At 37.3% G+C, this 51,643-nt stretch overlaps 2 protein-coding genes across 2 annotated transcripts; one reads left to right on the forward strand and one right to left on the reverse strand.

Moving 5' to 3' along the window:
• Positions 1–10,629: 10,629 nt before the first annotated feature.
• Positions 10,630–14,667, reverse strand: LOC126697076 (growth-regulating factor 9). Its single transcript, XM_050393908.1, has 4 exons — positions 14,179–14,667; positions 13,683–14,069; positions 12,234–12,890; positions 10,630–11,484 (listed from the first exon to the last, which is right to left on the reverse strand). Exons 1-4 carry the CDS (start codon positions 14,201–14,203, stop codon positions 11,075–11,077), a joined length of 1,479 nt encoding a protein of 492 aa, XP_050249865.1. The 5' UTR covers positions 14,204–14,667; the 3' UTR covers positions 10,630–11,074.
• Positions 14,668–35,899: 21,232 nt separating this feature from the next.
• Positions 35,900–37,407, forward strand: LOC126697077 (fasciclin-like arabinogalactan protein 10). The gene has a single exon (XM_050393910.1). The coding sequence runs from the start codon at positions 35,946–35,948 to the stop codon at positions 37,215–37,217; it is 1,272 nt and encodes a 423-aa protein (XP_050249867.1). The 5' UTR covers positions 35,900–35,945; the 3' UTR covers positions 37,218–37,407.
• Positions 37,408–51,643: the final 14,236 nt, after the last annotated feature.

Consider the following 51,643-nt stretch of genomic DNA (forward strand, 5'->3'; position numbering starts at 1 on the left):
CCGACAACATGCAGGAGATACGCTCCGAAAGAAATTGGACTACACAGATAATTTCATACTTAAAGGACGGGATACTGCCAGAAGAGAAGGAGGCGGCGAGAAAGCTAAAAGTCCAAGCGGCAAGGTTCGTCTTGATAAAAGACATTCTTTACAAGAGAGGTTTCTCCCGTCCTTATCTGAGATGTCTCGGGGTTGAAGAGGCAGATTACGTAATGAGGGAAGTACACGAAGGAATATGCGGGAACCATTCCAGATCGCGGTCGTTAGTGCACAAACTGGTACGAGCTTGGTATTACTGGCCAACCATGTAGAAGGATGCCGAGTCTTACGTTAAAAGCTGCGACAAATGCCAAAGGTTCAGCAATTTCATCGGACAACCAGCTGAGGAGCTAACCCCTATAACGGCTCCATGGCCTTTCGCTCAGTGGGGACTAGATATCATGGGACCTTTCCCAACGGCGGTAAGGCAGTTGAAGTTCTTGGTAGTGGGTATTGACTACTTCACAAAATGGGTAGAGGCGGAAGCCTTGGCCACCATTACAGAGTTTTGCCTGGCGGTGCATCGTATGCAGGTTCGGTATTCCTAGAGTTCTTGTCTCAGATAACGGGAGGCAGTTCGACAACGGCCACTTCCGGGACTTCTGCACACAGCTAGGAATAAAAAACCACTACTCATCACCCGCCCATCCTCAGGCTAATGGCCAGGTTGAAGTCACGAACCGATCCCTATTAAAAATTATCAAGACTCGGCTCGAGGGGGCAAAGGGCATATGGCCCGAAGAATTGCTGAGCATATTATGGGCATACAGGACAATGGCGAGGACTCTGACAGGAGAGACGCCATTTCGACTGACATACGGGAGTGAGGCGGTCATCCCAGCAGAAGTTGGACTCACAAGTTACAGGGTTCACAACTATGACGAAAGCAGGAATGACGAATTCATGAGGCTACAGCTAGACCTGATAGATGAGGTTAGGTCGGCGGCGGAGCAAAGGATCGCTAGATACAAGGATCGCATGTCCAGACATTACAACACCCAGGTCCGACACAGAAACTTCCAAGTAAGAGACCTCGTACTCAGGAAGGTCATGGGTGCAACTAAAGACCCTGCACAGGGAAAACTCGGCCCCAACTGGGAAGGACCTTATAGAGTTACGTCTTGGAAAAGGAAAGGAACATACCACCTGGAGACAACCGATGGAGAGAAGCTACCGCATCCATGGAATGCCGAGCATTTGAGGAAATACTACCAGTAGTAGTGACACGGCAACCAGTTTTTGTTTAAGCTTTTATAAGTTTCTCTTTTAACTGTCTTTTTTTGGCTACAATCTTATCGTGCCCTTTTTAAGCCCAAAGGGGGCAGGCACTTTTTCCTTTACGCATTTCTATAATCAGATATTACTTTGATCTTCTACATGGATGTCATTATAATTGTCTACAAAATTAATGGAAACTAAATAAAGTCCACAAGATGGACGGATACAAATGCCGTCCACAAGATGGACGGATCATTCTACGGGGATGATAACCTCTTACAGGGATGATCATTCAAGTCCACAAGATGGACGGATATAAATGCAATCCACAAGATGGACGGATCGCCCTACAAGGACGATCGCACTCAGTCCACAAAATTGACGGACACAAAATGTCCACAAGATGGACGGATCATCATGCGGGGTTGATATCACCCTACAAGGACGATCACTATCAGTCCATAAAATGGACAGATACAAAATAAAGTCCACAAGATGGACGGATCATCCTACAAGGATAGTAGCCAAAGTCCACAAGATGGACGGACCATCCTACAGGGATGATATCATCCTACAGGGATGATTACTCAAGTCCACAAGGTGGACGGATACAATCGAAAGTCCACAAGACGGACGGATCGTCCTACAAGGACGATCACTGTAAGTCCTTAAATGGACGGACATAAAATAAATCCACAAGGCCGACGGGCCATCCTACAGGGTGACGACAACTTACAGGGATGATAACTCAAGTCCACAAGGTGGACGGAAATAATAGAAGAACGTGCCCGCGAAGTGGACGGACCACAGACTACGTTAAAATTTTTTACAAGTCCATTAAATAGGCGGTACATTTAAAAGTGATACACAACGCCACAAAGTGGACAGATCCTCATAATAAACCTCTAAAAATAGACGGAGAAGGAAAATCCTCATGGATGTAAATGCTCAATCAACACAAAATGATAAGTCTGCAATATGGACGGAGTATCACGGATAAACAAAATATTCTCATAAAAATCCTTCCTCAAGAAGGAGGACGGACCTTTAAACAAAGTACCAAACAATGATAGAAAGCATATATGAACATTAAGCCAAAAGCCCAAAAAGCAAGTGTTTAATACAATTAAAGAGGACGGATTGTTCTGAAATGTAAATTAAAAATAAAAAAAAGGACGGATTGTTCTCAAAATAAATTATATAGACATTAATCTTTCTTTTGTTCAGCGACTTGGACATCCTTCGATGGGACGGACTCTCCGTCTCCTTGAACAGCGTCTTCGCCAAAGAGGTCCTCCGTATTTTCGGAGGCGACGGGGAGGGCAGAAGTCTGGGCTTGGTCCTCAAGTTTGACCATTGACAAATCCAGCTCTGGATAGGCCTTCTTAACCTGACGGAGAGAATCATCGAAGCCCTGAAGGAAAGAATCTGACAGCTCGCCCAAGCAGGACTCTGAGCTGCGGTACTCCTCGACGGCTACCTCTTTCACATGACAGATCTCTTCCTTGAGTTCTTTAATCTCCGCCTCCTTCTTCTCAATGACCGTCAACGCAGCAACCGTCTTCTCCTCCAGCTCTTTCCTTGCCTTCTCAGAAAGCTCCAGCTTCTTCTCTATCTTGGACCTCCATTTATGGAGTTGTCCGAGCTCTTCCTCCGTCTGCTCCGCCTTCGCGCGCACCCGGTCTAAGGTACTCTCATGGTTGAGACACCGGTCCAGTAATCCCTTCATCATGACCAAGGACTGCGAACAGAAAAGAGCCCGTCACATAATGTAAATAACAACGAAAAAGAAAAACAAACTTATTTGACGAACATAACCAACCTGAGCAACGGCAAAGAGGCCCGTCTCCCCCATGGCCTCCGTCGAGTGGTTTCCAAGATCTTCATAGTCTTCCGCCGTGATGATGGACGACAGCTTCTCCAACGCATACTTGGAGTCATCGCGGAGAAGGGAAGGAGGTCTCTCTTGCTTACCGTCTGGGGCCGTCATCAATCCTTTACCCGTCCCCTGCCTAGCTGGGGTGACGGTCTTGTTACCCTCAGCCATGAAACCAACCACAGGTTCAAGAGAGACCTTTGGTTGCTTAAATGGACGGTCGGATTTTAATGTCGGTTTCCTCTTAGGGGCTGAAGCCGACACCTTAGGTACCACCTCGCCGGATTCCCTCTTCTTGACGGCTTGGGATTTGATCAAAGCTCTCATTTTTGCGTCTTCCATCTCAGCAAATTATGACGGATGAAATTAAAACTAAGTGAATTCAGTTAAATGGCAAAGTAAAGTTGACGGGCTTACGTCTGTGAACTCGCTCGTCGTATCTAATCGCCTCTTGGGTGGGCTCAGGACCGTCGCAGTACCAATGTATGGTCCTCGGGTTCACTAACTTAGCCCAAGTCCTTTCCTCCGGCGTAGTTTTTCTGCAAATCTTTTCAAGGAAACTAAATTCCTCAAGGCTGACTTGTGGGCGCCGTCGACCTGCAGAGAAAGACGATCAAGATATACACATAAAGATGGACGGATACGAAAAGCATTACAAAATTAAGACGGATGCATACACGATTGATTTATCACTGCCCAGGTTGTGTCGACGGGCATGTACTCCGTCTCCCCTAGACGGCTCATCCATCTGTCACCCTCCAGGAAGAAGTAGCGACTCTTCCAGTCTCTATTTGAGTCTGGGGTCTCAAAGATCACCTTCAACAAGGGGCTCCGACTAGCAAAACTGTACATCCCCCTTGATCCAGAAATCTCGTCTGGACGGTAACAGTGAAGAAATTCACGGACCGTCAGTTTCCTTTCCCCATCCGACATTGTACCGTAAAGAATCTCCATGGCTATGAAGACCCTCCAGGCGTTAGGGGATATCTGGTGACGGACAACCCCAGATAGTGCAAAAGTTCCCTATGAAGTGTAGAAAGCGGGAATCGAAGTCCAGCCTTCAACGCCTGCTCGTACACTCCGACACCGTCTACCCCTTCATAGTAACACTTCTCCGACACATATGGTAGACGGATGGAAACGTAGTCCGGGATTTGGAAGTTGGTTCTGAAAGTGCTGAAATGTTTCTCCCTGATGACGGATGTAAACCTATGCACCGTCCATTCTGGCAACATGATGAACTGCCTTAGTCCATCAGCACCCACAACGGACTCCAGTGCTTGATCCCCGTCGTCATCAGAACCCTCTACTTCAACTATCTCCACATCCTCATTTGTTGAGGATGAAGAGAGGCAGACGGACTCCTATCTTCGCCGGGGCTCTCTTGGTCTTTATGACCGGACGGGTATACATCCTCGTATTCTGTCCCATCACGAACCACCGACTGGTTACTTGACGCACTAGACATTTCCTACAATTGACGATGAAACCTAAGACCGACGGGTTTGAAAGTATTGACGGGTATGGAAAGCCTAACAACAATGCATGGACGGAAATGTAACTTGACTATAGTATTAGAAGTACTTACCACACTTAGCAGAGGAGAGGTGACGGTTGGTGTAATCAGTAGATGCTCGTCCTTGATGGGTTGTTCTGACAAGGTTGACGGCTTCGCTCTGACAAACGATTTCTGATTGAAAATTGAAGAAATGAGAGAGTGAGGCGCCTTATATATATAGGAGATGCACGGAAGACGAAGCGACGCTTCGATCCTATACAATGGCCATTCAGAGAGTGACACGTGGCATGCTTAATAAATGTTGACAACCTGTCAGTACGCACCAAAAGATTTGTACCCATCATGTAACCGTCAACTTGATGAATCTTCCTCTGACGGGTTGATCCATCTAGAACCGTCAACCTATCTTGCATATATCCGTCGACCAGTTGTGACTAAACTAGAAATCTTCTTTTGTCCCGCGGATTTCACTCCGTCATAAAATACCCGTCATACCCATGCGTTAGAATCGTCACCCCATTGATCCTTTGACCTAAAAGGTGACGGACCATTGGGGTGAAGGGGGCAACTGAAGATGGTAAAATATAGAGCCTGATGGGCTTACCTTAATGGGCCTGACGGATCGGAACTGCTGGGCCTGTATAAAGATGATCCCCTGTACTTTGAAGGCCCATTACTGACAAACGTAGTAAGGGCCCATGATCCGAAGTCCATATCGCCTAGAAAAGCCCTAAGATCCAAAAATGGAAATCCCTGCTCACCACGCTCAGAGGAATTTGTATTAGAGTCCCACATGGAAAAGATTTGGAAACCAAGAAGAAAAGTCAACCCTTTGTCACTATAAAAGGCCTACCACCCTCAGAAATCGAGGTACGCTTTAATTGACCCTCTCTAACGCTCTAAGTAAAACAGAAGAATTCTAACTTGACCGTCGGAGAGCTTTTGGCCGGCACCACACCGGTGCTCTCTGAAGGACTTCTTTCGATTGCTTCTGTCGTGCAGGTTCGCTTCGAGTCGCAAGTACGGTATGACCCATTGGTGACAATTTTCGACGTCATCACCCAGCAAATTAAGCAATATATTATGGTGATACTTGTAACTTGCTAGTAACTACTACTATACAATTTATCTGTGAAGAAAAGATCAAAGATGGTACCCAAATTCTTTGAGAGTTCCAGCTTGCTTGTTGAAAACCGCACTAAAAATGGTTTCTTTACTTGTATCGTATACGAGAACAATCCGATATTCTACCCCATGTTTCAGGTGTCTGAGAGTGAAATGGTTTAGTTATTAGGACACCATTTCATTTTATATATATGAAAAAAATATATGACCACATCTTTTGTGCTACAATTTTACTATAATTCTTGCATATGCTATATTTTAGCATCAAAGTACAATAATAGCCCATTACCCAGTCTTGCAATTGGAAAAAGATTTGCAATTGTGTTATGGTACCATCCTAAATTTATGATGATACTAATACTATAGCTCACTTGCAAAATTAAAATAATGTTTTTTATTCATTCACCTCAAAAGCATCTTCCTCTTTCTTTTTCTCCCCGACTCGCCACAAAATTAAAATACTGTTTTTTATTGTTTTGGGTTATATATTTTATTGTATAGATATATTATTTTATTGTGTTGTATAGGAATATAGAAGTTGGGATGTTGAGTTTGTTAGAAAATTGTATAATATAATAGATAAAGTAACTTTTAAGATTGTAAAATGAGATATTTTGTAGAAACCGGATGCTAATGCTCATATGGCAAGCTATGAGCAGTGAAAATAAATAATGAGTGCATGTAAAAGTTACAAGTAGCTAATCATAATTAATCATAATTTACTGCATCAATTAGTTGTAGAATAAATGTGTAGTTCTAAAACTACTTTTTATATATATATACTCCTTATTATTATTTATTAAAAAAAAAAGAACCCAAAAAAAAAAATGAAAGAGACATATTTGATATTCCAACTATTTCCAAGTGTTCTTTTTTTTTCTTTTTTTTGAAGGAAATATTGCAATTTTATTCCAAGCAACTGTATAATAACAGATTAACAGTATTAGTTTTCACTTCAGTGACTAATTAATGGGTTAATGGTCATTTGTGTGATTCTTAACTTTCGATTTTTATATATTATTAAGAGAAGTATACATAATAGTATAATACATAGTTGCGGAACGACAAAGGAAAAAAAAATATATATATATATATATATATATATTAATCCAATGGAGTTGGCCAAGTGGTTGGGCACTTAGTCTCAAAGTGGTTGTCTTGAGTTTGATTAGGAGCTCCATAGTTCAAGTCCAGGCACCAGCACTTTGAAAAAACTCCTTAGACAAATTTGGATTTGGATTTTTGTGAAATTTTGGGTCTGTTTGGAATTCGCTTATTTTGTTGAAATTAAAAACTTTTTGCTGAAAGCATTATAGATAAAAGTAAAAGTTAGTTGAAATAGTACAGTAGGACCTATGAATAGTACCAAAAAGTGCAGTAAGACCTATGAATAGTAGAAAAAATAAGTTAAATAATAAAATAAGCTGGGTTTTTAATTTTTGCCAAACACACACTTGGTATGGTGCTTTTTCTTCTTTTCTTTTGGTATGGCGCATTAAATTTGATGGTTTAGTGATGGGGAAATTTAACTGCTGGTTATTATTAAGTTTGAATGATTTTGTTATTTTAAGAATTAGTTTTGATAAATTTAAAAAAAAATTAATACAATTTAAGTATATAATATTAATTGTAATAATTTATTGAAAAAAAATGTTTAAACAATTGATAAAAACCCAAATTTTGACAAGTCATAAAACTTGCATGCGCAACCTACCAGCTCATTGGTTTTTATTCATGTGATGAGTTGGGTTGGGAATTTCTCAATCTAACAAGGTCAGATTAGGTTTAAAAAACCATATAATTATCTAACACAATCCATGCACACCCTTATTGTTAACAGGTTGACATCTCCTAGTGTTTCTAAAAGAGATTTTTTTTTTTTTTTTTTTTTTTAATCTATCAATTTGGATCATTTCAATCCATTTGGTCCACTTTGGATTAATTGACCCTTAAATTGGTTCTTTTTGTAGTTTGTCTTTTCAGTTTTGGGTTCAAATTTTCTTTTTCTTTTTTTTCTTTTTTTTTTAATTTTTGGGTTGAAAAGTAGGAAATTTTATTCTATTTGAGCCAAACTTTTTAATTTTTGACTAAACAATACAAAAAAAAATAGGCATTAGAATATTGGCCTAAAAAACAATAAATATCATTAATATTCAAAAGATTATCTTAAAAATTCAGTTTTCAATAATATAGGTATTATACATATATTTGAAAAAAAAAATGTTAGAATTCTAAACTTATATAATAATTTAAACTTAATATAACATGTTACATGTGTTCCAAGAAATGAAGGTGTGTGTATATATATATATATATATATTAATATTCTTGGATATGTTCAAATTAATCAACCAATTGTGGTATATTTTTTTATTAAAAAAAAAATCCTTTTAATAACATCTTCTTCATTATATTAAACAATATTATAATTATGCAATTTAAATATTTTTATTAAATTAAGTTTATATATATATATCTCACTATGTATTTCTATTGAATGCAAAATACATTATATGTTCCATTACATAAAACTTATAGAAAATAGAAAATACTTTTAAATAACACCTGCACTATTTAATCTAAAAAAAAATTATTATAATCTTATAAAATAATAATATTACATTTTTCTAAGCATCTCGTGAGTAATAAGATGGGAACAAAAGTCATGGTCAATTGATAAAATAAGGAAGAATATGAGTTACCATGTGTGCTTCTAATGGTTGTACATTTCTCTTGAATTTTTGCATCAATGGCTGGTACCCATTGGAAAGCTCAGATGCAATGGAACCTTCCAATAGTGAGATGGTAAGGAAACATGATTTTGTGAAATCGTTTGGTAGAGTTGTTGAACAACTTCTTTTCAGTTTTTAAACAATATTACACGTATTTTTACACATTTTTTCATGCACATGTGTTTCAAAAAAATGCAAACAACATTACTCAAACTTCTCTACCAAATAGGCCCAAAAATTTGAGATTATAAAGGCCCGTAGGGTATGATTACTTTAAAAATTAGGGAAGTACTGCCTTGTTGAGTTTTGGGTACTCTCTTCCTATTTTAATTTTATATTGTAGGGGAATTGAACCCGCTGGAAGGGGATTTATCATTTACATGTGTAGATGGATAGAGATAGAGGACAACACACATTTCTGCGCCTAGGCTAATCTTAGTTTTAGGCTTTCTTTTAGCCCATTGTGAGATGAGATCCTTGGTTACTATTGTTTAAGGGCTAAAATGGCCATGTATCATTATTTGACAAAATATGAATAGATCTACCATTATTTGCGAAATAATTAAAAATTTACCACTTTTTTAAAATTCAAACCTATAAAACTCGAATTTACCGTGTAACTCGAGTTCTATGGAAAATGGGCACTATTTTTTTATGTAGCTCGAGTTTCAAGAAATTGAGTTCCATAAAAAATAGCACAACAAACTTAAAAACTATTTTTTCAGAGCATTCACATCAGGTGTGCCAAATGCCAAATATTTGGCATTTGGCACACCAAACATCAAAAATAGACCCTCATGAGGTGTGCCAAATGCCAAAAAATTTGACACACCGCTATAGTACCGTCTCAAATATGAAACGATACGGACATCAATGCTATAATTTTTTTTCTTATTTTATTCACTTTTCTCTCTCCGTTGCTCTTATTTCTTTCTCACTTTCATTTAATTTATCTCACTCTCTTCCTTTCTCCGTCTGCAACAGCCATCACCACCACACTCTACAACTTTCATACAGAGACCGAGATCCAACCTAATTCATACCGATGAGGTCAAGATCGGGCGAAAACTTTGGTTTGCTCTCACTAATCCGTAGATCTCTCTCTCTCTCTCTCTCTCTCTCTCTCTCTCTCTCTCTCTCTCTCTCTCTCTCCACACCTCGCCGATCTCTCTCTTTCTCTCTCTCTCTTTTGGTGGTTGTGGCAGTATTTCTAATGGTGGTTGGTTGTTTTGATAGTTGATGGTTGGCTGATTTTGGTTTAAGGTGGTGGGTTGATCGGGTTGTGGGTGTGAGATTTGTGGCTATGGATGGGTCTCACCAGTGCCGCTGCTGATATTGGTTGTGCCGGTTGTGTTTTTTTTTTTTTTTTAAGCCAGCATTGGTGGATATGGGTTTGTGCCGGTGGTGGCTGTTAGTGTTGTTGCAGTAGTTGTTGTTGGTGGCTATTGTTGCGGCAGTTATGCCGTTGTTGGTGGTGGTGTTGTTGGTGATAATGATTTTGATGATAATGTCGGTGGTGGTGGTTGGAGGGGTTAATATATTATTTTAATATGTTGTAAATATTATTTTAATGTATAGAATTAAAAGATAAAACATCTGATAAATGATATATTGTAAAATGATGTGCTAAAATGATAAAGTAAGTTTTTGATGTGTCAAAATGACATTTTTTATAAGAGAGTTGATGAGAATGCTCTCAAAAAGCTCCAGTATCAAAAAGATGATAAATTGATAAATATTTCACAAACATGGATATATTATTAAATAGTGATATATGACCTTTGACCCTTGCTTATGTTGGATTTGTCCTAGTGGATAAGGGTTCCTTGCTAGGTAGTGGACACTACTGACAGTTTCTGTAAAATCTGCCTCAAGCAGTATCAATAGCTTTCTTTATTATTGATTCCATCACCACGAACTCACTTTCCTCTCTAATTACAACAGGTAGTTTCTCAAAAAAAATTACAACAGGTAAATAGCCGCAGCTCAAGCCATTGATCAAAATGACATCCTTTTTCTATATACTGCTTGCCACAATTTCTACGTAAAAGAGCAATCAGAAGAATAATGCTTTCTATATTTAATCATGCTTCTCCAAAAAAAAAAACACATAAGAAATCTCCTGTGCAATCCCATTAAGCAAATCTATTACTTGTCAATAGCTTGCTTTTAATAGCCAATAAAACATAAAAGCATGCTTTGAGACAGCTTTAGGAAACCAAACAATATTCTACCAATGAACATCAGGTAGTTTTGCCAAATGGATTGGTTTCTGCAGTTGTATATTTTCCCATCTTAGATGGCAGCAAACGAAACATAATCTCCGTAAGAAAAAAAGGCCTTGTATACTTACAAACAAGGCTTCCATTTTAACAAAATAGGCCTCTCGATAGTTACAAGATACAGAACAAGAAGCTCATCGGTTATATATCTCCTCCTTACACAACACAAATAAAATCACCATTACCTCTGCATGCAACAATGCCTCAAAACCGGTTTCCCAGCCACTTGCAATTGTATGAAAGCACTTAAAAGATTAAAAAATTAGTCTTGTAGACAGCATCTTTACGAAGAAACATAACCATATTCATTGGCAGCGATGCTGGTGTCCGTAATTGTGGTGTCACTGCTACTGCTGGTACTCTTTTCATCATTGTGTATTAATTGAGGACTTGCTTGGATTGAAATGGAGAGATTTGTGTTTGGGATTGCACAAGCTGCTTTGTTGGGCATATTTGTAGAACAATATGGTGGAGCTCTATGACTTGCAGCAGTGGAAACAGGGGGAACAGATATTGTTTGGGAGGCTGCCACACGCTTTTTGGCACCTCTGTGCATGTGCTGCTCACAATACTTCTGATCAGGAACCACATCCCTGCTGCACCGCCACTTCTTTCCATCTGTTCTTCTACACCTCCCTGGTTCAAGTTCATTCCCATTTCGGTCTCCAAAGCATGAACCACTGCAACCTTGAACTGAAAAAAGTAGATGAAAAGAAGGTAAATCTCATTTCACAATTCCGAAAGAAAGCAATGTACTAAAATATGATCACTCAAAATTTTCAACAAGGCACAATGAGATTAAACATACACCCACTTAAAGCAGTAAATTATATAACATTTTTCTATGACAAAGCATCAGCATCTCGGTCCTATTCTAACTTTGGTATCACACAATATTTATCAAAATCAAGTGACCAAGTTCCAACAAAACCAGACACATAAACCTCACTTATAAACCATTTCATCAAAATTGATTTGATCTTAACTTACAACTCAAATTGCTAATAGCAGTAGATGAAAGAAATTTTCAGAAATAAATGCATCATAGTTTTATTACCAATGAATCAAAAGAAAAGAGGATTTCTATAAGAGTGTGCCAACAGCATAAACATATCAACCATATCAAGACTAAATCCTAGTTTACCTAACAATCTTTATGAGAAAGCATTAGTATAAAGAAATGGAATAAATATATATATATATCCTGAAGACAAACAAAAGAGACACATACTGAAAAGATAAAACAATCTACATAAGAAAATCAATAGCCTTCAAAGGATTAAGGGGGCCAATGGAGAAGTCCATCTATTTATACCAGCAAACAATAACGAGAAAGCAGTCTCTTTGTGAGGGAAAAGAAAAGGAGAAATCCCTGTTACAAAAATGTCATCATTTATAACAGTTTTCAGATGACAAAAGGGTTTCAACATTACTAATATTACCTTGAAGAACACTCTTCGGTGAGAAGTCCAATCCTGTTGACATGCCAATATTTATGTTGTTAACCCTTTTTCTGCTGCTTTTCATGGTGGCATTGTAACAGGAATAGTTGCCACTCATATCTTTCCTGTCAGTATTGTGGTCAATTTTGTTGTTGGAATTAGCAGTGAGAGTGGGTGCAGTAGCAGGGGTAGTTGTGATGCTTGCGGTAACAGTGGCAGGTATGGTAGTCGCAGAGATCGGGGTTCTGGTGGTAACAGCATCACAAATTTCATTTTTCTTGCTTCCAATATTGCTACTGGGGGAGTTGGTGTTAGTGGTGGTGGAGGTACTATGGCTGTTGGCACTGTTAGTACAAGATGGAGTCATGAGTTGAAGACCTACAGCAGGTGAATTAGCATGCTTGGTTTTCAACTCTGCTAATTTGTCCGTCAACTTGTTGGATGGTGTTGACTCTGAAGGAGACGCAATTTTAAAAGCTTCCACAGGCTTTCTTGAACGCTGACGGCCTCTGTGCATGTGCCGCTCACAGTATTTCTGATCTGGAACCACATTTTTACCACACCTCCATTTCTTCCCATCAGTTCTTCGACACCTTCCTGGTTCAGGATCCATCATGGTCCTATAGTCAAATCCCTTGGGGCTAAAATAACCTATAACTGAACGGGATCAACAAAAAGAAACAAAACCCAGATCACAACCTTCAACTGAAATTTTAATAGGTAATTGCAATATTTGATTAATGAAAACCAATCCCAAAATTCCTGTCTCATAAACATAAACCAATTTCAACTGACTAAACATGACTCCATTTCAAAAATCAATATTTCTCAGCAAAGTTCTCAGAAAACAAAAGGCAATCATTTGATTTGACATTAGCCTAATCCAAAATTCCAAATTTAGCCATGATGACTAACACCATTTCAGATAAACAAAACCAATACAAAATTTTAAAAAATATATTTCCCAAACCAAGATAAAATTAATTTGATTAGGCTGATCCAATCTCAAATTTCAAGCCTAATAAACACATACATCTTATAAAACAAATGTAAGTCTTGCAAACTTAATCCTATATCAAGTCTTGAAAAATCCATAAAAACAAAATAGCTGATCTATCTGATTAACATAATCCTATATCAAGTCTTGCAAACTTAAACCCACCCCAAATACACGCACACCACACATATACAATCAATAATCCCAATAAAGTTTCACTTACAAATCTACTGGAACAAAATAAAGGTAACCAATTAAGAAACCCATCAAATTTCTAATCAAATAAAGTCAAGATCACCTCACAATTGAAAACCCACCTCAATTCCAATTCAAAGAATTCTAAAAGATGAAAAAGACAGCAACTTTCTTAATAACAAAAAAAAAAAAAAAAAAAAAGGTTAAAAGAGGACCCTATTGAAAGCAAGAAAAGTTGAAAGACTAAAGAGACTCACAGCTAGGATATCGGTCATAAATAGCGGGACCAAAACAGCTAGCCACGCTCTGCCAAACGGGAATGACGAGGTGAAGAGGAACAGGGAGAGCAGCTGCCAAGTGCTTGTAGATGAGAGCCTGTTGTTGAAGCTCATGCAGCTGAGTTGGTGTCAATAACACAGGCTTTTCGTGTCTTTGTGTATCTTCACAAGAGCAGCTACTACTACTACCAATAGCAATAGTCACGGGGTTTTTTGCTTCATCACAAGAGCTACTACAACTAGCACCAATCCCAAGACCAAGCTTGATCCACGGTTGTTGTGCTTCTTCTTGTGCAATTTCCTTTACATCTTCAACCTTCACCGTCGATGCCTTTCCAAACAACTTCTGGGGTCCACCTCCACCACCTAAATAAAAACAAAAAAAGCAGAAATCTTTATTGACCCAAAAAACCAAATAAGCAAAAAAAAGAGTTAAAAGAGGCATAGAAAGAAAGAGAGAGAGAGAGAACCAGACTTTGATGAGGTAGTAGAGCCTCCATTTTCACATGAGCTTCAAGTTTTTAAGAGACAGAACAAACTAAAGACCCAAAATTGGAATTTGAGGGAAAGTGAAGAAAGATAAAGATAGAGATGGAGAGACAATGTGATGAGAGTAAATTTCTAACGCCAAAAGCAAAACCTGAAACAACTGCGAACGTGACAGGACAGCAAGTATCAGCACACACCACTACAGGTGCAGTGCAGGTCCTTGACATATTAATTAAAAAGCGTATTTCAAAACCCCAAAAAAAAAAAAAAAAAAATCAAAACCCCAAAAAGCAAAACCGAAAAAAAAGCCTCTTGCACTCACAACAAATGGTTGTGTGAATGTAAATGTGGTGTGTGAGAGAGAAAGTGAGATTAAAGTGTTGTCAGTGTGTCAGATTTCTGACAATTTCTCAGCCTTCTTTTTTATTTTTCTCTGAAGCTCTCTTCAGTGCCAAAAAAATATATATAAATAAAAAAATTAAAAAATGTATAGTACATTGTATTGACAGTATTGGGAATAAATTCAAGCGGGGATGATGTATATGTGTAGTTTCAGCGTACTGGGAAACGCGTGAGAGACACGGAGATATTTGCTGAGCGGGTACGAGGGAGGTTTGTGACTTTGTGTTGAACTGGGTACACGCGCCTTGTCAGGGTCGTTGTCTGTCTGGCAATAACGTTACGGGAGAGGGAGACACGTCATTGGGTTTTCCGTTACGTGGGTCAGGAAGGAAGGAACGGAAGTGGATTGGTGGGGCCCATGTGTGGTTGCTCTCAGTGACAGGTGGGCCTTTGCAGTGGCTGTGGAGTGTCCTCCTCTTCCTCTTCTCGTCCTTTGTTTGTTTGTTTCTTTTCAGATTATTATTATTATTATTTTTTTTATTGGGTTGGGTTAGGTAGGATCATCAATATGGGCTGGACTTGTTGTTTGCCTTGCATTGTCAAATCCAACGAAACCTTATAAGACAAAATTTATGAATTCCAATTAACTTACTGGTAAAATTTTTGATAGTTGTATAAGAAATTTGGAATTTAATTCTTACCTACATAAAAAATTAATTGATGTCTTAGTTTGATAATAAAAAACTATCATCAAAAACGAACGCTATAAGTTGAAACTCTTTCTCAAAAAAAAAAAAAAAAAAAGTAAGACAAAATTTACACATATTATGGATACGTTTATATATATATATATATATATATATATATGATGATCATTTGATTGGATTATATATTTGTTTGATATACATAGGTGATAAGTTGACAATATTAATGTGAGTGTTAAGAAAGTAACACAAGATGACTAGATAGAGAATATAGGTTGGTAAGTGGATTTAAATACACTTGAATTTATTGATTAGATGATGTTTTTTAATACAGTTTTCAAAAAATTATTTTCTATTTTTACTAAATATGATTATGAAAATAGTTGAGGGATGTTTTTTGGATTTAGAAAATGTTTTTAATGGCATAATTATAAATAAATTGAAAACAATAGATCCCACTCATTTGTCTAAACTTTTTCTATCTCTTAAATTTAAAATTTTATCTTTATCACAAAAATTCTCACACTTTAGTTTTGAAATTTATCAATATAAAAAAATAATAATAACTGTGGGGCCCAATAATTTGTGGCCCTGGCCCATTTTTGCATTGGGGCCCAAGGCTCGAGCCGAGGAAGAGTATAGTCGAGGATAGGTAATAAAAGTCCAAATAGTCTTGAGACACAGCCGAGGATGATTCTGTCCTCGGCATATTCGAGGTCCCCCTAGAAGGAAGGGCAAAAAAGATATAGAAACAGTTCGGGAAAAAATCTAAAATATCTCTATCAATAAAGAAGGAGACGCTGGATAGTATAACAACCAAAGACAAAGGGAAAGCTGTCATTACTACCATTCAATACTCTGCACCTGACAGAGCTATACTCTTCAACTTTTACAACCATCCCTAACCACTCTGAGTATGGGCTGATGGAACAAATATCAGTCCTGGAAAGTCGAACCCACACGTGGACGTTGGATAAGGGATACAGGCTAGTATAAAGGGAAAAGTAAGCAATCCAGAGAAAGGGGCTGGGAAAAATGGCCAAAAACCAGAGCCTCCCAGCCCGCCTCCAGGAGAAAGACTCCTAGGGCGAACACGATTTAATTATGAACACCACGAAAAACCACCGTCCGGTGACCAAGGCCTAGCTTTTCAAACCCACGCTATATAAATGATATTGTTTGGGTATTTTTACGTGCGAACCCAACATTATTATGGGTCGTTACAAATTGTGTCCTTACAATTGGCCCCGTCTGTGGGGAAGGCTTGTGTCTTGGCACAGGTGGTGGGTTGAGATAATCACTCACATCATTTCCAACAGCCGGGTGTAGTGTTTTAGCGTAGAGTCCCACTAAGGGCTACGTTTCTTCACTAAGGGCTGCGCTTCGTAGCGTCAGCAGCGCGGATGGTTCTAGGGGCTTGGCCGAGGAGCTAATCCCCCTAAACCAAGGTCCCACGCCATAGCTGAGGGGTTAATTCCCCCAACTACTTAGAAATCAAGTTTTGGACAGAACCAAGGTATTGCATGGTCCTCGGACTCAAACCTATGAGAAAACCAACTACTTATCAAAATCAAGTTTTGGACACAACCAAGGTATTGCATGGTCCTCGGACTCAAACCTATGGGGAAACTAACTACTTATCAAAATCAAGTTTTGGACAGAACCAAGGTATTGCATGGTCCTCGGACTCAAACCTATGGAGAAGTCAGCTACTTAAGAAGAATTCTAAGTCGCTCAGTTCTCGGACCAAATACCAGAAAAGGTTAAGGCTATGAAAGTTATTTGGAAGATGGCGAAACGCCTTATTTCTCAGCGACCGGCAAGGGATGTTCATTTTTTGGGTTATATATCCTCGGATGATTACTTCCTACACGGCATCGAGCATTCAGCCATTATCTCGTTCAAATTTAGGGTACACAACCCATTTTCAAGTCGGTCTTGTTATACGCGATACCTCCAATAAGTTCATAATAACATCTTTTTTCTTGGTAAAGAATTTCGACCCTAAGTATTGTTTTCTTGTTCGGTGTTATTATGCCAGACAGCTCTAGTAAGCTCATCATAATATCTTTTTCTTTTCTTCTTAGTAAGGATTTCTGCCCTAAATATCGTTTGTTCAAATTGGCATTACTATGCCAGATAGTTTCATTAACTAGGATTTCAGCCCTAAGCATCGTTCATAGTATAAAAATAAAAAAGAAGTCACAGGGTAGCACGTCTATTCATGGCGTAACCATTTCAAAAAGAAGAGATAGAATATGCGAAGTAAAGCAATGATGACTTTTATTAATATAAAGAGGCATTACAGCGTACAATGAAGGGTTTAAACAAGACTATATAAAAAACGAATTACAAAAGCAATAAAAAACAAAACAAACAAACAACCAGAAATCTTTTTAAGCTCTGCTCCCAAGTCTTTCCAAATTCTGCCCTAGTGGCACCCATATTGAGAAGAGGACCTTCTTTGGTAGAAGAGGAGAAGAAGAGGAAGAAGGAAAAGCACTAGGATGGATTTGGTGATGGGAAAGAAGAAGAAATGGAGGCAAAAGGAGGCACCAGTGAAGGAAGAGAGGAAGAAGTAGAGATACTTTGTCCCCGCGTCAGTCCTGACTCCTAACACGCTGGTGCCATGTTAGCTATGCTCATAAGAGAGCGGCTGGTACTAATAATGGGTGACCCCAGCTCAGTCGCGCCAAAAGTTTGACGCGACAAGCCCCTGCTTCGGATTTTGGCTGAAGGGAGGATGAGAGGTATCTTGAGTCTCTGTCATCCCTGTCCTGACCGAGCCATCTTAAGCTTTGGAGGAACAGAACGCTTCTGAAAAGGATATGATCTTTTCATCCCCACTTCTACTTCAAATGTATCACACTATAAACTGTGACTATACTGTTAGGAAGACTTAGAACACAGCTTGAGGGTTGAGGCTTTAGGAAGGTTAAAGAGTCTTTACGTAAAGGGAATACCCTCTCGTTTGGCTTCTTATATGGAAGGTGAATTCAGTAGCATTTAATCTGTGCATATATCCAAGAAGGTCTGCAAGTAAGGTAGCGTCTGTTCAACTCCCCAATGTCATCTGTAACTGTCAGAATTGATTGGCCTCGTAAAGGCAATTTATTAAAGACGCGCCTCGTTCACTGAAACGAAGGGAGCGCACCGTGTGTAAATCTAGAAGAATGTCTCATAGCCTGGCACATTTCCTAAGCAGATGAAGAGACGCCAACATTAATGAAGGACAGAGCTGAACGAACCGTAATAAAAGCTTGGCATCACCAAAACCCCCCTCTCCGACCAAGAGGTCGGACAGCAGGATTTTGAGGGGCAATTGTGGGGCCCAATAATTTGTGGCCCTGGCCTATTTTTGCATTGGGGCCCAAGGCTCGAGCCGAGGAAGAGTATAGCCAAGGATAGGTAATAAAAGTCCAAATAGTCTTGAGACATAGCCGATGATGATTCTATCCTCGGCATATTCGAGGTCCCCCTGAAAGGAAGGGCAAAAAAGATATAGGAACAGTTCGGGAAAAAATCTAAAATATCTCTGTCAATAAAAAAGGAGACGCTGGATAGTATAACAACCAAGGACAAAGGGAAAGCTGCCCTTACTGCCATTCAATACTCTGCACCTGACAGAGCCATACTCTTCAGCTTTTACAACCACCCCCAACCACTCTGGGTATGGGCTGATAGGACAAGTATCAGTCCTGAAAAGTCGAACCCACACTTGGATGTTGGATAAGGGATACAGGCTAGTATAAAAGGAAAAGTAAGCAATCCAGAGAAAGGGGCTGGGAAAAATGGCCAAAAACCAGAGCCTCCCAGCCCGCCTCCAGGAGAAAGACTCCTAGGGCAAACACGATTTAATTATGTATGAACACCACGAAAAACCACCGTTCGGTGACCAAGGCCTAGCCTTTCAAACCCACGCTCTATAAATAATATTGTTTGGGCTTTTTTACGTGCGAACCCAACATTATTATGAGTCGTTACAAATTGTATCCTTACAATAACAATACATGAGCTCTCTTTTTTTAGGATTTAGTTTTGATTCTTTTGGAGCTCATTATCAAAAAAAAAAAAAAAATTACATGTAATCTACACGTTACTTTTTGTTAAATAATTAACTTTTTCTCAAAAGTAGAAAATAGTCTCCCAAAAACATCTTTTTTTTTCACCATTTTGAATATGTTCTTGAAAATTAGAGCTGAACACATATAATGTAAAAATTATTATGTGAAAAATAGTTTTTCACATTGTTATGAAAACAAAAACAAAAGTTTCCCTACCAAACAAGTCCTAAAATAATAAAATATTTTTTAAAAGTGATTCAATATTGAATTCATTTTCTAAGGTTGGATTACAAAGTTATAAAGTATTTTGAGATAGTCTGGCCCAATATTTGCATAAGTTCAAAAACAAGAATAAGGCCCACCATAAAAACTTGCTATTTTGTTTATGAAATATTGGGCTGGAATTGGAAGTGGAAGTCCCATTATCTTTATTTGCATACAGAGCATGCCAGCTCGCCTGATAACGGGCTACAAGGTCCAAAATAAAAAGTCATAAAAATCATAAGGCCCTGACTTAATGTATTAAAAGTTAAAAACTTTATTCAGCCCAAATAAAATGTATTAATACTTCAAACTTCGAAGTTCAAATCAATGGGCAACTGTTTTAATATCCAATGTCAAAAAAAAAAAAAATTAATGGGCTACTGCTAGGCTGCTAGCTCATAGAGTCATAGAGTCATAGTCTCTTACCACATGACAACAAAATAGAAGTTACTTCAGGTTCCATATCAGGACACCTAGGGCCCGTTTGGTTATAGAGTTCAAAAATTATTGTTTAAAAAGATGTGAAAATTGTAGTTTAAAAAGTGTTATTGAAATATATGTTTTTAGTGTTTATAAAACAAAAAAATGTGTTTGGTATTATGGTTTAAATAACATGTTTCAGTGTTCAAAAACATAAAATATGTGTTTGGTATGTGTGTGTTAGATGGTAAAAAAAAGCTGAATAAAGTACAAAATAAATATTTTTTAAATCAGCAAAGTGCAAAAAAAATATAAAATATTGTTTAAAAGCTGACCGGTACTGTTCACTGTGGGTGAAAAAGCTGACCAGTACTGTTCACCTTAATTACGAAAATGCCACTCAGCAATGTTTTTTGTTGTTCAAAATCACTCCCAAGCTGATTTCAAAAACTATTGTTTGAAACATATGTTTTGAGCAATATTTTTTAAACAATACTTTTTGAAATCAATGACCAAACATATTTTTTTTTGTTTTTGAACAATATTGTTTAGTGTTTAAACACTAAACAATATGTTTTGAAATCAATAACCAAACACCCTCCTAATGATTTTTTAGGATTTCTCGAAATGTTGGAAGATCCAAACGTTTTTATCCTTCTTTTATTTCTATATTACATCATGCACTACTTTATTCTATCTTTTTTTTCTTTTGTTCTTTATCTTGCATTTCTCTTTTGCTATAAATGAAATGCAATCTTCTTTATAAAGAACAACAGTGTCGAAGCTTTGGCAGCTGTCCGAGCAATCCTCTTTTCCCAGGAACTTGGTCTCTCTTCCTTTATTCTTGAGGGTGACTCTGAATTGATTATCATCGCTTTGTAGAGGGAGAGACAAATGTTTGGCTTCCTTTGGTCATCTTCCTGGCTCAGTGAAACCCACTATAGATGACTTTAATAGTATTTGTTTTTCTCATACATGTAGACTAGGCAATTCTATGGGTTCTAACTCACAACCTTACTAAACATGCAGGACATGTTAGAAATTTATTGGTATAATTGAAGTATGTTCTTTTTATTAGGGCCGGCCCTAAGCTTAGGCCAATTAGGTCATTGCCTAGGGCCCCTTACTAGAGAAGGCCCCAAATTTGGGGGCAATTTTTTTTATTTATTATTTATTTTATATATATATTTATATTTTTTGAAGATATTAAAACATTTTAGTTTACATTTTTTTTTTTGGGGCTATTAAGAAGGCTTAAAGAATTAAGTAATATTAGAAATAGAGATAAGACAAATTTAAATAAACAGGTCTTCCAAATAGATGTATTACTTCAAATAGGAAAATGTTAAAAATACTATAAATTTTACTACATAACTTTTATTTATTTAATTATTTTTATACAAGATAAAAATTTTACTTTAGCCTAATCTAAGTGTATATGTGTATGAAACTCTCTTCAAGAAACTTAAATTTCGGCCATTGCCCCCCACACCCCACAAGAACTTATACTTGTGAAGTAATCACTGCACCAAGAGTGCGTGGTGATCTCCATAACTTTTATAATTTGATGTGACAATGAATATAATAAGTAGATTTCAACAAACTATTGAATGCATTTTTGAAAGAATATTTGTGGTGATATATCTTTGTAATTCTCATGTTGTAAATTTTAAAATATTTCTAATATTTTTGTAAGCCTCATGTCATTGATTACATTCATTACAACACCAGTTTGTAGTAAAATTTATTATAACTTTAGCATTTTCTCAAAAAAAAAATCATATTAAAAAGTAAATAGAATAGATTTAAAAAAAAAAATTATTCTATAAAATGCTAGTTAAATATTATTTAAGTGATAACATAAAGGCCCTATTTAAAGATTTTGCCTTAGGCCTCCGAAACGCTTTTCATGATGTTCTTTTGGTCGACTATGGCTAGTTTTTTAGTTTTTTTTTTTTTTTTTTTTTTTAAATAAAGTTCCTAGTGATTCTTCTAAAAAAAATCTACTAAATAAGTTTTCTTTTATAATATAGTATGAGCGAGTATCTTGTGAGTTATCTTTCAATATTGTTATTGGTTCTTAAGGTCTCTTATGAGGCATCCAATCTAATTGAAACAAAATTTATTGGCAGACTCTAATTCTAAACCTAAACGGAAAAGAAATAAATCAATTATTTATTGTCAAGAGCCTTTTGATACAATAAATCAATTCTTTCTTGTAGAGATCCAACAGGCAACAGGGTGAGCTTGTGTTCAACCTTCCAATTCTCTCTCTAGACATGAACTTGATTTCATCTAACAAAAAGAAATAAGTTCTTTTTAATTAATTGATAACATAGTTAATAATTTTTTTTTTTGGGTTAAACAATTTGAATATATAAAAACTAAGCAACAACCAGTCTATTACAAAAGAATTCAACTTTATCAAAAGTTAGCAAATTATCCACCATTGGCGGTGGTTCATATAAAATAAGGAAGTCAGTAAGCTGAACCGCTCCCATTTTAGCAAGCTTATCAACACATCTATTAGTTTCTCTAAATATGTGAGACATTGTAGTTAATAGTTAAAACTTATAAAAGAGATTGAAGGGAAAAACAAAACAATGTAGAAATTGCTTTTAATTTGTAACATTTCAGGTTTTTTTTTTTTTTTTTTTTTTTTTTTTCATTTTAAACCCAAAACTCATTTTTCATGCGGAATATTGAGTTCTCACTATTGTTAATAGAGGCAAACAAGCATGTGGACCATCTATCATATTCAGATGTTAATGGGGCACAACATCGTCACATGACATCCAATACAAATAATTAAAATTATTCTAATTTTAATAATTTTAACCTGCATGAGATGTTACGTTGTTGCCGACAATATATAGTTTGCGTAACAACCATCAAGGCATCAAACCCCCTCCGTAATGCTTTTATCGAGTGGCGTAAATACTAAATACTAAATAGGATTTTAATATAAAATTTCAGAATTGTTCGTTTAAATTTATTTCTTTCTTGTCTTTCCACTATCTCCTTCCCCATACTCTATGCCTCTTGTCTATATTATCTCAAAAATATGAATATATATATATATATATATATATTTCAAACACAGTTCAATTTTTAACTCATTACTAAATTAAATTATATATTAAAGCTCAGTTTATTTTCTTATCAAACAAACTTGAATTAATTCACAAGCTACTTGATATACTTATATTTTTTTTCTATATATAGAAAGCACAATGACTAAATTTTTTTTACCATTTCGCAACTTTATGCTAATAATTAATAACTAAATGAAATTGTGGGGCCCAATAATTTATGGGCCCGGCCCGCTTGCTCATGGAGAGTCCACAGGCTCAAGCCGAAGAGGGCCATGGCCCAAGCTCAAAATAAGAAGCACAAAATGGCCCGGAGATACAGCCGAAGACAGCTTAGTCCTCGGCAGACCCAAAGTCTCATTGATGAAAGTGGTATACGAGCAAACTTTAAAGATCAGAAAATATCTCAGGGAAGTTGTCCTTAATACCCTTCACTGATAAGACTCTACACCTAACAGAACCTGATTCTTAGGCTTTACTAATCATCCCTAACAATTCCGGGATTAGACTGACGGGACAAATAGCAGTCCTAAAAAAGTTGACCCTACACGTGGACGAGGGACAGCGAACGTAGGCTAGTATAAAAGAGAAGATAAACTAATCAGAAAGGGAGCCCCATCTCACTTCTTGGAAAAAGCTCCAGGGATGAGAATGCCCGGACAGTATATGTACACCACCACGAAAAACCCACCGCCGGGTAACCGAAGAAAGACATTAGTGCTCCTCGGACACGATCCGAGGAGTCCAATCCCTCAAGTTACAAAGCTGTAGGGCTTGGATATCCAGGCTGAAACCTTTTCTTATCTGAGTTTCCCTAAAGTCCGGTTTGGACCAACGCCCTGTGACCAAACGCTAGCCTTTCAAGCCCACTCTCTACAAATCTTATTGAGAGGGATCCTTCACGTGCGAGCCCAATGTCATTGTTGGGCCGTTCGAGAATCGTGTCCTTACAATTGGCGCTGTCTGTGGGAAGGCTTGCGCGTTGGCACGGGTGGCGCATGAGTCAACTCTCTAGCAAGCAGAGATTCGCGAGTTTTTCCCATCTCCGGTGACCTGCAGTTGTCGCTTCGATATAAACTGGTGCCAGGGCTTACATCCTGTAGTGCCAACGGCACGAGCAGCTCTAGGGGCTTCCGACCTCAAGTCAGCTCTCCCAGTCATGGCCAAGGGGCTGACCTGCGAAAAAAGCAAATAAGTACCCAAAAAGTTTTGGACAGAACCAAGGCCTTGCATGGTCCTCGGACTCAAGCCTATGGGGAAACCAAGTACACAAAAGAAAAACCATGAGTTTTGGACAGAACCAAGGTCTTGCATGGTCCTCGGACTCAAGCCTATGGGGAAACCAAGTACACAAAAGAAAAACCATGAGTTTTGGACAGAACCAAGGCCTTGCATGGTCCTCGGACTCAAGCCTATGGGGAAACCAAGTACACAAAAGAAAAACCATGAGTTTTGGACAGAACCAAGGCCTTGCATGGTCCTCGAACTCAAGCCTATGGGGAAACCAAGTACACAAAAGAAAAACCATAAGTTTTGGACAGAACCAAGGCCTTGCATGGTCCTCGGACTCAAGCCTATGGGGAAACCAAGTACACAAAAGCACAATCGGAGTTCCCTACTTCCCGGTCGACTGCTCGGATGGATTATTTAGAGATTATCAGTCTTGGATGGTATTCACGCGCTTATCACAGAACATTCAACTGTTACCCCGGTTAGTTTCCTAAGTTTGATTTACTATGAATTATCGATATAATGCCTGGTAGTATTGGTAAATTAGAGTTAGTTAGATTATGTTTCAAGGTATCTTGCTCTAAATATTCTTGAAGAAACACACACATGGAGCACACCCATTCACAAAGTAGTGTTGCCAAAAGATCAGTACTCAAAAACATGTAAATAAATTTCTATTTTTACTAAAATAAAGAAATAGTACAGCGTACAATGAAAAGCTGGAATCAGCTTATGTCAGAGCTCACTACACAATTGAGTAGGAAGATACAAGAAAAAATATATAAAATAAAGCCGAGAAGCAGTACAGACGAGAGGTTGGCTACTAAAGCTAACCACATAATCAAAAGGAAAGATACAAGAAAATAAAACAAAGCCGAGGAGGTGGCACAGAAGAGAGGTTGGCTACTGCTTCAAGACCTCGTTCTTCCTCAGTGCTTTTACATGCCCATAACTCAGGCAGCAAAAGAACCCAGCCTGGGGCCCGCAACCTCGAAGAAAAAATGCAGAGAGAACCCAACTTGAGCCTGACACCGCTGAAGGAAAGGTGCAAGGAGCTGGAAGTTGAGGGGCTTTCTCTAAATATTTGCCTACCACAAGGCAGAGGCGCTGATGGCGAAGAATTTTTCTTCTGACACACCAAAATTCTGGCATGAACAGAACCTGCTTCGGATTTTAACTAAAAGAGGGAGAGACACCCTTTCCCCTCGATCGAAATGGAGTATTCTCTTGAACTTATGCTTCCTGTGCCCATACCTCACTATTTTGAGTCTCAGGAGGGCACGGCGCTTCCATGGCGGAGAGAGTTCCTTCTTCCCGACCCTCGCCTTAAACATGTTATGCTAAGGGAGGACAGCACTGAGTATAGGAGCTGTGATTTGGGAGGAAGCTGAAGGAGTTGTGTGTAGGGAAAGCAACTATCTCTCCCGTTTATTTAAGGGAATAAGGTGGTGGCAGTTAATTCATGCAGCATCCCAAGGGACGCTACAAACAAAATGGTTCTGGCTCAACTTCCAACGTCAACTGCAACCACAAGATTAAAGAAGCCTCGTAAAGGCGCACCTCGAACATTGGGACGTCAGAAAGTGCCGCGTGGCCAAAGGCTGTAGAGATACCTCTTAATTCGTGGGCTTAGTGACTTCGCGGCCCAGGACCGCTCTGCATAAGGGCCCAGGGACTGTGGCCCACGCCGAGAAATAGCCGCTGCCGAGGACAACCCCTGCTCGGCGCCTCGTGAAATACCTGAAGAAAGGGAGAATCTGAACTCAAAAAGTTTTGGACAGAACCTAGGACTTGCATGGTCCTCGGACTCAAGCCTATGGGGAAACCAAGTACTGAGAAAAACATAAGTTTTGGACAGAACCTAGGACTTGCATGGTCCTCGGACTCAAGCCTATGGGGAAACCAAGTACACAAAAAAAAAAAAATATATATATATATATATATAAGTTTTGGACAGAACCAAGGACTTGCATGGTCCTCGGACTCAAGCCTATGGGGAAACCAACTACTCGGATGGGGAAGGTTCTCGGCTCAAATACTGTAAAAGGTTAAGGCCAGTGTGTTAAGAAGATGGCGAAATGACCCAATGTTCATTAGCTTAAGGAAACTGTTCATTTAGCGGGTGACATGTCCTCGGATAGTTACTTCCTATACCATATCGAGCACTTAGTCCTCATCTCGGCTAATTTTAAGGTGAGTTTCGTCCCTCACTGGTCGGCATTGCTATGTCGAATAATTTTATTAAAGTTATGATGACATCTTTTTATTAGCAAACATTTTAGCCTTAGTTGTCATTGATTCAAATGCTATATTATTGTGCCGAGCAGCGCTTGTAAACTTGTAAAAACATAAAAACAGAACATGCGAAGTAAAGTAACAGCAACTTTTATTAATATGAAAAATTATTACAACGTATAAAAAGGGGCTTAAACAAGCCTATACAAAAGATGAACTGCCGAAGCAACTATAACATCCGCAATGCAGATAAGTAAACAATCAGGTGTCGTTTAAACTCGTCTTCAAAGTCTCTCCAATCTCTGCCTCAGTATTGCTTATATAGAGAGAAGAACCTTCTTAAGAAAAAGATGAAGGAGAAGGGAGAAGAATTTGAAGGACAAGGAAGAAGAATTTGAAGGAGAAGGAAGAGGAGGATGGAGGAGATGAATGAGGAAGATGGAGGAGATGAATAAAGGAGATGGAGGACATGAGTAGGAAGGAGGAGAAGAAGAGGGAAAAGGTGAGAAGGAGGAAAGAGAGGTAAAAAGAGGCACCAGTGAAAGAAGAGAGGAAGAAGCGGGGACGCTTAGTCCCAGCCCCAGTCCTGACTCCTAACACACTGACGCCATGTTAGATATGCTCATGAGAGAGCGGGTGGTGGTGATAATGGATGGCTTTGACTCGGTCACGCCGAAAGTGGGACGTGACGAATCCCTGCTTCGGATTTTGGCTAAAAGGAAGGGGAGACAAATCTTGAGTCTCCGCCATCCTTGCCCTGACCGAGCCATCTCGAGCTTTATTAGGACATGGTGTTTTTGGGAATGAAATGGTTTACTCATGGCTGATTACTGTGGTGAACGTATTATCGGATAAGGTATAACCAGAGAGAAGAGGTGGACTCTAGGAGGAATCTGAGGGACTCAGGTATGAGAAAATCAGCCTTTGTCTTCTCTCTTTATATAGGGGACGAGGAAAAGGGTACATAATGCGTTCAGATCTCTAGGGAAATCTGCAAATAAGAGTACACCCGTTTCGTTCCCCCATGCCATCAATAACCGTTAGATCTGGGAAATCTCGTAAAGGGAAAATATTAAAGACGCGCTTCGGATAACCAAACGGCATAAGGGCATCGTGCGCAAATTAAGGGGAACATCTCGTGGACCGGTACACTCCCTAGGCAGGTGAAGAGTCGCCAGCGTCAGTCAAGGGCTAAAATAAATGAGTCACAATAAGGGCTCGGTATTACCAAAACCCACCTTTCCAACTAAGATGTTGGACAGCAGGGTTTTGAGGGGCTATTGTGGGACCCAATAATTTATGGGCCCGGCCCGCTTGCTCATGGGGAGTCCACAGGCCCAAGCCGAAGAGGGCCATGGCCCAAGCTCAAAATAAGAAGCACAAAATGGCCCAGAGATACAGCCGAGGACAGCTTAGTCCTCGGCAGACCCAAAGTCTCATTGATGAAAGTGGTATACGAGCAAACTTTAAAGATCAGAAAATATCTCAGGGAAGTTGTCCTTAATACCCTTCACTGATAAAACTCTACACCTAACAGAACCTGATTCTTAGGCTTTATTAATCATCCCCAACAATTCCGGGATTAGACTGACGGGACAAATAGCAGTCCTAAAAAAGTTGACCCTACACGTGGACGAGGGACAGCGAACGTAGGCTAGTATAAAAGAGAAGATAAACTAATCAGAAAGGGAGCCCCATCTCACTTCCTGGAAAAAGCTCCAGGGATGAGAATGCCCGGACAGTATATGTACACCACCACGAAAAACCCACCGCCGGGTAACCGGAAAAAGACATTAGTGCTCCTCGGACACGATCTGAGGAGTCCAATCCCTCAAGTTACAAAGCTGTAGGGCTTGGATATCTAGGCTGAAGCCTTTTCTTATCTGAGTTTCCCTAAAGTCCGGTTTGAACCAACGCCCTGTGACCAAACGCTAGCCTTTCAAGCCCACTCTCTACAAATCTTATTGTGAGGGATCCTTCACGTGCGAGCCCAACGTCATTGTTGGGCCGTTCGAGAATCGTGTCCTTACATAAATTATATTATTTAAATTAATTAAATAGAATGATTTTTGTTTATTATAAAAATTAGATTAACCAATCTTGTTTTTGTTAAAAAGTACATATAATTTTATTAACCAATCAAAGGAGACTATTTATATGCTCATTAAATTACAAGTATTAATTTGATATCTTATAAACGTAATTTAATATTGTTTACATAATTTGATATCAAGTTTATATTGTTTGTCGTATGCCTTTGTACGTTGGAACCTTATTTTCTCTCAATAGCACGTGCGTGTGTTTGTTTATAAAAAAATGGCGTAAATGCACTTTTAGTCCTTATATTTTGGCTTTTTTCCATTTTAGTCCCTACATTTTATTTTTTCCACTTTTAGTCCCTAAAACCAATTAACGCGTTCCATTTTGGTCCTTTCCGTCAGTCAACCGACGGAAATAGCTGAGGTGGCAGCCGGAGGAATAAAATATTATTAAAAATGCCACATCACCCATGACACATCAGCATATAAATTTAAAAAATTAATTTATTAATTTTAACAAAATTTAAAAACATAAAAACAAAATTTGAAACATAAAAATACATGAATTAAGATCTGAAAAATTCTTGAACAAAGAACACCAACCCAAAAATTTTAAAACCCAAAAAATTAACATAAGATCCAAACCTAAGCGCACCAAACTCAAACTGGCCACACACTTTCATCTCAAACTCAAACTCTATTCTCTCATCTCAAACTCAAACTACACAGCCACACACTATTCTCTCATCTCAAACTCTCTCTTCCATCTCAAACTCTCTCTTCTCTCATGGCTCATACCCGAGCTCTCTCTCCTCTCATGGCCGATCCATGGCCAAAGACCCATGGAGAAAAGCTTTAACACGGAAGCTGAAAACGAAAGAGAGCAAGGGATCTAGAAGAATCGAACCTGAATATTGCACTTGACGAGATCGAGAAGAGTGACGGCCAGAACAAATACCCAAACCCAGAAAATCAAACCCGAAAATCAAATACCTAAACCCAAAAAATGAAACCAGAAAAACAAAAAAAAAATCAAATCCAAATTACAGGGGCTTGTTGTTCGTCTTCTTCTTCATGGTCGGTGGTTCTGGATTCAGACAAGCTAAGCATTAAAGATAACAGCACCTCTCTCTCTTTGTCTCACAATGTTGAATCTGTTGGACTTGTGGGATCTATGATAGCTGATTTGAGTTTAGATCTGTTATGGATTGGTTGGGCTTGCTGTTGTTGTAAGTCGAATTGGCTGGGTTTTTCTGGGTTTGTGTGTTTGTTTGATTCAATGAGCCGAGTTGGCCAGGTCGGTTGATTTTGTTGTTGATTGTTTGAAATAAACTGGGTTTTGTTTGAGTTTTTGGGTTTTTGGGTTTTTGAGTGTTTGAGATTTCTGGGTTTTCTTTGATTTTATGATTTTGGCTATGAATCTTTGGGAAAGAACGAGAAAAACTTATGGGCTTTCAACATTGGTCTTTCAGCATGGGTCTTTCAATGGGTTTAATTTTGAATTCGTGTTCTTGGGTTTGATTTTCTGGGTTTATGTTCTTGTGTTCATAGGCATTTGATTTTTATGTTTTAAATTTTGTTTTTATGTTTTTAAATTTTGTTAAAATTAATAAATTAATTTTTTAAATTTATATGCTAATGTGTCATGGGTGATGTGGCATTTTTAATAATATTTTATTCTTCCGGCTGCCACCTCAGCTATTTCCGTCGGTTGACTGACGGAAAGGACCAAAATGGAACGCGTTAATTAGTTTTAGGGACTAAAAGTGGAAAAAATAAAATGTAGGGACTAAAATGGAAAAAAGCCAAAATGTAGGGACTAAAAGTGCATTTACGCCTAAAAAAATCTATATAAATATGTTTTAAATGTTTATACATATAGATATATAATGTTTTTTTTTTTTTTTTTTAAATTTGAGAAACACACACACATATACAGGGGAAGGAGATATATAATGTTATATATACTTTAAGCAAGTCTCATACTTACAAGCTCGTTCTCATGCACATTTTTATATACTTTTTATTTTTATTTTTGAGAGAATTTCAACCTATAGCGTCTGCTCCTGATAATAACTCTTTATCATCAGACCAAGACACCAATTAGTTTTTGGTGTAGATGGGGATTGAATCTCAAATATCTTATTCAACCATCAGAGACTACCGGTTGAGCTAACTGAAACCCACAATGCACATTTTTATATTTGAGTTGGCTTGTTTAATAGTCAAATATATATATATATATATTTATTTTAGGATTGAGCATGACTCATTTGTTAAATAAACCAGTATAAACAAATTTTTTCCCAATACCAACTCTAGCAGTACCAAATTTTTACATTTAAATATTTTATCTTTCACTAATACAATGACATTTAGTGAGCTTTTGGATCACGTCCACGTTTGGATGTTTTGCATTTCCGTTTCTTTTTTTTTCTTTACAAGCGCTTGGTGCACTGTTCATGAGATATGAATAGTGCATCAAGGCATATGAACAGTGTTTTTTAATGTGAACAGTAATCGAAATTTTTTTTTTTATTGTTTTCAGTTTTCAGCGAAATAAGCAATTTGTAATGGCCCCGCCCTAACTGTGTAGATATTGTCCGCTTTAAGACTCATACCCCTCATGATTTTGTTCTCCCTCAAAACATACAGCAGTGGGGGAAAATGCTTCTACACATTTAAGGAAGGTCACTCCTTATAAGCACATCTCCATGCGCTTCCTTAGGCAATGTAGGATTCCATGGATTGCAAGACCCCCTTTTGGGTCACTACAATTCACCCCCTTTACGAGCACATGTGTCCTCGCGTGTGGGACCCACACTTTCGGCTCTGTAACGGCCCCGCCCCAACTGTGTAAATATTGTCCGCTTTGGGACTCATACCCCTCACGGTTTTGTTCTCCCTCAAAGCACACAGTAGTGGGAGAAAATGCCTCTACACATTTAAGGGAGTGACATTTAAGGTAGGTTACTCCTTATAAGCACATCCCCAAGTGCTTCCCTAGGTGATGTGGGATTTCATGGATTACAAGACCCCCTTTTGGGTCACTACAATTTGTATCCAAACACACCCTTAATGAACTTATAGCTTGGAATGCAATTTGCCGTTTTGAATCTCAATAGAAAAGATAAAAGAAAAGAAAAGAAAATTAATAAAGAATAAATCCAATAGTTCATCTCACAATTATGTGGAAGTGGTAATTGGGGTTATTATTTTGGTTTGGAGTCAATTTAAGAAAAAATATGTTTTTTTTTCTTATTTAATCCACTCATAAGCTTTTAAAATAGTAAAAGTTCCAATATTTAACAAATTTATTAACCTTTTTGGCCTAAACAAATTTAGGATAGAACCAAGTTTCTCTTCAAACTAGTTTGGAGAGAAACTCTTAAAACTTCTCATATATTTCTTTTTTGGGTGTGAATTTTGAAAATCTAACCGTTGAATTTTATGTTCTTAACATGCATATCAAATTTCGTTCAAATCATATATTATTTACTATTTGATCAATTAACTTATTTTTTATTTATAACTTTAGATTACAAAAACTTGAGATTATAACATTTATTTGATGACATAGCAATTGATCTTTGATTTTCTTAAAATTTTGTAAGTATTAAGGATGCAATAAAAACATGCAATCTAACGGTTAGATTTTCAAAATTCACATTCAATATGAATATATATAATAAGTTTGTAGGGTTTCTCTTCAAATTAGTTTAGAGAGAAACTTCGTTCTTTAGGATATGGCCATGAAATTTGTTTTTTCATTTAAAATAGTTTGGGCAAAATTATGAGAATGATTAGAGAAATCTACCCTACTCTTGTTTTCACTAATCCAACAATGTTTGAAATATATATTTTGAGACCCACCAATGAGAGAGGAGAATTAAAATGAAAATTTAAGACGTTTTCGTCAGAAATACTAAAAGTTGTCAATTTGAGCTACAAAGTTTTTAGGCAAAAATGCAAAATTGACCCTCTAACTTTCATTTTTTTCATTTCAGTCCTTTAACTTTCAGTTTTGTCAATTCAGTCCTCTAACTTTCAATTTTTGTCAATGCAGGATTCTATTAAAGCTGCCGTTAACTTTCAGTTTTTTTTTTTTTTTTTTTTTTTTTTTTTTTTTTTTAAATTTCGAAATTAAAAGAAAAAAATTTGTAAAAAAAAAAAAAAAAAATTTAAGGTCGTTCCCCTTACCTTAAACCAAAACCGAGAAATCACAGCATATTGCAAGTGAATGGCATCACCACGTGATCCTAAAAGCTTTCAATCTCTTTGTTGCTACAATCTAGTGGGATCTAAAATTTGATGAACCCACCTCCCCAACAGCAAAAGTAATAAAGATGCTAAAAAAAAATTCAAAAACGTGTTTATTCCAACTAAAAAGTCAAATTCATGTACAAATGGTAAGATTCAACCTAGGCCTCACGATAACCAGCTCGCTTATGTCAGCGGCGAAACCAAAATCCTAGCCGTCAATCGCAGCATCAAGTTCAACGCTATCAAGTCGAAGCTTTCTTCGATTTGCAACGACGTTGATCTTTGCTTCAAGTACCAACTTCCTGGCGAAGATCTCGACGCTCTGATTTCTGTGACGAATGATGAGGATCTCGAGCACATGATGTTGGAGTACGATCGGCTGCTTCGCGGTTCGGCTAAGCCTGCTAGGCTTAGGTTGTTTTTGTTTGTGGTGAATTCTGCGCCGGCAAGTTTTTCGACCGGCGATCTGAAATCGGAGCGGCAGTGGTTTTGATTCCTCGTCTTAAATTTGTTCCCCTTCTGAAAATCGAGTTGTTCCCTTAAATTTTTTTTTTTTTTTTTTACAAATTTTTCTTTTTTTCTTTTATTTCCAAAATTTATTAAAAAAAAATTGAAAGTTAACAGCAGCCTTAATAGAATCTTGCATTGACAAAAATTGAAAATTAGAGGACTGAATTGACAAAAGTGAAAGTTAAAGGACTAAAATGAAAAAGAATGAAAGTTTTTAGAAGATCAGTTTTGCATTTTTGCCAAGTTTTTAATATCATAAAATTGACAAGGATTGGAGCAAGCTACCCCATTCTCATTTTCACTAATAAATCAAAATGTTTGAAAGATGTATTTTGACAATCACCAATGAGAGATAAAGGCATATTCTTGCTTCAGATTGCGGCACACAAGATGCTTAATTGCCAGTCCATTAATGCTTTTTTCTTCTTTAATTCGGGCCTGTCATTTTTTTTTTTTTTTTTGCGTAGCGCTTTCTTCTTTTTAAAAGTTGAAAGCAAATTACAGTTCATCGCAACATAACCATGTTCCGAACGTTGAATGTAACTTAAATGTTAATCACATCATAATTATCATTTGGGACAGTTGTCAATACAGTGGTAATAAACTAATAACCACGTTAATTATCAATACACTGGAAATCACTCCAATTGTTACCATCTCATCAATAGCAATAGAGTATAGACAATAATCACACAAGAGAGAAATTGCAAATTCAAATCTACTCTCTTCACCTGATTTTGAATTTCAATTATTGCAATTTGTTGTAGATTAACCTCTATATATAGTTGCATAAACATCCCCCCCCAAAAAAAAAACAGTGAATCCAAAACTATATCAATAAAATCATATTACAAATGTGTAGTTATATTATTCGTTTGGATTAAAGGGGAGGGAGTGGGAGTAGAGAAGAGTAAAATAGGGTAGGCCCAAAACATTATTACACCAGTATTATCTTATCTCCCCAAGTTGCTCAACCTTATCAATTTTAAAATGGAGGAAGGAATAATAATAAAGAATGAAAGGGTAACTTACTCATATGTATTTCATATCTGATAAAAAAAATCATATGTATTACATTATACATAGAAGGAAAACATGTTTATTCCGTATTTATATTTATTGAAAGGTTTTGATTGTGGAATGACCAAGAACAAGTGGAACCATCTAGCCCAATAAATTCCAAGATTATTATATAACATGCAAAAAAAAATTATTGGTTGATTAAGAGAATCATGGCTTTCAAAATTAATAAAGGGATTATTGCAAAGGAATTCAAACTTCAAAGTTAGATTTACTAACAATTTGTATCTAATCCTTTGTATGTGTATGTTTTTACAACATTTTTACAACAAATCACAGGTGGTTAGTTGTTATTGGTTCAAATTTGGTTCTAACAATAACAACCTGTCACTTAAAATTTGTTGTAAAAATGTTGTAGACATATCATTTCTCATTATAATATCCTAACTCCTAAGTTCCTAACTGATCCTACCACAAACTCTTTTCAAAAATTCCTCCTACAAATTAATTTATTTGAATCAATAAAACACATCCCTATCGTTTTTTATACTAATCAAGATAAGTTAGACTTCCTCTATAAAAAAAATAATAATAATAAGTTAGACTCATAACATATCATCATCATGTCAATTAATGAATAATCACTGTCATGTTGTGTAACAATTTGAGTGATGTTACAATTAATTAATTACAGCAAATTGCACTACAAGTCTTACAAATTATGGTGGAAACTTTTATACCCAAAATAAATATATAATTCAAAATTTATTTATCAGGTTACTGTTTTGAAACCAATCAAATTCATTGTCATACTGATTTATAAGCATTTTATAATAAATTCAGTTTTCCCAATTATTTTCTCAATACAAAACTATCATGCTGAACTTTTGCTATAGAGCATTGTACCTTAAGTTTTAATCACATGGTGAGTAGTTACAGTAGCTAGAGTTAGAATAGGTCTTTAAAGTTAGATACCACTTATGTAAGTTGTGACCAAATTTATATACTGCCTGCATTGACCGCTACAGTCTAAACTAATGACCGCTAACTCAACTCAAGGTTCCCCCAACCTTTTCATTGGGTTTGTTTACAACCGTTAGACGGGGAAAAAAAACTAACCCGACCGTTTCCCATGATTAGCAAAAAGAACCCAAAGCCACCAACTTTTGTTTAGAACCGTTACTCACAGAACCATCTTATTCATAATAACATCCACCCATAAATCATTTTGTTCTATTATCTCAAACGTCCTAAGCAAAAAGGCAAAAGACAAAAAAGACCCACCACATCTGTAATTCCACTCAAAAGAGTTTTGTAGCTATTACCATTTAGCAAAGAACAAATGCCTACACAAATGCCTTTTCATTTCCAGCTGTGAACCAAGCCCCTTCTGCCTCCTCACGTGGACCCCCAAAACCCTTTAACCCTAGTTAAACCCCCCCCTAAACAACAACCATGGTTAACCGAACCACTTAACTCTAGTTAACCCATCTCTCTCTATCTCTTTTTAACTCTCTTTAATTACCACTTCACACTCTCACTCTCTTTTCAAGCTCTAAAACTTTCAAACATGGGACACAAAATCCTCTTCTTTCTCACACTCACAACAGTAGTGCTAGCCACATCCATCTCAGCCCACAACATCACCGACATTCTCTCAGGCTTCCCAGAGTACTCAGACTTCAACAAATACCTCACCCAAACGAAACTCAACGACGAGATCAACAGTCGCCAAACAATCACTGTCCTTGTCCTGAACAACGGCGCCTTGTCCGCCCTCACAGCCAAACACCCCATCTCCGTCATTAAAAACGCGCTCAGCCTCCACGTCATCCTCGACTACTACGACCCGACCAAGCTCCACCAAATCCCAAAGGGCTCGACTCTCAGCACCACTCTTTACCAAACTACCGGAAATGCCCCTGGAAATCTAGGCTTTGTCAATATCACCGACCTCCAGGGTGGCAAAGTCGGCTTCGGCTCGGCGGTTCCCGGCTCGAAACTCGACTCGAGCTACACCAAAGCGGTCAAGCAAATCCCTTACAACATTTCGGTGATCGAGATCAGCGCGCCGATCATCGCGCCGGGACTTTTGACGGCTCCGGCTCCTACGGCTTCCGACGTTAACATAACGGCCGCGCTTGAGAAGGCTGGGTGCAAGACCTTCGCGTCGTTGATTACCTCTAACGGCGTGATTAAAACTTTTCAGTCAACGGCTGATAAGGGTTTGACCCTTTTTGCACCGAACGACGAGGCGTTTAAAGCCGCTGGAGTACCTGATCTAAACAAGCTCTCCAACGCTGATAGAATCTCGCTCTTACTCTATCATGCACGCGCTGGCTACACTCCCAAGGGAACTTTGAAAACCACAAAGGATCCGATCGACACTTTGGCGACTAACGGTGCCGGAAAGTACGATCTGAAAGTCACGACGGCCGGAGACGAGGTCACGCTTCACACCGGAGTGGACTCGTCGAGAATCGCCGACACGGTGCTCGACGCCACGCCTTTGGCTATCTTCACCGTCGACAATGTGCTTCTTCCGGAAGAGCTGTTCGGAAAGTCTCCCTCGCCTGCGCCGGCTCCGGGGCCGGTGACGACTCCAAGTCCAGCGCCTGTTTTGGCTCCAAGTCCGGCGTCTAAGGCGCCGTCTCCGGCGAAAGCTTCGCCGCCTGCACCTCCAGCAGAGACTCCTACGAATTCTCCGGCGGACTCTCCGACGGCGGAGTCTGAGAGCAGTAAGACGACGGCAAGCGGAGCGCATAACGTGAAGGGTTCTGCAGTGATGGCAGTAGTTCTCACGGGCTGTGCCACTGTTATTTCCTCGCTTATCCTGTCCTGAGTAGTAATTTCATAGGTCTTTTTAAAACTGTTGCTTTTTTTTTTTTTAATTTTTTGAGTTATTATTCTGTTAGTAGTTTTGTTATTTATTTTTGGATTTAAGCTTAGCTGCGCATTTTAGCAGCAGTGTCACGGTGTGTGTCATTTTGGGTGGTTCATATTAATGCCTTTGCCAGCTCTTTTTTTTTAAATGTTTTTTGAGATTGTGGTATGGTATTAATCGGGTGTTTCGCACTGTAAATTATATATATATATATATATATATATTCTTGGTGTTTGTGATAATGGATGGAGTGGCAGCCCACGTGGAGAGAGAGTGAAAGTGGGGTCAGGGGTCTACTATAATTTCAGTATTATATTTTTGTATTTGTATTCGAAGGGACCACTTTTCGAAATGTTTTTGTTTTTGGTGATTGTTGTCGATGGGGTTGCATCAATCTTTTCTAGAACACACGGATTATATTTTCGTGCGGCGAATGGGTTGGCTGGAAAAGCAAAAACATATTTATTCTTTTATATTTACTATCATTAAAATGGACTGTTCTGTTTTGTTTTGTTCTGTTCTGTTCTGCACAGGTTCGATCATTGCTAAGATTGGATTAGGGGAACTAAATCTTACTCTTCCTTCTCAAATTGTTTGACCTAGTTAAAAAAATCCAATTATTTAGGAAAACATCATTAACTTATTTCTTAAAAAAAAAAAATTAGAAATTTCCTAAATTATCTTTAAACAAATTTATCAAAAACTTATAGTCCAAGTAATTTTTAAAGTTATTGTAGATTTCAAATTCTATTAGCACTCTTACAATTTTCAAACCTATATTCAAATTCAAATTCTAGCCACCAAAAATTTTTTTTTTTCCAAACTTTTCATCCAGTTTCTCTTGCCGTTAGGGTTTTTCTCTCCCAAAACCCTAGCCGCTTGTAGAATTCGATACCTAACGTGTTTAGGTTTCTTTTCCCTTTAGCCTCTTGGGGATCTGAGATGGTGTGTTAGCTTCCTTAGTAGTCGGTTTTTTGTTTGGTGTGTCTGAGCTTTGGCACTTTCTTATGGCTGGTTTAGATGAGTTGTGGTCCCCTTTTTCCATAACCGAAGAAGAGGAGAGAGGTGTTGATGTTCCTCGTCAGAAGGCAGCGACGATTCACCGTCTTGCTAGCCGTTTCTTCACAAAGAGAGTTTTAAGCGTTGATGCGGTGGCTTGAACCTTCAAACCACTATGGAAACCGATCAGGGAACTTACGATCAGAGATATTGGTGAGAATATCCCGTTGTTTGAATTTGAAGATAACCTAGACCTCGAACGTGTACTGGAGTTTGAACCATGGTCCTATGACAAAAACTTGGTGATTTTTTAGCGGGCTCACGATGCTGAATCTACGCCCCTCCTAGAATTCTCCCATGCAACTTTCTAGGTTCAATTACACAACGTGCCAGAAAATTCTTTGACTTAGGAAACTGGGGAAGCGATTGGCAAGTCGCTAGGGACTGTGGTACAAGTGGCAGACCTTGAAGATGATGGTTTTGGCAGCGAATTTCTTCGAGTCCGGATTACCATGGATATTACAAAACCCCTAACTCGGTGCAGTAAACTTTGGGTTGATGGCAAGTAGATTGGTCGGGTGGGAATCAAGTATAAGCGGCTACCAAATTTCTGTTATTGGTGTGGACGTGTATCTCATGGGGAGAGGGAATGTGCAGTATGGCTTCAAGGTAAGGGGAAACTGAGGAAAGAAGATTAGCAATATGGGGAATGGCTACGAGCGGATTTGGTTAAACACATCCGAAAATCAGTGGTTATAATTTCGGATGCATCTCGAAGTTAAGCACCATGGTGGAGGAAGCAAAATGGTCCAATGAAGAAGCCTAGTAACCAAGCTGGATACACAGCCCCTGTACAACCTCACGACGAGAATGGGTCGGGGTATGCAATAGCCATGGAATCAGATGAGAACTTGGTTGATGTTGAGAGCTCAATTGTGATGCAGCCTCTTATGCACTTTGCCAACCAATTTGATCTGAATCATGACAACAGTAGGCAGCAGACTGCAAATCCTAGGGGAGAGCGGGAACATGCACGTGAATTGGAAGCAAAGGTGGTAAGCTTAAAGATAGTAGATGGTGTGGTTAATTCTCCACGTAAGGATGCATTTGGGCCCCACTCCACTCCCTTCACCGATATCACCAACAAAGGTAATCTTGATTCTGCCCTTTTTCCTATTACAAAAAAATGGAAAAGAGTGGAACATGAGGCTAAGCCAACTACCATGGCTACCTCAGATGTTTTGGGTGATCATCACCCTACTTTAGACTTGACTGACCTGAGTGGTAACAAAAAACAATGTTTGGTATTCTGTAGTTCAGATGACAAAGAAAACTTTAAGGTGGTAGCTGGTTTTCAGCACCACCGATCCTCATGAGTTGCCTTAACTGGAACTGTCGTGGGCTTGGGAACCCACAGACAGAAGATGAACTCGTTGCCCTAGTTAGTAACAAAGATCCCATGCTGGGTTTTTTAATGGAAACCAAGGTTGAAAAATATGTCTTGGAACGTATTGGTAGAAAGATTCAATATTCTAATTTATTTATTGTCCCATGTCATAATACAGGTGGTGGTCTAGCTTTGTTTTGCAAAACTGACTTTAATGTGGATATGCAGTCTTATTCTGCTCGTCATATTGATACTATTATTGACCATAGAGTTGATGACGCCTAGCGGCTCACGGGTTTCTATGGTAACCCTAATACCACCAACTGGGAAAACTCCTGTTCCCTACTTAGAACTCTTCATAATTAGTTTAATCTGCTGTGGTTGTGTATGGGTGACTTTAATGAAATTTTACTAACTGATGAGAAACAGGGTTGGTTGGACTGTCCAGAAAGACAAATGCAAGGTGATGCCTTGGATTTTTGCAGGTTGAGGGACATTGGCTTCAATGGGTATCCGTTTACTTGGTGTAATAGACAACCAGGGGTTCAAAATGTATGGATTCATCTTGATAGACGGGAGTGGCATCGGTGGAGTGGATTTTAAAATTCCCTTCATCTCAGATTCATCATTTGGAAGCTTTCCATTCATACCATAAGCCCATATTATTGTGCACTGACTCCGAGCTCAAATGTTTCTATAAAAAAGGGCATCTGTTTCAGTTCAAAGCCATGTGGCTTAAGGATGATTCATATGAGGGGATTATTAAAGATTCTTGGGGGATGGGTCTGGCTTCATCTTCAATTTGGGATTTTTCTAGCTAACTCTCCACTTGTCAAGAAAATCTAAAGATCTAGAACCATACCACTTTTGGGCATGTCCGCAATACTCTTACCAAGAAGCTCAGGGAGTTGCACAATCCAAAAGAATTGGATTGCTATAGAAACAACCCAAGCTGAATATATGTTTTAAGGGATGAGATTCAGAAACTCAAGTCGAAAGAGGAAGTAATGTGGAAGCAAAGATCTCGCAATGCGTGGTTGAAGGAGGTATTTCCATTGTAGAGCAAATCAGAGAAATCGCCGCAATCTCATATTGGGTTTGGAGGATGAGTCTAGTAATTGGGTGGAAAATGAAGGTCAAATGGGTAGAATGGTGGAAGGTTATTTTGAAAGTAATTTTACTAGTTCAAATCCTTCGAGGTTTGATGATATCCTGGACAAAATGCAACCTGCCACTGTGGATGTTTCTTCGTTGAGGCTAGACCGTGACTTTCAAGCTAAGGAAGTTCTCACCGCCCTCAAGCAAATGGCCCCTCTCACAGTACCAGGCCTGGATGGTATGTCACCCATCTTTTATAAAACTTTCTAGAATATTGTGGGTGAGGATGTGACTGCTGTTGTTCTCAATGCTTTAAACACAGGTATTGTCCCTGAATCTATCAATACCACCTTCATATATGCCTTATACCTAAGATTAAAAATCTGAAGAAAGTTTCAGATTTTAGGCCAATTTGCCTCTGCAATGTGATTTACAAATTGATTGCTAAGGTTATGGTTAATCGATTGAAGAAGTTTTTAGCTCATACTATCCTTGATTCCCAAAGTGCCTTCCTATCTGGTAGGTTCATTACTGATAATGTATTGGTGGTCTTTGAAACCCTTCACTATCTTAAGAGAAAGACACAAGGGAAGTTAGGCCTTATGGCACTAAAGTTGGATATAAGTAAAGCCTATAACCGCGTGGAATGGGATTTCTTGGAGAAAGTTATGCAGTAGCTGGGTCTTGAGGAAAGGTTGGTTAAAATTATTATGTCTTGTGTTCAATCTATCTCCTATTTTGAACTTCTTAATGGACAACCTATAGGGAATATCAAACCAAGGGTAATCCCTTATCTTTTTATTTATTTTTATTATGTGCCATGGGTTTGTAATGTTTGTTACAAAAAGCTGAGGTGAACGGTTCTATAAAAGGTGTAACCATATGCCGAAATGGGCCCAGGATTTCACTTTTTTTTTTCTTTTTTTTTTTGCAGACGATAATGTTTTCTTTTGCTGGGCTACAGAAGTGGAATGTTAGAAGATTCTTGATATTTTAGCTATCTATGAGCGTGGTTCGAGGTGAAAAATAAATAGGGACAAGACAAATATATTTTTTAGCTCTAACACTTCTCCTCGGGTTCAAACTAGCATCCAGCAACTATTAGGAGTTCCGGCTATCCACCAATATGAGAAATATTTGGGGTTGCCAGCTCTAGTGGGTTGAGCCAAAAAAAAAAAAAAAAATCCTTTATTTACCTCAAAGAAAGGGTGTGGAGGAAGCTACAAGGATTGAAAGAAAAATTACTTTCTCAAGCTGGGAGGGAGGTGTTAATCAAGTCTGTCATTCAAGCTATTTCGACTTATACCATGAGCTACTTTAAACTTCCAAAATGGTTGATTAAGGAATTAGAGATTCTTATACGTAAATTTTGGTGGGGGTATAGTGGAGATAGTAGAAAGGTGCATTGGGTTAAATGGGATAAACTTTGTGAGGCTAAGGAGGTGGGGGGCTTAGGTTTCAAGGAAATTGAAAAATTCAATGACGCTTTGCTTGCCAAAAACATGTGGCGTATGATCAATAATCCAAACTCCCTCTGCCATAGGGTGTTCAAAGCTAGATTTTTTCCAGAAAGTTCAATCCTTGAGGCAAGGGACTTTATCTGTGGCTCTTATGCTTAGAAGAGCATACTCAGTGCTCGTGATGTAATTCAAAAGGGTATGGTTTGGTGTATTGGCAATAGGCATTCAATGAGGATTAAACAAGATAAGTGGCTACCAAATCAATCCAGTAGAACCCCCATTTCAGCTCTCCCAGACTTGCCCCAAGATGCTAAGGTTAGTGCTCTCATCAATCCTGAAAGTGGGGAATGGAAGAAGGAGGTTGTTCAGTCAATATTACTACCACATGACGTTGCATCTATTCTGGGCATCCCTATCAGCAGTAGAGCCCCCCCTAATCGAATCATTTGATCACTCACTCAATCAAGTCTGTTCTCTATAAGCGGTGCTAACAAAATGCTTGCTTCATGTGTGTCAAATGAGCTTGCAAGTAGCTCCAACCCGGCCCCAACCAGAAAGTTTTAGATAGGTATTTGGCAGCTACGTGTGCCAAAGAAAATTCAGCACTTCATCTGGAGAGTTGCTTGCTTACTCCAAGTGTAGGAGATCATAGCAATATAATTCTCGGAGTACCGAGGTCAAACCACAAGGAGCAGGGTAAATTCAAAGATAATTTAATTAAAAAAAAAAAAACTTTTATTGAAGATGATGAATAATTTTTGCCTAGTAATTGTAAACAAGAATAACAATGATAACTGATTTAAGTCAATAATGTAAATACCAGGGTATCGAGGTGTTTCTCTATATCGATATGAAATTCTTTGTGATCTAAGAAATTATATATTTCATAAATGATTGTTCTTATATAATTAAATACTTATGATTCGATTGAACTGAGACAATTCAAGAACGCATGATAACCTAGATTAATAATGCGGTTAGAAAAGTTTTTAGAAAAACTCATTCACTTTAAAACCTTATTTCTATTTGAAACTATTAGAAATTCATCTAAACAATAAGAAAAACATGATTGAACTTATTGAAAGCATGGAAGGACTAATACATCAAAAGAAATCTAATTGAACAATCAAATATATTGTTGATAAAATCTTAGAAAGAATCATATTGAATATTCATACCGTATAGAAGAAACATAACCCCTAACCCTAACAAAGAGTTTAGGCTGCCATTAGAGAAAGGAAAATACAAGGGTTTTCTCCCCAAAATTCGTTTTCCACAGCCTCTATCCAAAACCCTCACATCAAAGTGTCCAAAGAAAATAAAATTTTTACTGTTTTAATTTTCGTCTAGGTTTATAGTAGTAACTTGTGAGTTAATTTTGGCCTTCAAAAATTGAGAATTTCGAAAAACTCAAAACTGAAAAGTTGTAGATATTTAAGTCATGGTTCTAACCCATCTGGTTTTGTGTCAATTGGATTTTTTAGTAGATAGATACGCCCAAAATACTAATCAGTGCTCAAATCTAATTTTTCCTTTTCATATTCTGCCTCTTTGATTTCTTTCCTTATTTGAAACTTCCAAATATGGTAGACGACCCAAGCACTCCAGCTGCACCACCTTAGACATTTAAGCATAGTCCTTTAGCTCCTCTTTAATTCTAGTTTGGCCTCCATTCTCTCACAGACTTTTGTATACTCATTTTTTTCACTTGATTTCCTGAGAGTAGAAAATTACACGCAATGAATGACATGTTATTCAAGAAATTATGTAAAAATAAATAATAGGGACTAATGCAAATCATGGCTTAATTATACAAATTAAGCATAGTAATAAGGAGATAACGCCCACATAAATATATAACAAGTATACATTTTAAGGCGTTATCAAGAGTATGTCACAATGCGTTACCTACCATGACCAATCTTTGTCGCCACCAAATTACCGATTCAGCAGTGTATGAACTGTGCAAAAGTCATAAGGATGACACGTTGTATGCTACATGGTCTTGTGGGGAGATTGCCTGTGTTTGGAACTCATTCACATGGTTCCACCAAGCGGTCACCTCCCCCCTCATCAGATTTCACTGACTTGTTTTCCAGATTTTTGCAGGTACAAGATGACTTCAGCTCTGAAATTTTCTTTATCACAGCGTAGCTAATTTGGAACCGAAGAAATGCGCAGCATTTTGGCCGACCAGTTCACCCTCTCAGAAATCTCTGCTCCATGGCGGGAAGCTTATTGCAAGAATTCCTAGCTGCCCAAGAGTTTGAACCAACCCCTCCCCTTCCTCCCATGCTGCAGTAGTGGTGTCCTCTAGAAGTTGATCATTTCAAGTTGAACTTCGATGCAGCGGTATTCAACTCATTGAATTTGGCAAGCATTGGCGTTATTGCTCGTGATTGGAGCTTTATCCATGCCCATTTCTCTTGCACAATCAATGAATGAAGTGGAGGCAATAGCTTGTCGCAAAGTAGTTCAGTTTGCCAAAGAACTTGGACTTCAGAAAGTTACATTTGAAGGCGATTCATCAGTGGTGATCAACGCCCTTTCACAAGGGCCTGGCTGTCTTTCTTTATATGGGAATGTCATTGATGACATCCTCGTTCTAGCCGCTGATTTCCAGTTTTGTGAATTCAGTCATGTTAAAAGAGTCTGTAATGTGGTGGCTGATAATCTTGCCAAAAAGGCTAAAGATTTGTTGGGGGTTCAGGCAGGGGCGGCTTAATGTATTTGGGGGCCTAAGGCGAAAATTGATCATCTTGTTTTAGAAGATGTAGAATTTTTTCTTTTTTTAGAAATTTATAAGCAAAAAATTTGACAAAATTTTTCATACTTGTTGATGTGGTAGATTGATAGTGGTAAGTAAAACAGTGGTGTTAATGGTAGACTTAGATGAAAACTAGTAAAAGTTTGCCAACTAAACTCTTATTATTATTCTTATTTTTTTTAGAAATGCAACATTCACAATATTTTTTACAACGAATCCTAGGTTTTAAGTTGCTTTTTGTTTTTTATTTGAAAATATCACTATAATTTTTTTTTATTTTTTATTTTTGCCATCAACAACAGGTTGTAACAGGCTGTAACAACCTGTTACTTAGCATTAGTTGTAAAAGTGTTGTGAAAAATATTGTGGACGTTGCATTTTTCTTTATTTTTTATTTGTTTTTCATCTGGTAAAAAAAAAAGTATTTTATTTATTGATTATAAATAACCCTATTGGTTAAAATTTGGGGGCCTTTTTTTTACTTGGGGCCTTAGGCGGCTGCATTTCTTGCTTCACCATTCAGCCGGCCCTGGGTTCGGGTTTGGTTGGAAGACCTTCCTGAAGACATTTATCCCCTGGTCTTGTTAGATGTTCATTGAGTTGGTTTTTGTTTCAATAAAGTCCCAGGCATTTTGTCTGGTTTCTCAAAAAAAAAATTCTATAGCCACCAAGCCTAATCCAAATTCAATCTTTATCTTTAAATCAAATTTTAATACAGTAGGTTAGAAACTCTACTGGTGGCAAAATAATAGCTTTAGTGGATTTCAAAATTTAGGCTTTTAATTAAAAAAAAAATGCTCCCACAAATAAATTAAGGGCATATATAGAATGTTAATAAATTAATGATGTTTGACTTTTTAAATAGGACATAATTTTGGGACATCCCAAAATGGAATACAGGCCAATCAATTTGGGACAGAGGGAGTAAAATCCAATATATTTTGTTTTTAAAAAATAAATTTTATCAAATTAATAATAATTCAAAAATTGATACTACAAAATATGAAAATAATAAATATGTGATCGTCAACTTTTTTTTTTCCGTAAATTTTAATGATACAATCAAATCTAAATTCACCTATTAAATTCATTTTAGCCATTTCAAATTGGGTAAAATATCATTTTCGTTCCTAAATTTTTACAAAAGTTTGTTTTTGGTCCCTAAACTTTCAAAAGTTTTTTCTTCATCCCTAAACTTTACAAAACGTTCTACTTTTCATCCTTTCGTTAATGTTCGTTAGTTTATGTCCTATGTGGCATAACAGAGTATTGACGTGATAATTGACTTGGGCTAAACCATTTTATTTTTAAAAAAATATGGACACGTGGCTTACAACAATTCATGCATGTGGACTAGTCGTAGTGTTGCATTAACCCTGAGAGAAAATCCCCAAATTGGAAACCCCATTGCCCAAACGTGAAAACTGAAAACCCAACGCCCAACCCCTCCTAGAAGCTCACCCTATAGAAGAGAGGAAACGATTGTAAATTCAAAACTTAGAGAGAGAGCGCTTATAGCTTCATTTAATTTTAATCCACTCCAGGGCTACCGCTTCAACTACAAACCCATTTCACAAGAAGTATTGCCACACACATATAGCTCTAAATCAGGCAAAAGTTTTGAGTCTCAAACCATAAAATACTTTAATTTTTCTCTCTGTTCAAGAATTTGTTGTTTATGTGTATCCAAACTTATCAACTAATCAAGGTAGTGGGCTCCAAGTTATCTTTTCTTTTCAAATTGATAGGCTAAGAATATATTAACCCCTAACCAATTGATGCACAGATCCAAATACGTGACTAACACACTAACTTGAGGAAAATGTTGGTTGCCAAATTCTTTAGTTCATCCAACGATGAAAATCAAGAAGCTCCTTGGTTACAAAACCCTTAGCGCAAAGACGCAGCGGCTTCTACAAGGAATATGATGAACTAGGGCAAATTCTGTCTCCGGTCACAATTTGCATGCACAATCAAATTGCAATAAGTTGCATCACCTTTGACGGCCCTTAAAATAATCCTTATATATGTCTAGGGTTGTGAGATAAGAAACCCTACACAAATACACATGGATATGCGTGAAATCAAATCTAGAAATCTGAATTTCGTAATTTTCGACAAATACAGCTTCTGTCGAGCATCAGCATTAAACCTCAATGGATATGAATTGTCGAGCTATCTGTCGAGCTATCTGTCGAGCTTTAATAAACAACACTTCTTCACTTGTTTCTTGGACAAATTTGCATAGTTTCAATACTAAACTTGAACTTTTGTTCCTTGAAGTACTAAACTCATCCTAGATCTACCCAATTACAAGTAAAATGCGTTTTTTCAAATGATTAGCCATTTACATAACATATATCTCTAACAATATCCACATATGTCCTAACACAAATCTCTGAGCAAATACAAAATGAAAGGATTTTTGTCAACCAAGGACTCGAGATTTCATTGGGCTCGGGGGTACGAGTTAGTGCCACTAAATTTTTTTTTTTTGTTGCTGGCGCCGAGATCTCTTCTGAGAGAAGCTAGGTGCAGCTAGTCGTGAGAACAGGGAAGAAAGAATCATTAAAAGGGGTAAATTTGTCTCATTAAAATATTTAATCCATATGTACAAATCATTGTGAGCCACGTGTCCATATTTTTTTAAAATAAAATGGTTTAGTCCATGTCAATTACCACGTCATTACTCCATTAGGCCACATAGGACATAAACTAACAGACATTAACGGATGGATGAAAAGTAGAACATTTTACAAAGTTCAAGGATGAAAAACAAACTTTTGAAAGTTTAGGGATGAAAAACGAACTTTTGTAAAAGTTTAGGGACGAAAATGATATTTTATCATTTCAAATTAAATAGCTAAGATTTTATTTACTCCATTCTAAAATCTTAATTTGTATAGAGTTCTTTCTCAAAAAAAAAAAAAAATGTATAGAGTTATCTTTTTTCTTTTTGATAGGGTGACTATAGAGTTATCCTTGAAAACTCAAAAAAGATTAAAGATCTTTTTTTTTTGGATGAAAAAAATATATTAAAAAGATTAAAGATCTTAATCCGTCTGATAATAAGTCTAAATAAGATGAGAGAGAGAGAGAGAGAGAGAGCTTGGCAATTGACATAGATTTGGCAATATCCACGTCACACAAGAGTAATGACATTGTCTAGACATTACAAAATGAGCAAGAATTAAGAACAGGTTTGGGCCTACAATTCACCAATTAATATTCTAAGATACTCCCGCAAACTTAATGTGGGAAGTTATAGATTAGCTTGAGTTTAGTGACAGGAGTACGAAAGAATCGAAAGCAGCTTGGATAATTGATGAAGCATGCCTTGTTCCAAATGATATTGTACCAAATGACAATTCATCTCAATATGTTTGGTGCTCTATATTAATGTGGGCATTTGAATGGCACTCCGCGGTTGTCATAATGGCCAGGTGAGGGAGCACATTAAGGAGGTCCTATAGTAACTAACATAAGCTCAAAGGTGATGTTAGTAAGTACACTTTACTTAGCCTCTACACAAAGAAATGAGAGAATCACCTGAAAGAAAGTAGTTACTGAAAATCAAATATTTAAAATTATTACTGAGTTTTTCTTTTTGTTAGATGAATTCATGAGGGATCATTCTCACCGACAAAGTTGATGGGCTAAAAGCCTAAAACATCATTCACTAAGATTATTTAGCTAGAAAGGTAACTTGAGACTCTAAACATTATTTTTATTAGACAAAGAAGTTTAGAAAATACATAATGAATGGATGAAATCATTTAGGAGACATATGTGACAGTTGGAGAAGAGAAGTTTGCTTAAGGTAAATCTTTTAGAAATGTTGGGAACATATGTATGCCATTATAAATCAATATTTAGTAGCATATGAGGAATAATACGCGAGCTATATCGATAAAGAATGGTAAATGGCAATGAAACTAAGGAATTTAAAAACCTACTAAGCTAACAATTGTGAACTTGAAATGAATCTAATAGAACTTCTTGAATATGGAGGAGTAACTGATGATAAGCATTCTACTTACTTGCATTAACGCTTTACAAATACCTTAAAAAATACAATAACAAGAGAAAAAATCTCTCGAGTATACTTTGTGATGAGAAAATTTTGTGCCTTGTTATTAATAATTACTAAAAGTTATTGACGATTCTTCTCTTCACCTGGCATCCTTTCCTTTCACTTTGATGACACTTGTACTCGATTCCACATGTTCAAAATGTAATTGAGCTTTGTCCTTTGCTTGTGTCCAACTGGAAAATAAGAGAGTTTATAATATTTCATCTAAAAAACTCCTAAATTATAAGAATTAAAAATTATAATTTCCCATAAAATAATTGGTAGGAGCCACAAATTTCAAGGATCTCCAGTTCATAAACCCACCAACCAGAAATATGCTGTCGTCGTAAATGTTGGCATTGCGGGCCATCAACCTTGTGAGAGAGAGGTGGAAATGCAAGGGAATATGCCATTTCAAGAACCCACCCTCCCCACCAAAAATAAAAAACCCAAGTGTGAAGGTCATTTTACTTTTTTAAACACCACAGTCGCCATATCTTCTGACAATGTCAAGCAATGTTCAATCATTTTCTAACTCTATCCTATCAAGATCAGGAGAGAGAAAGACTGAACCAAGGAATTATTAGTATGATGTTTTTGGCCAGATTGGCAAGAAATGATTTCATTCCAATGTCAAAAACTCTATGAACAGAAATTTCCAATTGCACTTTTTTTTTGAAGTTGCATAGAAGGTTGAGTGGTAGGTTTCTATTTGACCACATGCTAGTATGTAGCATTGCATGCATATAATCTTTCACTAAGGATCCGTTTGGATACAACTTATTTTTGCTGAAAACTGAAAATACTGTAGCAAAATAATTTTTTAATATGTGAATAATACCGTGGGACCCGTGAACAATGCATGAACAGTGAATTTTGTCTCTTGTACAGTGATTCCATGTGATTTTACTGTTCACGCACTAGAAAAGAAAAAAAAAGAAAAAAAAAAAAAAAAAAAAAAAAGGCAGAAAATGTGAACATGGATCTGCAAACGCGGATCCAAACGCTCACTAAGTGAAGGGAAGGAGTGAATGACGTGTACAAAGAAACTCTTCAAACTACTCTTATATTTTTTTATTGAATGTAAATTTTAAAAAATGTTCTTTATATTCTTGATACACATGTCAAGTTTCATTTAAATCAGATGTTAATTATTATTCGATCAATAAACTTATTAATATGCATAATTTTAGACCCAAAAACTTGAAATTTAAATATTTTATTAAAGACATAACTATTGATTTTTAATCTTTTTGAAATTTTGCAAATATTGAAAATATAATAAGAACATACAATCCAACGATTAAATTTTCAAAATTCACATCTAATACAAAGATATAGAAGGAGTTTGAAAGGTTTCTCTCTAAACTGGTTTGAAGAGAAATCTTGTCCATCTTTATATGCAATTTTTGGTGGTTTTAGGCATGAGAAATGTGTAACCTTTTTGTTCAACCATAAGTCTTCCAGTCGTCTTAAGGAACTTCAATAACACTGATTGGCAATTCAAGCTCCAAACAGTCTTGGCTCCTCATATTCAAAAGTCCACTCTTTAGCCCCTTAAGCAAAACCATAAAACAATTTCCTATTATATTGAAGCATCATTTGAATTCAGTTCAAGATTCGTTAGTTTTTCTTGATTGAATGAAGCATTGGTGTGCTTTTATAAAAATGAAATTATTTGAACAACCACAACTGGGTTTTTTTTTTTTTTTTTTTTTTTTTCATTAATGATAACTTGCAAATTCATATAGTGTAATTTTATCCTCCAAGTATTTGTTTTGATGAGCACATTTCCATCAACTTAATTTATTTATTGTGTAAAAATTGTTAGAATAATGTGGCCCAACATCATATTTTATTATCAATAATTAATTATTCAAAAAATTTGTGAAATTTTGCAATATTTTTATCATGTAAAATATTGGAATATTGAAATATGTCTACTTGATATTGTAGACTAAGATTATGAATCATTTCATTATAGTCCTTGACTTGACCATATTCATCATGATGTAATCTATTTTGATAGGTACATTGTTGGACTATGGTAGAAATGAGGTGCAAGTTAAAATTGCTCAAACTATGGAAGACAATAAGGGCTAGCCTTTCAATGGTTAGTGCATAATAATCTCAGAAGTCCTTCCATAATGAGATTCATGCACGTTGAGTGTTGACCTTAATAAATCTATCGTGTCATTGCCAGTAACTTGGCCTCCTATAGGAGGTGTTGTCATCATAGTGATTCTGGATATGAACGATAGATGAATCCATGTGTTAGTATGAAGTTACAAAAGTAATTACATGTTAATGAACTTTAGATGAATCCATGTGTTAGTATGAAGTTACAAAAGTAATTACATGTTAATGAACTTTAGATGAATCCATGATTCTGGATATGAACGATAGATGAATCCATGTGTTAGTATGAAGTTACAAAAGTAATTACATGTTAATGAACTTTAGATGAATCCATGTGTTAGTATTAAGTTACAAAAGTAATTACATGTTAATGAACTTATTCATTAATGAAGTTATTTATTAATGAATGTAACATATTTGTTACATGAATTGTTATTACAATAGAAAGGATTTTATGGCTGA

Source organism: Quercus robur, chromosome 8 (assembly GCF_932294415.1).
Source record: "Quercus robur chromosome 8, dhQueRobu3.1, whole genome shotgun sequence".
Lineage (NCBI taxonomy): Eukaryota > Viridiplantae > Streptophyta > Magnoliopsida > Fagales > Fagaceae > Quercus > Quercus robur.

What these genes read in the sequence shown, in the direction of transcription:
- LOC126697076 (XM_050393908.1), bottom strand. Translation starts at nt 14,203, where the DNA reads ATGGAGGCTCTACTACCTCATCAAA. An exon ending in TTATGACCGATATCCTAGCT is followed by an intron (nt 12,891 to 13,682) that starts GTGAGTCTCTTT and finishes GATCCCGTTCAG; the next exon opens with TTATAGGTTATTTTAGCCCC. An exon ending in ACCGAAGAGTGTTCTTCAAG is followed by an intron (nt 11,485 to 12,233) that starts GTAATATTAGTA and finishes TACTTTTTTCAG; the next exon opens with TTCAAGGTTGCAGTGGTTCA.
- LOC126697077 (XM_050393910.1), top strand. Translation starts at nt 35,946, where the DNA reads ATGGGACACAAAATCCTCTTCTTTCTCACACTCACAACAGTAGTGCTA.